General features: G+C 42.2%; 2 long non-coding RNA genes across 7 annotated transcripts in view; both read right to left on the reverse strand.

The window, feature by feature from the left end:
- Nucleotides 1-834: 834 nt before the first annotated feature.
- LOC128137156 (uncharacterized) lies at nt 835-23,820 on the reverse strand. Its single transcript, XR_008233575.1, has 3 exons — nt 23,713-23,820; nt 20,166-20,412; nt 835-896 (listed from the first exon to the last, which is right to left on the reverse strand). It is a non-coding gene; the product is annotated as an uncharacterized LOC128137156 (long non-coding RNA).
- A 15,497-nt stretch (nt 23,821-39,317) lies between these two features.
- The window catches only part of LOC128137157 (uncharacterized), a 57,522-nt gene continuing 24,750 nt past the window's right edge, over nt 39,318-72,089 (reverse strand). For 2 of the 6 annotated variants that reach the window (XR_008233580.1, XR_008233579.1), the window contains 3 exons: nt 71,311-71,369; nt 69,973-70,049; nt 46,662-47,537 (listed from right to left, as the gene is read on the reverse strand). This is a non-coding gene — a long non-coding RNA (uncharacterized LOC128137157). Of the gene's footprint in view, nt 43,247-46,661; nt 47,538-61,680; nt 61,854-69,972; nt 70,144-71,310; nt 71,370-72,089 lie in introns of those variants that run through there. The other 4 variants (XR_008233576.1, XR_008233578.1, XR_008233581.1 and 1 more) reach the window with 3 other exon arrangements.

Below are 72,089 nucleotides of genomic sequence, written 5' to 3' on the forward strand. Positions count from 1 at the left end.
GTACGTCATACCAAAGATACCCAATATACTCTCTAACCAGTATCTTTTTGATCTTCTGCACGCTTTCTATCCAGATTACCACTGGTAATACTGCTGATCTTAAAGAACACCACTTCAGTCTAACTAGAGTTCCATGCATTATCTGCTGGAAACCATTAACCTGCTTAAATTAGTGCTATGTCAATTTACAAACCAACCTGAAACAAATCGGCCTAGTTAGCTCACAAACGAGTCACTAGTACCCCTGTATATTCTGTGACTGATTTATGAAATTACACTGACTCTTATTCTTTAAGAGGCTCCTATAGGGAGCTTTGTGGTGATCTGCCTATTTATATATCCATATGATGACTCTGTTCTGAGCCCAAAAAGAGCTTTTCAAATTGCGTATCTGGTATGAAGATTCTTAAAACTACTTATTTGTCCTAGTACCTACTTTTGGGAAAAAACTACTCATAAATGTGAAGAACGGTGAATCAGCAGAATTAATTAGCACATTTACTTGCATTAGGATTCAAGTTTTGTGTTTGGTTTTTTCCCCCACTTACAACAACCTTTATATTCTGTATGAGGGAGGAAATGGAGTACTTTATAGCATGAAGTTCAAAAACATACATTTCTTTTTCGCATGAGAATACAATACATCAGGGACAAAATTCACAATTCCATATACAGTCTCACTGAGCAGATGTTATAACATTATTACATCCCAGAACATGCTAATATAGTCCTTCATTTGTGCAATTATTTTACAGCAGCACTGGGAAACAAAACAGTTCAAAAGGAGAAACTGGCAAAAACAATATTAGATAACTGTGAATATATAAACTAGTACTTGCCTCCATCACTTGCCCTTTAGCATGGCTGACATACAGCAGTCCCTCCACTGAACAAAACTGCAAAAGAAATTGGGTATGAGATGCAATTCTTGGAAATGGGAGGAGAGATGTACACAAACAACAAAGTGAGCATGGTTCCAACTTCTAATTTATTTAAATTTTTACTTTCTTTTCATTTAAATGCAAGTGCCTCTGGAAGCTGGGCTATTTTAAAGTCTTTCAAATAACTGAAGGGATACAAACATAATTGAAGTTGAAACTGAATCTTACAGAATTAATCAAGAAGTTCTTGTGAAGGAACATTTTCTCTTGGGGTATATGGCCACCAGTATGTGCCGAAAGCACAGGCAGATTTCAGGGCTCTAGCCTGCAAGGTCAGACTGGTCCACACAGATTTTATTTTCTTCTCCTATTTAGTCATTCCAATGTTCTGGGCATAGGTCAAACAGCTTGCTTTTGTTTATCTGGAGTTCACCTAACAGGAGGTGAGAATTGCGAGCACTTTGAAACACGAGCACCTTTCAGTTCATTTCACAGGGAAGCTCCGTCACCTTGGCTGAACTGCTACCCTGCATAACAGCAACCCCTGCCAGGAGGCCAACAAAACCAACCCCTGTCCACTACAGCTGTAAACCCTGGGCAGCCCCTTTCCGTAACAGCAGACCACCTACACACTGAACCCGCCTGTGCAGAGACGAGGCAATGGATCCAGCCACAGCCTTCACACAGAACAAGCACGAAGGATTTGAAGGTTTGAGTCCGGCCTAGGCAAAGCACACCATGCCCGAGGACACCATCCTGGCCTTGCTCTCCTTTCCAAAAGGAGGGAACAGAGTATTTCAAGGGCATTTTGATGATCTGTTTAATGTTTCTGCAACAAGCCCAAGGTGAGGCCAGATGCTTGTGAGAAGAACACAACAGAGGATGACACCAGGACAGCCAAGAGCAGATACAATGACTATGTTTCTCTAGCCAGACTCACGTACTATTCTGAAACACAGCTACATCACCCAGATTTTCCAAAGGTTATTAGTTACTCAACTAATTCTTGAAAACAGGGACACAAGCTTCAGAATACATTAGCCCCCAGAAGAATACTACAAGACTGTGCACAACTGGGGCATTTTGACTACTGTATTACACACCAGATTCCCACCTCCAAGAAGGCAGAGATAAAGAAAATGTTAATCAGAAACACAAAAGTGGAATGCTAGAATATGAAGAAAGTGATGACAGCAAATATGAAGAACTTAGGAAAAAGTGAATGAACACATTTTTGAAAAAGATCTTGACATAGAAGAAATTACATTTCTACAATAGTGTAAGTGGAGAACTAGGCACAATATGTGAAGTATTGTTAACATGAGGTGCTGCTAACATAACTTCGTAGCCATTCTACTTGTCTTTTTTCTTTTTTTAGTTTTAATGTTATTTTTTATTTATAAGAACTGTAGGAGCTTCTGCCAGTGAGGTCTTCATAGATATGCCCTACAGGACCCTGTAGGTCAACAGATGCTTTTGCTCAGATTAATTCTCAGCCTTTATGCTGCAGAGTCCGCTTTCCAGAGCGCCCACAGATGGGCTTTGAGATGTAAGGTCACGAAAACTACTTGTATCTTCTCCCCTGTGAATCACAGCCTTCACTGACATACAAACCAAATCTCCCATTTTCTGTCAGAAGCTCCATTTTTTTCTAAACTTTGAAAAGCTACTGCACTGGGCTAATCAAAATTCCTTCACTTTCCTGTATTTACGAAGAATAGACACAACCTTAGCTTTTTTTTTTTTTGCATACATAAGGGCTCTGTTGCTTTCTCTTCATTCTTTCACTTTTCTTCATCAAATACTTCGTAACATGAAAATTTCAAAAATGTGTCAAGTATCTAAGATCAAGATCAGAAGTCTGAAAAGACTTTGGCCTGTTATATTTTAGTTAAGCTTTAATCGATTTTACTCTAAATGCATCAGTTTAATGAATTCCCTTCAAAACCAGAGCTATTTGTAAATAAAATGAACTCTGAAGTTACCATTGAAAGCCAGCTCAGAGCTGACTTAGCTGCAACTGGAGTACTTGTTACAGACGCAAACAGTACAGAACTGTAGAAATAGGGAAGAAAAATTATTTTCAACAAAAGAAAACAGAAGAGATTCTGCCCTTTGTAGAATATTTCAAATGCCTGTTATTTATGCTGTATTTGAACATCTTGAACCCTTAACATTAATGTTGAAGTACAACTACCTAAAGAACCCTCACATTTGTTTTATTCCATAAACTGGTCAGTTTAATGGATTCTGTATCAAGGCAAACAGTTTAGCAAGAAAGGCTAGAGGGGCAACAGTTACACACTGGAAAACCACATATCATGGGAACTGGGAACCCTATCAAGTGATTTATATCCACAGGAGGATTAAGATATTTTAAAAGAATCATTGTTGAGCAGCAACAAGCAGCAGAGCAAATAAGGAGACAAAGCTCCGGGTGTTCACGGCTAATCCTGTCAGAAAGAGGAACTCATGAGAAACCAGAATGGGTGTAAAATTCAAGGGGCCTGCGGTTTGGAAAACATTCAAAGAGGAAGACAACGGTAATAGAGTAAATAATTTGACCCCCAAAAACCCAATTGGATAGTGGTATGACTACCCAATACCTGGAGAAACAGGTATTTTTAGCTATTATAACAGAATAATTTTTTAGAAGTCAAGAGTGGAGAACTGTGGCAAGAATGGAAGAAAAAGTTGTACAAGAAATAATTAAACACAAAGAACATAGGTAAGATGGCAGAATACAGGGAAGAAAAACAGAAAACAACAGTATTTTTAATGGAAAGGATACCTGTAGTTTTCAAGACATAGTTCTTCCTCCTCCTCCTCCAAAATTCACCCAAGAAAAGATTTCCTGGAATTCTAGTGAAGTCCAAAAGAAAAACCAGGGACAAAAGATATATATAGATATATATATCTAAAGCCCCCCACCTGGGCACAACCCCGACACTGACAGTACTCTATGCAAGAACAGAAATGGAGTATGGCTGAAAGAGCAAATTGAAAGACAAAACCAGAAAGACTCAGCATATTAAACAGTGCAGCTGGGAGATGAGGGGGAAAGAAAAAAAAAAAAAAAAACCCAAACAGTTTCAAGTATGTGTAAGGCAAGCCAAACTTCTGTTGAGGTTCTGCATCTAAGATTTTAGAAAAAGGAAATAGCCCAAAGCCAGCTACTTTTGATGAAACTGTAAGGACTGGCAGGTGGCATGCCCCAAGGAATTCACTGAATTAATCCATAGTGATCCAGATAAGGAGTCCACACCATTCAATACTGCAAGAAAAGCCACACTGGATGGAAAGAAACTGCCACTTTAATAGGAACAAGGGACACAGGGCAAAGCAAGAGACCTACAGCCTATTTTTTAAGCCAACTGCACATTGTTACAGGGCAAAACCAACATAGTAGGATAATAATAGGTTTTACTGATTTCTGCCTAATGATTTCCCTCAACCCTCCAACCTATTCCCAGCATTATTGAGAAGTCAAGAAGGAAGTCAGCTGAATGATGCCATCTCTGCTATCCTTGCTCTCCCTTCTCCTATCACAGATTCAGCAGGAACCCAGTTTGGTGGCTAAAGCACAGGCTGAGAGACCAGACATCCTGGGCTAAACCAGCTTTGTCAGTCTTGCTAAAAGATCTTGAGCAAGTCAGCCTCTGTGCCTAATGTTTTGCCATACAGAAAATATGAACAACCCAGCTAGCTGAAGGAGAGAAACACTGAGGGTAATACCAGTGAAGGTACTTTAATAAAACGCTTTATAATGGAGCAAAACACATAGATTTCTTTAAAGGCAATGTGTACACGTATCAGTTAAAATAACTCAAACTTATAATGCCAAGCTGCTGAATTTTATAAAGGTAGCCAACTGTATTCTTTTGGTAAAAGGATTATTTAAGTCAACTGACACATGCACTATAAATCAATTTCTTCTTTTAGTAGTCCCACAACTTACACAATAAACCACAGGTCACTTGTACGAATACAAAAGAACACAAAAACTCGCTCCAGCGCACTTAAAATGAGAGGCTGGCAGTGTGTCTGTATGAATTACGTGATCATTGCCAAGGAGCAACTTAAGAGCTTTAAGATATTCAGGGACAAAAATGGCACTATGTCTGAGCCCATACAAAACATGAGATATACAGCCTCTCTCCTAGAATCCTCACAAGCCTAAAATAGATCTACACAGTCCATCCACTCATTTATTAGGGGTGAGTATACTGTAAGGAAAAGGGAATGGGAAAAGATCCCTGAGGTCACTCAAATGGCACTGAGAATTGTCCTCCTCTTCCCTGGAGCAGAAGTGGGGAGGGAGGGAGCCACCTTTTCTCATGCCTTCCCCAGGCACGTTTACAAATGGTCATTTCAAAGGGTTCACCAGCAGAAGATTATGCTTTGCCACACCAAAATATATTCACCATTTCTACTGCTGCATCCACTAATGATTCACATGCTTATGCTGTGCAAGGGCAGCATGTTCATAGACACACCAGAAGGTGATTTTTCAACATCAGCCTCTTCTCAAATCCACATCCTGTTGAAGCAGTTCCTTCCTATAACTTTATATTTAACACTGCTGACCAACAAAACTAATGCAGTTTTTTGTTCCTGAAAGCTCAGATATTAATCCTGTAGATAAGAGAAAATTGCACTCAAGTCACAGATGAGCAGATAACACTCTCTTAATGAACGACAGATCCCCTTCTCCTTCCAATTACTTTTTAAGAAACATCTCCCTGAATACACCCACATCAGGATCAAGCATCTTCAATACCACCCATGGGCAACCTCAAAATTACTGCTGTCCTATAAGAAGTACTGCTCATTGATTGCTGTGAATATAAAGACCAACGGTTCTTCTGCAAAGTTATAAGTTCACAGTGTAATGACCATAGACACAAATACCAAAGATTAGGTAGTTTTCCTTGTTTATTAGGAAACTTCAGTGGCTTAAAGTTGAGCGGCTGTTTTCAGAAATGTTTCTACTGCTTTGCAGTACAACCAATTGCGACTGAAATCTTTTCCATCCCTCTCTGAACATTCCAATAACTCAGTGTTTACACTGTTGTCTGAATCAAAGCTATGAAGTAGAGGTCAAGACTTCTCCAAAATTAAGAACCATGCAGAGGTACCAATACATAATAATTCAGTTTTTGGTATATGCTATAAACATCACATGAAAATCAAAGCAAAATATTTCAGCTATATTTCTATAGCTTGTGACCTGTAAATTTATTAGAAGATTTTTAAGACTGTGCTGCTGCTTCTAGAGCTGGTATTCCATAACAGGCTGACTGTGGGGCAATGTTACTGGTTCCACAGTTTAGCAGAGCTTCTTCCTCCTTCTAGAAAGCACTGGTTGTCTTTAAAGCACTTCCTTCACTCCTGATTAATTTCTTAGCTACATAAAGTATTTATAGGTTTACATTACCATAACAGGTGAGTAGTCTATGAATTTACCCTTGGAATGCTCCTACATTATACTGAATTACTATTACTTCCCTAGTTTTCAGATGAAAAACAAATATAGAAAGGTCAAGAAGCTGCCTTAAGGTTATGCAAGACTTTTGGAGCAGAGAACCAAACTTAAAATTTACCCATATAAGGTTAATGTCATACCTACATGACCTCTCACTGCTGCCACTTTCTGATTTGCTTATGAACAGTGTACAGTACCACATCTGGAACCTACCAAACCCACTTTAAAAATATCTTTTCCTGGAAAAGGCTACACAGGCTATTTTCCATCAAATTAATAAAACCAGTGCTTCAAGAAAGCTAAATCAAGGTTAAAGAAAGATTTAACTAGACCCTTCTGATTTGCCAACATTTGCAATTACATACAACATACGCATTTTCTAGAAATTTTTTTGTGAATGTACTTAGAAGTTCAGAAACAACACTAAAAATGCAGCCTGTATTTTAGAAGAAAAACAAATTTGATAGATCCAGGTACATATAAAGAATTCTTATACAGACTATCTGTTTTACTAGACATAAGAGGAAACCTATTAGCAAGTTTTTCTTTTTAACAAGATAGTGTAAAAACTACTAATTTTTAATCTGTGTCCACCACAAGTACGTATACTGTGGAAGAAGTTACACAAGGCTGCAAGTTACAACTGTGTAGTTTGCCAACAGACGACACTTGCACTTGATTTAGTGATCTGTTTCAGAAAAGCCACATCCCCACGTACTCTTCTTCAAAACCAGATTGAAAGGAAAGCCAAACTGCAGCATTTCCTCAAGAACATCTCTGCTTTTTGCTAAAGAGAAAAAAGTTGTAACTATGTTTACATGTTCTACAAACCAGTCAACTGCATATTCTGAATTCAGTGCTTCACTGGAGCGCATCTGAAGGGACCATCTCCAGCCACAGTTCAAGCAGGGATCTAAGGCTGGCCTTTCGCAATACAACAGAAATAGCAATTTAAAGAATTTCCAACCTCTTTTGCCCCCACAGCTCATTTGCAGTCCCACAGCATGACATCCCACCATTTTAGTTGTTGTAGGCACAACTGTTTCTGGGGCTGTGATGTGAACCAGAACAAAAAAATTCAACTCAGCTTTGAAGGAAAACAGGACTGGGGGAAGAATCTGATCACAGTGCTGGTTATAACAACTTTGGGATAAGGTTAAAGGAAGGAGGCAGTACAGAGACAGGGCACAATTACTCCAAAACAGTGTTACCAAAAACCTCCTATCTGAAGCTATGGCCACAACAGCTGGAGAAACAGGAACTCACATGAGCTTCAGCAAGGACTCATCAAAACAAAAATAATTTCACTTTTACAGTTCAAATACCGCATTTTGTAAACAGAGAAACTACCTTCCCTAAAAAAAAAGAGTGAAGAAGTATTAAGCAAATATTAAAAATATTAGGTCTTCCACAAAGAGCTCTGTATGTATGTAAATAAGGAACAAATAGACCAGGATTACATGAGAGAGGTACTGGCTAACATTATCATTAGCAACAAGTCATTTTTCACTAGATGCCTGCATATACTCACAATTTTAAGCCAGAGCTCACAACTGAGTAGGCAAACAACGAAGATCTGCATATTCGTTTGGGGTTTTTAATAACACGACTTAACTCTCTACATTCCAGCATGCAGTAAAGTCGTAAGCAATTGCAGTGGGATTATCAAGAACTCGAGCAGGGAAGATGATGATACAGACACATCAGTCCCAGGTGCACAGTCCAAAACAGGCAGCAATGGCTGGGTCCATCCCAGCTGCCTGGAGGCACACTCACTGAGGCTAAGAGCAAAATCCAAGGGAAGCTAAAAGCCTCACAGCCCAGAGGATGGCAAGAGGGTGAAGATGAGTTGAGATATGTGATGTTTCAGAAAAATGCATAGGGAACAGAGAGAAAACATGATCATCAGCACAGTCTGCTCCCCTCTCAACTAGAGATGGGGAAAGCTCCAGGCTGATATGGACCATGACAAGGAAAAACTGCTACAGCAATAGTCACTCCTGTCTGTCTCATTTAAAATGCAGCTTTAAGCACAGTCCTGTTTGTCAAAACAAGCCATAGTTCATTGTTTGAAGAAACTGTTTTAAGCTGTTTTATCAATTTTCACTGTTGCAGGGATATACAGCAGCAGATGATCCAATTTCACCGCAGCAGATGCAACTGTTTGATTACCATGGGTAAGACCAGCTATGGAGGTATTTCCTTCACAGGCAGGAGCCTATACTGAGCCTGTTCAGAGTAGTACAGCAACAATAAAAGCCTACCGTCAAATACCAAATGAACTCTATATATGCAAAGGTGAAAAGGAGTAATTCAGTTTCTTTCAGCTTCTCCCTCTTTAAAGAAATCTTTCACTGGAACAGATTTAATTCCTTGAAGCATCTCAAATGTTTCTGTGGTCAGTTGCACTTCTATCCACTTCTCCTGTTAACATTTGCATTATCTGGATCAGATTCTCCAGCCTCTGCAAAAACACAGCATTACTAGGCCATGCCAAACATTTTGGCAGGACCTTTTCAGGAGAGGAAGGGGGGGGGGGGGGGAAGAGATCAAAGCTGCTGCTATCCTCACTGCCTGTCTGCCAGGAGACACTGCCACTTTCAATGTGTCAAAGCTGACTCATATGTCAGGAACAAGTGAACCACAAAGTGGAAATACAGGTATTTTCATTCCACTTCCAAGGGAAGACAAAAGGTTACACTACAGCTATTTCAGGCATTACAGAGACTTTTAAGTGTGCTAGTCATTAAAAAAAAAAAAAAAAAAAAAAAGATGGCCTCTCACTTTAACTCCTAGCAGATTCATCTATGACAATGCCAGCACAGAAGCTGGCAAGATTTAGCACCTCCAGTTCTAAAAGAAAGGTTTATTCCAGGCTTGGAGTTGTAAGAGGGTTAAAGCAAGTTAAATTAGCAGGCTTGTAAAGAAAGATATCATCTACCACCAACCCACGCTATGTGCGATTTTAACATGTGCTTTTAGCCCTGAATTTTGGAAAGCATCCTATTTACAATGACTCGTGAAAGAAGAAAGTAGAACTAACCTGGCACAGAGTGGTAAAATACTCCCCCTGATGACTCAAAACCAGTATTAACTCTCTGATCTTTCAGGAGTGTTGACTCAACTTACTGAGACTAAAAGACAGACCAAAAGAAGTTTTCATTTGGCTCAGCAAAATCACAACGCTTTTCCCATTGATTCAGGTGCTCTGGGTATTATGTATATGAAAGTCTTCCACTGATACTTAGCATCAAATGAGTTACAAAGTAGGAGTTTGACTTAAAACAGTTTACAAAGACTAGCTCAAACCATATTCAGTCCCAAAACGGCAAAAAGTTTACTAATCCAAAACACTGATAACCATGCCCATACTGCAACCCAGATCTTTAACACATCTGCTCTAAACAGCGTACCTTAACCACTCCCTACAGACAAAAAACTTGGACTCAAAAGCAGCAACATGCATCTCATATGTGATAGTTCCCTCCATGCTGTTGAGAAGCTGAAAAGCTCTACTGTCTGAAGACCACTGTCATTGGAAAAACCTGCTTGCAGGCTGCAAAACCTGACAGCTCACTGCATTAGTATTGCCTAAAAGGTGACACAAAACAGGCAAGATAGACAAATTCCGATTAGAAGTTAAGAGGACTCACTAACAAACTGATGGCTTACATTGCTCTACCGCTTCCAAACTGTCTTTCGTATTCATGATACAACAGTTTCACCCCTGCTATTCAGTGATGAAAGAAAATTGTCCTTCCTGATCTTTCTTCAAGTGAGCCAGTCCAGGGAGCTTTTAATTAAGTGCAACTCTTAAAAAATTATATTAGTATAACAGTAATGGCCTTAATCTGGGGCTGGTTTGTTTAAATGGCTCTTTTTTTTGTAATTAAGCATTAGCAAGTCCCTCCCTGCAGTGCTACAAACAAGATGTTCAGTTCACCCATTAAACACTGCTTGGAGTCCTTCAGCCAACACTTGACAGAGGCTGGGAGGACCTACCAGTAAAAGACTAACCTATCCACACCTCCTTACCTACGCTCATTCCTAAGAATCTGCTACTAGCTGCCAACAGAAATGGGATACAGGCATAATGTGTTTTTAACTTGACTCATTATAGCCACTTCTCCAAGTTTTAGGTGGCTCAAGCACAGCTTGAGACAAAGAACGGTATAACTGAGTATGTATGCACCCTACCAGGTAGAAATAGTGGCAAACTAGCCCCTGTGCCTCAGGAACACAGTCCAAGAAGAGTCACAAGTACCTGTCCTGAAGTACACGGGCATGCTGCCAGGCTGCTCCTCTAGGGCTGAGGAAGGAACCCAACATCCCAACATAGCCACAACTCCTCACCACAGCACAACAGCATGCATTTGGAAACAGAGTCCGTGTTAGCTGTAGACACAACTGTTACCACACGGGAGTTGTGACTTCCCTGCTTTGTCCCAAGCACGCTGAGGTTTATTTTATCACTTGTGCACTAATATGGGACCTTTTTAGTGCAAGTTTTGATATACCACAAGTACAATCACTGTTCCACATTTACTTTTAATCACCTTGCTTGGCATGGACATAATATTTCACTGCAAGGTGAGATACCTTCAACTTTGCCTGACTAGTCTTGAGAAGGCTTTTAAAAGGAGTAAAGGCCTAAACTTTCTGGACTTAAGCAATAAAAATACTGACGCCCATCTATGGTCCTTTTCTACTGATAAACCTAATTATGCCTTCTTAGAGAGAACACACACAAATTGCACAAACACAGCACAGCTAAGCAGCACACACACAAATATGCTAGCTCTTCAATATCCACCTCCACATCCAACTGCACAAAGACAGTAGTTAAATCAGTGATTTTGGTATAAAGAAATTGGGCTTGACAACTTGCTTGCCAATGGGAATCAAGTAGTCATACATTTAAAGCCTCAGCCAAAATCAGAATGTTTCCTCCCACATTCATGGCAGAGTCCACATGGAAAAAAATCCACAAAATCTTTACCCAAAGCAGCACTAAAAGGGAGCAGATTTGTTTGAAAGACGACCGAAGTTTACCCAACACTGAGTAGATGCAGGCTTATAACCAGAGCCAAAACTATGACCCACGTTAAGGGCTCACTGTTCAACTTGGGTGTCCACCAGAACTCCCAGGTCACTTTCTGCAGACATGCTTTTCAGCTGGTCAGGCCCCCAGAATGTATACAGGTATATAGGGTGGCCCATATAGGGTATATCACCTGCTACATGGGGTGGTTCCTCCCCTCTCAACTCAAGAATTTTACCCCCCCCCCCCCAGTTCCCTCCCCAGGTTAAACCATGGCAGGCAGCTAACACCACACAGCCGCTCGCTCACTGCCCCCCCCCCCCAGTGGGATGGGGGAGAGAATTGGGTAAAAAAAAAGTAAAATTGGTGGGTTGAGATAAAAGCAGTTTAAGAGGACAGAAAAGGAAGGAATAATAATAATAATAATATACAAAACAAGTGATGCTCAATGCAACTGCTCACCACCTGCCGACCGATGCCCAGCCAGTTCCCAAGCAGTGACTCGGGCCAGCTTTTCCCCCTAGCTTATATACTAGGCATGACGTCATATGGTCTGGAATATCCTTCTGGTCAGTTGGGGTCAGCTGTCCTGGCTGTGTCCCCTCCTGACTTCTTGTGCCCCCCAGCCTCCTCACTGGTGGGGTGGTATGAGAAGCTGAAAAGTCCTTGACTTATTGTAAACACTGCTTAGCAACAACAAAAAACATCAGTGTGTTACCAACACTATTCTCATCCTAAATCCAAAACACAGCACTATACCAGCTACTAGGAAGAAAATTAACTCTATCCCAGTTGAAATCAGGACACCACCATCACAGGGATCTGGGATACTTGAAGGCTCATCTTCCCAGTAAAGACCAAGATGAAAAAAGCAATCACCAGATACTTTTCAAAAGCCATATTTAAACTGTCCAGGCCAAACAGCTACAGGGTTTTTTTTGTAAAACACACAAAACACCCAGCCCTTCCACCATACTAATTACCCACTCTTAAACAACAATTTCTGCTAGGCTATCATTTCAGATTTCCCTCATATTAGAGATACAGAACAAAACAGTTCACGCAAAGGATTTTAATGATTTTTTACATGTAACTGATTAATATGCAAGAGTTTTGTATCTTTAGAGACTTCTCCCACTACTCTAATTCTATTACCAGACTTTTTTAAAAAAAAAAACAACAGCATCAATACATAGCTATGGCAGTTATGTAATTGAAGAGCTCTTAGAACAGAGAAGCCTGTTACTAATTCTGACATCTTTGGTCTAGAACTGCTATACCAGTTCCTCACCTATTATTTACTCAGGCTTTTCACCATGTTCCGGAGATCAAAAAAATTACACCAATAAACAAAAATGGGTAGCAAGCTCAAAGGACCTAAAGCTCCAGAGAAAATTCTGCTTGACAGCTCCCAGTGAGGGGCAGAAATTTACTACAGGAGGTCTGGAGAGACAACATCGATCACAGTCTCCCAAAGAGTCTGAATCCATGTTCCTCACCAAGACAGACATCAGTTCTTCTCTTGAACTGCATTTCTTAATGTCTTCCTAATTTTAGGAGTTATCGAAAGTATAGTTTTAGCGGCAACTTAAGGAAAAATAGTTATCATCTAGAAGAAATCCATCAGTGACTTTTCTTATAGAATAGGAATCAAATTTTTCTGCAGCTAGAATAATTTAACCCTTACAAATCCTTATTAGTTTGTCCACGTAGTCATAAAATGCCTGAGGTTTACTTAAGTGAATGCTTACCAAGACTGAATAGGTAAGCACTTGAACATGAAGACAAGGTAATGTTTGGTTATGTAGTTGTGGTTCACTTTCAAAGCTTCCCCTTGATTTACATTTTTATTGCAAGCTGCCCATGTTCTAGCCTATTCCCAATCACATTAAGTATTTCCCAAGCCAAACTTTAATAACTTCTCTCTATAGTTCAGTTATCAATTAATTTCTTAGAGCTCTCAGAAGACTGAGATTAACATTTCCTACATTGTTTCAGCTTTAAATCTCAGGAAGCTTTCCTTCCATCGCTTTTTCCAGATGGTCTTTAATTAAACATTAATAGTCACAAATATTTGAATACCTTTATAGATAAACATCTCCCCAGCTGATTAAAAAAAGGTAAAACTGAAGAGGGGAAAAAAGAACGTAATGAAAATTCAAACAAATCAGCTCTCACACACTGGGGCCAGAAAATTCGTAAACCTGGAACTAGGAGGAAGGAGCCACCCTGCTCACCACGGTCTCAATTTCTCTCCCAAGCATGGGCAGTCACAGATCTTGGAATGTCAGCCCTCCTTAGATGTGGCTTTAAACTTTGCTGTCATTGTCACCTTTGCCTCCTTGAAGGTCTCTGGAGATGTTAGATGGTGCAGCTAAGCAGTGTGATCACAGGTTGGCTCCTCCTTAGCAATTGCTATTGTAAAGAGAGCCATACCACCTACACCAGAATTTCAAAGGTGCTGCACTGGTGGCAAACAGTAAACATTTCTGTACTGATGTCCCCAACAAAAAAAGATGAAGAAAAAAGATAATTTGAGCAGCACAGATGCAGCTACATGACAGGTATTGAAAGGCCACAATAGCAGCTGTTTACAGGAATTCCAACAAGTTTTTTTTAAAAGAATCAGTAACTCCAATTCCAGAACCCTAAGAAATGAACTTTCACCCATCAAAGTAAAAAATGCACATCTTTTTCACAACAATATTGCATCTGATCACAAGATAAATTAGTAATCTTTGCCTTTATTGCACAATAGGTTCCTTGCTCCGGAATTTCTGTTTTGAAATAAGTTGTTTTGAAACTTAAGATCAAATCCACTCAAGATCAAATTTGTTCAGGAAGTCCCAGTTTCAATAAAAACCATTTTTCACACCAAACTGTGGTTGGTAAATAGCTATCAATTACTCTCCACTGCCACGAAAGGACATGGTTAAGTTCAGCTGCAATTTATTATGATCCTTGCTACAGAACTTTTTACAGATTTCTTTCAAGAATGCTACTTCAGGCATTAAAAATCAGCAGAATCTGATGGTGCATCATAACATTAAGTGCCAAAGGCACGGAGTAGAGAACGTAGTTCCATGAGACAGCCACATCAACTGCTATTTTAAAGCACAGCCTCACCAAATACTGCAGGTATCCACTCTTGAGATCATCCAGTCAAGGATAAGAGAACCAACAATTATACTCAATCACAATCCTGATGCAAAGCATGGAGACAAAACATCTCAGGCAGTGAATCAACTAGATGAGAAAAAAACCCTGGAATACAAGGATGCCTCCAAATCATGAGTTTTCTTACACTATCTCATCAAGTAACACATATCCCTGTCTGGGGAACTACTCCAAATGGAGAAACAATACTCCAACCAACTATTCCCTTTTATCTTTTCTAACAGGACAAAAAATACAGTTCTCAGGATGTAAGACAGTACTGAGTTTCTATGGTGGTCTTTGAAATCAAGTAGCTTTTTTTAGTACTGCTTAACGTATAGATATGCATGTTATAAACACACTATGAACCTCAGTGTTATAGAGAACTACACAGACTAGCTTAGGTATTGGAACAGTCCAACCATATTACCCACCAACGAGCAGATGAAATTACTCTGCCAGCCCAAGAATGGTGCCATCCAATAATAATCCTGTCTTTTACCATTATCTGCAAGAGCTACTAAGAAGCTACCATTGAACTAGGAGTGTTCAACAAATGATTGCTGGTTGTCTTTTAATGAGGGAGTAAGTGAGGCTACAGCCCCTACACCAATCACATACCCCTGCTGGACTTTCTCATGAATTAGGAGTGGAGGCTCAGATGTCAGCACAGCACAGTGGTTCTCAATCTAAAAGCTGCCACCCTCAAAGCAACTGAACAAGGTTAGAGGTAGCGACAGTTTTTTCTTTTTGAAACACATGCCTATCTTTTCAAAGTCTCATATAACATGACCACAGAACAGAAAACCCATGCTATTCTAGCAGTTCCTTAATAACCTTGCACAAAAAAGGTGGGTCAGCAATAGTGGGTCACTGCCAGTTCCTGGAGTTTGCTAAAACATAAGCATTTTTTTCAAATAAAAGTTACATGCCAATTTAAAGGGGTAAAGATCCTCTAAGTTTCACAACCATCAGTGCCTACAGAGATTCTCTGTGCAAATGTATTGTTTTATTTTGTGATCAGCAGAGACTGCATGAGGAGACCAGGCCAAAATTCACCGTCGGTACAGCTTCATCTTCAACTCCAGCCTGCCTTCAGTTGATTTACTGTTATCTCCACAAACACACACACAAAAATAATGAGAAATGGCTAAAGTTATTGGATTATAGGTTGTTTGTCTCCCTTTGGGTGGAAGTTTGCAGTCTGACCTTTTATTTCAGCAAAACCATCTAAAAAAGCTGAAGAAAGACTCTACTTCCTGGATGAAAAGCATACTTCATTAAAAGCTTACACTTCCACAAAATGAATGAAAATATTTCCTTCTATACCTGAATATCCACAGTTGTGAGGTTTTATCACTAAACCATAAGGACAAGTATTAACTGTGTTATCACAAATAAAGATGCTTGTCCACTAATGACCTAGAGTTACCCTATTACCTGGGGTTTCTTTTTAATGTATTTACAGATGAAGGGTAACTTAGGGCAGTCAGATGAGCCCAAACTGGCAGCAGCCAACAAGCAAAAAGGTTGTTGCTCCCCTTATCCTCCACTGAAGGTTGCCATCCCCTCCATTCTGCTAGTTGTCTGCTCAATTCCCTAACTCTGCTCTTTAAAGTGATCTAAATTTTAAAAAGAAAAACTAGCTTAGGAACCAGAGGAGGGGGAGCCAGGAAAACAGAACAAGTTCTTAACTCATTTTAGCAGCAACCAAAAAACATATCTGACTGTTCTCTAAAAAGGAATTTGTTGTATTTGCCGTTTACTTCAATATTTGAAGGCTTCCTTGGGCAAGCTTACTAGAGAATATACACAGCACACTCAGAGAAGAGCAGAGGGAGCCTGTATTCAGCAGAAGACTGAAATCAGTAGTTACTGGAATGCACCATGAAAATGGATGCATTCCCAGCAAGTGACAGATGCCAAACAAAAGAACCCTCAACGGGCACGTTTCTTTAGGAAGCCAGAGGAGTTCACAAAGCTAGCAGAGTTTAGTAGTTGGAACTGGTGCCTTTTGGGCACTAGGGTTAAATCCAAGCTGATCCTAAAAAATACTGGATGTCTTCAAGTGATGCTGGGAGCGTTATCTGCAACAAACATAAATTTTACTTTAAAAAAAAAAAAAATTTTTGTTTTCTTAGACTGTCTCAACTAGAGCAGACTCTTTTTAGAGATGAAAACTCAAGATGCTCATCAAGGAGTTAAACCAACACTAAACCAAAAACCACTTTGGATTTTTTTCTTCTTCCACAAACTGGAATTGCACCTGAAGCATTTAAAGGACTTTGGTAAACCAGAACCAAAACTTACTCTTTCAGCACAACAAACCATCTGAAAATGAACACCCGCAGCAAAAGCGTGACCAGCATGGGAACTGCTCTGCAGACCAGCAAGCAGCAGCTGTTACAACCTCCCCATCCCCACCACACACAAGCAGCCCTCACTTCTCTACCGACCGAGCAGTCACACTTCTCACAGGTATTCAATGTGAACTAACCAAGCTCTCCCTGTCAAGAAAAGGCTCGCATATCCAATTCATGCTCTTCCCCAGCAAAGAATTCAATGTTAATCTACGGCCACCAAGCCACATCAAACTGTGCTTTGCCCTAGCAAGGACACAGGCATATCCCACTTTTGAGACCTACTTCTGGAGGAGTATGAGACGACATATGTGCAGGGGTTTTGCAGCAAGCTGCAGCTCCCATGCCACAGAACTGGTACAGGCAGGTTCAGCTGGGACCACATCTCACTGCCCCAGCTTTAATGAGTTGAAAACGAACAGTGGTGCAACACGAAGAGCACCCCAGCTCCAACAGGAATGCTGAAGACCAGAGCTAGAGGTTATCCCAAATGAAAGCCGGTATGTCAAAGGATCAGAGCACCACATACCTTGAAGGGGACTGTTTTCCAACAACAACGCTTTCACCTTCTAGCCAGTCAACCATTACTGGCCCCAATCAGTTAAGTTCAGTCATAACAGATCCTGACCAAAAGTCATTCTTTTTTCATTTCTCCAATTTTAACCATTATTCAGCCTCAGACTCATGGTAACACACGCTCACTGCTCCATACAGACAAGTGATATTACATCTTACTACTATGACCCAGTAAAGCATAAGATGTTGCTTCAGCGCTCTCCTACAGGCAGTGATTTACAAACACTGAGCCTCTATGGGTGCAGTACTTCTGTCGATCCCAGAAAAGGCTACAGTCTTTTTGCTCCAGACTAGTATACCTGGAGATCATGAAAAACACATTTATTTGCTAACAGGATAATCACCATGGCAACTAGCTTCCACGAAAATAACAGCCAACAACTCCAGGACAAAGACAGGCCACTAAGGAATTTGTTAAGGGAGACCAACCAGCTCTCACAGATCTGAAAAATACTGAAATTTGCCAAATTTACCTCTGAAGAAACTGTAAGCAAGTGTCTGCAAACTTCTTATCATAACCCATCACACAAGTTGAAGCAATGGCACTACTATCCGTCTCAAGATCTCAGTGCCCTTTAATGTCCTTTGAAACTTTTTAGACACCTTGTAGGGCAGTTTTAGGGCAACATTCTCCAATATACACAATTTCACCTTTCAGACCATTTCTTTATATCAAAAGAAAACTTTATCTTCTACTAAAATTCTTTGCCACTCCACAAATCAGTATTTACTTCTAGTCACGTGAGTTTGAATAATGAAACTGCAGTTATTGCAAACAAAACTTAAATGATGCTTTTCATGAAACGGAATGTTTTACAGAGGTAGATCAACCTCATCTTACAGATAAGGAAATAAAGATTAATACCTTGCTTAGGGACATACAGTCAGGGACACATGGAACCTATGTATTCTTACAGGTTTTCAGAGCTACTGCAGGAATTGTTCAATTTTCACAGAACAGCAGCTTTTTTGGGAAATGCACACCGATTTTAATTGATGGAATTAGAGAGACCATAACTTATTTATATACAACTAAAAAAAGGCACCTAGTTGGGTTACAGAATCCAAGTCCCTGGTACAATATCTAAAACACACACTAGGATCGTAACAGGCAGCTCAGCAAGCCATTTCACTCCTGAAGCTCCAGTGTGTTTCTCCAGTTTTCATGAAAGCAGCTCACAGGAAACAAAACCACTTTTCTGCCCAATGCTGTTTTAGTGTACTACCACAGCCAAATAACATGCCCAGGTTAGACTGAGGAACACGTTTAAAATTTGCTGCACTAAGTTCTGCCCACTCATAACACAGAATTTTACCAAGCTAATCACCCCTTGAGCCTAGCTCTGCTTGTAGGGGAATGATGGGAGGAATAGCTGCAGTACAGATAAGGATCCCCTTCTCAACCACAGCACTTCACTGCCAATTAAAGTTTACACTAGCATTGCAGACACAGTCCATTTTGCCTTCCTGTTACAGCAACAACATCATCAGGCTATCAAGCCAGACGAGTAGGTAGGTTAGATCTATGTCCCTCCACTATTGTCTCAGCCTGAATCACTGTGCCTCGTGCATAAAAGCTGTTAAGAAAAGTGTGTCTGCTACATACCGTACAGCAATGTAGCATGCTGAATGATTGTCAGGTATCTACTTTCAGCACATTAGTTTTCCTTTTTAAAAAAAAAACCTAATGAATAATCAGACTCTTCTAGAAGACAGAGATGTGTTTGGCTACCTTTTGCTGTAACCCACAATTAATTGATAAGACTGCCACTGCCCTGGAGTGTTAGCATGAACACCTAAATCACAGAAAAGATAACCATGTCCAAGTAGTTTACAAAAGGAGAGTCAACAGATGTTATCAGTGCACACGGGCCTCTTCTAAACCCATACAGAGGAAGTTAGCCGACTTCCCTCATTCCAGGTTTAGAATTCAATATGAAAGTACAGCTAAGAGCCTTAAGGTAAAACACAGCTGTACAAGCTGGTGAACTTCTGCACTTCTGAAATAGCTAAGGTTCTCCATCTTCTGTTACCAGGGTGGGACAAAGCTGCACAGTCACAAAGCAAAGCCCACCCAGCTCTGCTAGTCTTGTACATTACAGGCAGATTGCCCTACAAGACTGCAGCTTTCTGTAAGCAAAAAGACCACTACGCTATGACCTGTATATGGGAAGGCAAGCAAGACCTACTTCTTTTCTAGCCTTCATTGAAGATGCTTTCCAATTCAAGGCAGCTGTCTTCTAACTTCATCTGAATGCTTTACCTAACCAAATAGAGAAACTAACACTGCCTCCCAGGTGTGTTTCAATGACTACTTAATGTCTGTCAAACACTTGGAAGAAGAAAATCTCTACAGACCTTGGTGGCATTTAAGAACTGAATGGGTAAGCAGTGAAAGCTCAGGTCATACAACACAAGTTTTTCTGAAAGGAATCCTTTGAATACTCCTACAGCAGGTTCAAACAAGGTCACCCTCCATACAATGCCAACTGGATATTCTGGTGCTCGTACAGTTTCACTGTGCATATGTATATTCCATTGCTAAAACCAGGAATAATGGTGCAGATCAATCTGAATCTAGAAAATGTATGCCTAGAGTTCTCTTTGCCCTATAATCAGATGGCCTTTTCTTCCCATTTGTTATAAGTCATTACAGACATACATACCTCAAAATTGCTCAGGCTAGCTCATCTCTTTGCATAGATATGCTGACAGTTGTAATCCAAATGTCTTCAACAGAGCTCTAATTTTAAAAATACTTAGAAGTATAAATTCCACAGGAAAGACGAAAGTCAGAGGAGGGAAGGAGATACGATTTATCAGCTTCTACATTTGCAGACATCCGCAGTCAGTAGTGTAGGTCATTTTCAGAGTAAATCTTGGCAACAAAGCTTCTTTGTAGAGGAGAAAGACCTGCCAAAATTAACAAGGATAGTAAGAAACACCATTAACATCTGATAAGCAACAAAAAGCACCACAGATTCAGAGTCTCCTCCAGAAAAAAGAATTAACTCTTATTTGAAATACTGGGTTTCTGCTAGCTTTGACGTATTTAAAATCAGAAGCAGCCTCTGAAGTTACCTCTTATTCTGAGTACTTTAACCTAATAAATTATCTCAAGGAGGAAAATTCTCTAAGCATTCAGATAATGTTTGATCATAACAGAGTGTTCAACACAATGCCACAGCGCAGAGTGCCTTGTTTCAGACAAAACTTCCCAGCTCATTAGATGCCTTGATGTTCACTACATATTTTCACACAAATGCTTGTGTGACCAGTGTCAGACTAAAGAATTAAGCTGCTGTCCAAAACGAGAAGTAACACAGAGTGATGGAAGTCCAACACAGCATGGATGTAAGGTAAATACTGGGGGAGTTCCTGCACAGCATCAACATTTAGGAGTGTTGGTGTACTTCTGAACTTTTCTAGTTTGGATTTAAGTTAATAAAATGTAAACTCTGTAGGGCACCTTCTATTCTCTGTTTATATGTCACATAGCTTGGCAGATCTAGGTTCCAAATCAAAGCTGTTCAATGTTACTGTGATACAAGTTTTTGTACTTTTGGTACAACAGTAGGATTCTTCTTTACAAATAAAAAAGATCAGCTAGTTTTGCGTTATCATAAAATGCTTCTGAAAGTATGGCAAGACTTCATTTTGTAAAAAAGACACTTAACTCCATACAATCACTTGTTTTCTTCTTCTTTCCTTTTTCTTCTTGACCATTTTAACATGCTTGGCCGGAGGAACAAGAATTCAGAGCTTATATTCAAGCTTAAAGAATCAGCTCACTGCTGTGACAACATCCAGTGTCTTGACTGTTCAGGGGTTTTAAGAATTTTAATTTAAGTATTTAAATTGTAGCAGACTACTCGCTTTCTAGGAATGCTGACAAATCACATCTAGCCTGCCACACTGCATTTCATTCACATATCTTCACTTTTCCCAAAGGTGCCAGTTTATCCACTATTAAACATTGTGCCAAGTTCATAGAATCACAGACCGGCTGAGGTTGGATGGGACCTCTGGAGGTATCTGGTCCAACCACTCTGCTCAAGCAGGGCCACCTAGAGCTGGATGCCCACAAACCACTTTAACAAGTCTCAGTGTTGAAATACTACCCCCTCTCTCACCCTAGAGAGTTAACATAAGTCCCCTATTAGTTCTAAAGAAACTCATATCCTCATCAAGAGGGTACGATCTTCTAAGTATCATTTCATCAAGCAGTAACCAAGCACGCTTCAGTAATCAGCTTTCACAGTGCCTTAGAGGACAGACATAAGGGAGAACCACTAGCCATATTTTAGGGGTGAGGAGACTTCAGATCCATCAAGGGGAAGCCACTCAGCCAGCTCACCTGAGCAATAGCTTAAACTCAGTGATTCCAGTTCCCAAAGCCTAGCTTTCCTTAGAAGACAACAGCTGTGAAACCAGCTGAGAACACACCACATCAGGAAAACACACTGGAGGAACAGCTGGAGAGAGAGAAGACTCCTCCCCCAGACCTCTATGCAAAAATTCCTAGAAACCCAGCCCAAGATATTATCACACCAATTATTTTTGCATGGTTCAAAACCAAATTCTCTGAAAGACCAGACGAGATACTAATAGAAGGTTTGCCTAACTCCAGTGCAAGCCGCAACAGCCCACTCAATACCAACACCACCAGCTTACAGACAGGCATCAAACCATTCACCTGACCAGCACAGGAAGTGAATTGCTAGATATAACCCACTTCCTAAAGAAAGTACCTCTTTAAATGCACAGAAAAAAACCTTTAGTAGTCTTTCAATGATTTCTATTTTGTATCTGAATTAGACGCAGCTTTTATTTATTGGATCTTTAGCTATGATTAAGTAAGATACGAGACAGCCCAAACCATGCCAGAGATCAACTTTTATGTGGTACATGGACAGGGAAACCCCAAACTTTTTAATGGGGAAAACTTTTTTTTTTTAATGGTATGAAACCCTGAAGTCCCAATTTATTTCTAACACAAAATGTATACAAAGTAGATCTTCTCCGTCCTCAGTTTGCTTTCATATTGAGCTACATATATGGCCATACTTGTAGCTCAGATGTGTGTTACTAAGGGCTTCCACCTGGCAGAAGCATCCGATTTTAAGGTTTGTGGTCAATGGACACCACTTCTGATGCAGTGGTAGTTACGTTCCTCTCCTCCTCCCCTACACTTCCACTCAGATCTTTATACCTTCAGTTCATACCTTTACAGCTTCTGCCCACCAAGAAGCCTCCTTAAGTTTCCTCATTGGTCGAATCTCATAGCAAAAGGGATGCCTCAACCCGCTACACGTGCTTTGTTGGCCACAGTATTTGTTACTAATGCACACTAGGCGCTTCCAGTATCATCGATGACAGCGGCTGTATGCACAAGTTCAGCTGACAAACAGTTTCAGTTCCAAGCCTCACAACTTTTGGTACTAGTAAAGCTCCGAAGCTACCCCTTTACATCCAAAATTCTCTCCTTTAAAGGCCTGCCTCTGAAAACCCGTTTTTAGCACGGCAAAATTTGAGCTCATGTACATGTCGGCACAACGAAGTAATCAGCACTCACTTATCTCATAAGAGGCAGCTGAAGCGGGAAGGAACAGGTGAAGAATACACCCAAACTTAGGCTGTCTTAAAAACCGGTAAGTTCCAGCACAGCCGGCTCCGCCAAAACAAAGAGCCCACGCACCCGCAGCGCCTTTGCGGGCGTTCCTGCAGGCGTGCACCGGGACCCACCGCGCCCCGGGCGGGGCTGGGCGGCTGCCAGGGCTTCACGCCTTCCGCCGCCTCGGGGGCGCCGCCGGCCCCGGCGAGAAGGCGGCGCTCCCGCCCGCGCCACGGGAGGCGGCCGCCCCCGCCGCGGTGCACCTGCGCCCCCCGGCGCGCCGCGCCGCCCCCGCCGGCCGCGGCAACGAGGCCCGCGAGCCCCGACGGGCCGCGCTGGGGTGACCGGGGCGGGCGGCCCCGGGGCGGCCGGGCCGCGACCCCCCCTCCCGCGGTGGGGGCCCGAACCGGCCAGGGACAAACGGGGCGGCGGCGGGAAAGCGCGGCCGAACAACAGGTCTGGAAGCGGGTGAGGCCGCCGCGCCCGCCCCGGGTCCCCTCAGCGCCGGCCCGGCCCGCGCGCCCCGGGGCCGGGGCGGCCTCGGCCGGGACCGGGGCCGGGGCCGCCCTACGGGGTGGGGGGGGGGGGGGGTCACTCACCGGCCGAGCGGAGGCGCCCCGAGCGCGTCGCCGGCGGCTGCTCCATCCCCGCGCGCGCGCCGCCAGACCGCTCGCCCCGGCCACGCGCGACGTCAGCGCGCAGCCGCGAGGGGCGGGGCGCGGCGCGCGCTCGATAACGTCACCGGCGGGGGGGGGCGAGCGATGACCTCCCCGCCCCTCGCGGCCACGCCCCCAGCGGTGCTCCGCCCGCGGGCGGTGGCTGCCGGCGGTCACGTGCGGGCCGGGCCCGGGACCGCCGGTTCGCGGCCGCCGCCTGCCCCCGCGCTCCGCTTCCGGCTCAGCTCTGCCAGCGGTGGCGAGGCCCGCCCTGCCGGGCCCGGGCCTGCCCAGCCCGGGACCCTGCCGGCGCGGCGCCGCCCGGCCGCGGCCCGCAGGGAGGCGCCCGTTAGCGAGTTAGGCCGCGGCCCGCGTTCCGCCACGGACGGGCCCGTGGCAGCCGCTCACCGAGCCCTTCCCCGGGGACATACCGCGTACTGTCGTGCCCCTCGACAGGAGCGCTCCGGGGCCCGAGGGGAGCCTGGCTGGGCCCAGCGGTTTGTTCTTGAGGCAGTCCGGGTGCTGGCTGGCCGCCAAGCAGGGAGACTGCTGTGGTGCAAACAGTTGCCTTGCTCGTCGTTCCTAAGCATCTTCCCAGCATCCCGAACTGGAGACGAGGTCTTTTCCCCCTTCGTCTCCTAGCACCTTTCTGGAATGCTTTTTTCTCTGCTCTCTTGTTCCTTCTCCCATAGGCACAACTTGCCACTGAGCCCTGCAGGCCCTGCTTTTGTAGCTGTTGCCAGAGAGAGGCCTCACACGGAACGGCTTTGCCAGGTCTGAGCTCCACTGCGTGGCTGCTTGCCTTGAGCAGTAACTCCTACTGCCCCAGATGATACCTCGGTGTGGGTGTTCCACTGCACCTTCGATCCTGACAAAGTGGTTGCATGAGCTCCCATTTGAAGTCCGTGATGGGCAGCAGTCACTGAGGTTCTCTGTGTAACAACACGCTCTAGGAAGGATTCATAGGTGGTATCAGGTTGCAAATTGGTTTGTGACCTCTAGTTTGCCATATGGAATAGTGCTTAGGGTTGTGATGACCCTACAGAGAAACTTCTAGAATAGCCAAACTGTATTATACACATTTCAGAAGAGCTCCTTGATCAGCTGCTTCTGGTTTTCCACCATCATTTTCATCTAGCAGTGAGTTGGATGAAGTGCCCTGAGAAGACACCAAAGACCAGGATCTGAAAGACACTGCTTCAGCTGACCTGACCATCTCTCTTCATCTGAACAGCAATGTTATCTAGGGTGACTGGGCTTGTGTATTTTTAGAAGGCTGCACCCTTTCTGGAAGCTGATTCGATGAAAAATTTGCCTTGATCTGTATTTGTCTGATGTAATTAATGTATTTAGCCACAAAAAAGTTGGAATTTATACAACTTGACTTTTATTTCAAACCAGTGCTCATTACTTCTTACATTTTTTCATGTAAAGCTCAAGAATTAATGAACACCAGCCAATATCTTTCCCACTTAAATCCCTTCCTCACTGCCCTCAGCTATCTTTTCTTTTCTCCCCTGTCTCTCCCCCAGGTCACATTCTAGTGTGTCCTGAAGCTAGAGCAGAGCCTGGCTATGACACATTAGGGTCCCCAGGGAGGCAAGAGCTGTATGCTGAATTCAAGCACTGCCACTTGAAGTTACAGTCACGGGGTGTGCAGACAGGATATGGGTCCTGACATGCCAAGAAAACCTAAAGGCAGGAAGTAAGAGAGGGTGAATCTTCGCCTCCTAAAGCGAATATCCACCACTGACATTGTCAGAGTTCTGCTGAGGAGTGATGGATGTATCACCTGTCAAGGACTTTTCCCTGCTTACCGCCTTCCTTCTCTGCTGCTTCAGTAGTCAAATAAGCCTTATTCCTTTTCATAAACAATTGGTCATCTAAGGTCTGGCTGGGCATTGCATGATTTGCAGGATCTAGGAAACAAGGACAGGTTATTTAAAGCTGATGGGAACTTGTTCCTTCCCCTATCTCCTAACAAAACATTTTGCAGAACTAGTAAGAGATCTTTTAATATTTCTTTTGAAACCATTTTTCACCTCTCCTCCTTTTCAAAGCTGAATAACTAAGCACTGGGATCTTGTGTCAGCACATGAGAACAGAAAGTGAGATTGACCAAAAGCAGCAAGTGAACCTGACTGGCTGAATTTCATTGGCTAACTTCAGAGTGTGTACAATGTAAACAAACAGCATACATGTGGCATTTATATTCAAAATATTTATTAACTCAATTTTTTCTTATTTATTAATAACAAATAGCCATGTAAGTAACAAATCGTTAGTGTTAGATCACCAGCTGATGTTAAATTTGGCTTTAAACACATAAGGCTAGTAACTACAGCATGATTAAGAATATCAGATTCAAAAGCCCATAGGAAAGCTGTGGTTTTAGACAATACACAGAAGTGATGAACCAGGTAGCCAAGGAAGTAATTAGAGTACAATTATCCCTCTCTGCAGGTACTGGGTATTGATGTTTTGGCTTATTAATTATATTCCTTCTTTATATACTTTCTAATAGGACTTTCTGCAATATATTTCTACATATTTGATCTTGTACTGTAATTCATTTTCAAAAAATATTTTATATTCACTAATTCAAAGAGGGGAACATTGCAAATCTACAAATAGATATTCAGGGAATGGCTTTTATATCATAGCTTTGTATCAGCATCTCTGTTTTTTCAGAACAACCGAAGCCAAAGGAGCTCAGTTTCTTTGAAAGCCAGACAGCACAATGTTTTTGTGCATGCGCAATCCATATCTGTAGACCTACATGTATCTATGGACCAGAGCCAACACTTACTACAGAGACTTCTGTTTTGGACACTTATCTGAGCTATCACTGTAATAGAGCTCTAGAATTTCAGGTGAACGATGTGGCAACTTAAAATCAGTTCACTCCTTGCACAGGAGAAAACCTTTGGATCCTCACTGGTCTCTGTCCAACACAGTGACTTGTGCCAGTGCAGAGTGAATGCAAAATAAGCACAGCAGTTATTTTTCTGAGCTGGTGGCATTCAGCACAGCTCTTAATGCTCATTTGCACAGGAAAGTCCTGTGACAGACTGTGGGTCTAAATAAAATGTAGGAGGATAAAAGCTGGGCTAGAACACCAGAGCAAATAGCTTGCGTGGGGCTGAAACTGGGGAGGGTCTCTTTGTGCTTCTATTAATTGACATTGATTCCTGCAGGGAAATAAAACCTGCTTGTGGACTGATTAGATTTACCTTTCTATGCCTTCCTCAAAACCTTACTTACACTACCCTGGTCAGTTCTTATGATGCCACCCTTGGGTTGTTAGCCAGGCCCTTCAGTAAGATGAGAGTCCCCAGCCTTATAGATATGAACCACTGTGCCTCCAGGTGTTTGGGGCTTCTTTTTGGTCCTGTCCTTGTATAATCTTTGCTCTTTCCATAGGGAGTTGCGGGGAAGAAACTGAGTAGCAGATTGAAGATGGACATGAAATAACCAGGTGAATTGAATATAATGGACTGATAAATTACATTCAGATTAAAGCTTAGTTCTTTAATCTCCAGTCACTATAGAAACTAACCCTGCCTGACTGCTGGGATACCATTTCAGAAGCACCAGCAGGCATCAGCTATACTGCCAGAAATGTTGAATAAAGGACATGAGCTACCCTGGGAGTTTGTTACAGAGAGAAACACAAGCTCAGGAGGGCAGTTCTGGTTAGAATGGTGAAAAATCTTTGCTGATCTGACCTGGAAAAAATGTACCTTTTAATTCAGCATCAGCACTCAGGGAGGCCTTATAGCAACAACGATGAGCGTGTTTTGCAACTGCCGTCCTCCTGAAATCTGATTCCCTTTACATTCACATGGCAATTTCATTCCATCTTGCATAGCGTCAGAAGACATGCCTATGTAGACATAACTCACGTACGCAAGCACAAAATTAGGCATGTACATTTGAAATGTGCAATGAGGTAATGCATACTGAAAGACAGGAGAATAATTTTGAAGCTGTTCAGGTTAAATAAGTTATTGCTCTCTTGACAAATTCTAGCCACACCAGGAAGTAACCGTATCTGTTCTCTGAAAATAAGAAATAAAGCAGAACATTGAGCCTTGCTTGCAAATACAGTGGCGGCTGCTTTGGCGTATCTTTTAACCTTCACTGGCATCCTCTCACAAAAATGTCAGCAGTCATAACAACATCACTTTTGCTATCATGGCAGAAATTAAAAGTGCTGAGCTGCAAAGCTCACCATTAAAAAAGGGGGAAGGGGAAAAAAAGAGTTAGCCTGCAGGGCTTAACTGAAAACAGGCCAACAACTTGGAAGCATAGAAGGCAGGACAGGGGTCAGGAGTTTCCTAAGAGGTTTTTCACAAATACACGTCATGTAGGTGCTTTCATGGCAAAATGACACCTGTTAATTGGGTAAATCTGGAAAGACTGGATAATATAGGAGATAAAGTTCTCCGAGACTGTTCCACTGGAAGCTGTGACACAGCAAGACCCAAATACCACTTCAGATAGCGACTGGGTCATCTCAGATCAGTGTTTAGGGCAGTAGTGAATCCTAGGAAAGACCGCCAGGAAGTTAGGAGTCTAAGTCAGATGTGGAATTTGAACCCACAGAGTGAACTTGTCTAACATGTCAGATACCAAATGCTATGGGCAAACTGGATTCAAACTGATTGGGATGTAATTTTGCAGCTAGTATTTATACCTCTGTCCTGGTTTCAGCTGGGATAGAGTTAATTTTCTTCCTAGTAGCTGGTATAGTGTTGTAGTGTTGTGTTTTGTGTTCAGTATGAGAAGAATGTTGATAACACACTGATGTTTTCAGTTGTTGCTAAGTAGTGTTTATACTAAGTCATGGATTTTTCAGCTTCTCATGCCCAGCCAGCAAGAAGGCTGGAGGGCCTCAAGAAGCTGGGAGGGGACACAGCCAGGACAGCTGACCCAAACTGGCCAAAGGAATATTCTATACCATGTGATGTCATGCCCAGTATATAAACTGGGGGAAGTTGGCGGGGGGGTGTGGATCACTGCTCGGGAACTGTCTGGCCATTGGTCGGCAAGTGGTGAGCAACTGCATTGTGCATCACTTGTTTTGTATATTCTAATTATTTTTTTTTCTTCCTTTTCTGTACTATTAAACTGTCTTTATCTCAACCCACAAGTTTTACTTTTTTTTCGATTCTCTCTCCCATCCCCCTGGGTGGGGGGAGTGAGCGAGCAGCTGCGTGGTACTTAGTTGCTGGCTGGGGTTAAACCACAACAACCTCTAATTCATACCCATGCAACTCAAGTTTCAGGGAAGGGAGTTTTGTTTGCTTTCAAGGATGCAATGTCAGGTACACTGGAACAAGCATCCTGTTAGTCCATGTCTTATCTGGACTCTCTGTGGCCTAAAATTTCAAATGCTACTGGGGATTCTGGATGGCTCTATTTTGGAGTTTGCAATATAAAACAGCCTCTAGGAACCTGGTTTACAGAACTTTCTATCACAAAGGCTTGTTAGGGCACCATTGGTTAAGTAACCAAAACTACTACATTACTTTGAATCTGCGGGACCAAATCAATAATGCCAATCAGTTTATGACTTCTCAATGCTATTGTGAGCAAGAGTGTCCACTGGAATATTAGGCTTCAAAGCTAGCTAAGGCCTCTGATGGGTACCAGAGGTGCAATGAAAACTGCAAGGGCAGAAGTATGGTGTGAGCACTGTGTTGTGTCATTGCTCTGGTATGCAGACTGTGTTTAATTAGTAGCAGGTAGGCTTATGTCCTGGTTTCGGCTGGAATAAAGTTAATTTTCTTCCTAGTAGCTGGTATAGTGCCATGTTTTGGATCTAGGATGAGAATAATGTTGATAACACACTAATGTTTTAGTTGTTGCTAAGCAGTGTTTATACCAAGTCAAGGACTTTTCAGCTTCTCATACTGCCCTGCCAGCAGAGGCTGGGGGTGCACAAGAAGTTGGGAGGGGACACAGCCAGGACAGCTGACCCCAACTGGCCAAAGGGATATTCCCCACCATGTGATGTCATACCCGGTATATAAACTGGGGGGAGTTGGCTGGGGGGCACCGTGGCTCAGGGATTGGCAGGGCATTGGTCAGCAGGTGGTGAGCAATTGCATTGTGCATCACTTGTTTTGTATATTCTACTACTATTTTTTTCCCCTTTCCCTACTAAACTGGCTTTATCTCAACCCACGGGTTTTACTTTTTTTGTTTGTTTTCTCCTCCATCCCACTGGGTGGGGGGAGTGAGCAAGCGGCTGTGTGGTGCTTAATTGCCAGCTGGGGTTAAACCACAACAGGGTATCAAGGCTAAAGTAAGATAATTCTGTCCAAAAAGCATATAATGGAAATTAAATATAACCAGCATGGACCATAGGGTCAGAAGGGAGATGGGATGAAAAGCCACCTTCATCTAGGTAACTGTATCAATAACACCTTATCAGGCCAAAATTACCTATGTAACAGTGTCAGAAACACCAAATTTGGGTACCGATGTAACAAAATTGGGACCAATGAGGAAAAATAATTAGAGATGGGTTGTTTATCTGTGAGGAGTTTGGGGAGAGCCCATGCTCCAGCATGTGACACAGTGCATCCCCCGCCACGCAGCAGGCTGTGCTGCTGGGGAACTGACAGCATTAGTGAGGCGACGCTGGGAAACACCCCTGTGTTTGGGCTGGTTAATATGTTGTGTGGGACACATTGTCCCCCATAGAAGTCCACTGAGCCTCTATTGCCTTGCCCTCCTATGGAGGGCCTGTGCTGAGAACAGGCAAAGTAGTGATAATGCTGCAGTGCTGCATGTGGGGAAAAGGCACGGAGCAGAAGAAACACCCCTTGCTTTGAAACTTCTTCTCAATGAAGTGGAAAACCCTGCAGAAAAGAATGGAGCATAGCCGGGCAATATCTTGTTTCTCATGCTCCAGAGATTGCAGGGCATGCTGCAAATGCTGTAAATGAAGCTTGATTTCCATGTGGCTTCGCATGTGTAGAAGGCACTGCAGAGAGGGGAGCCAAAAAAGGCATCTCCCCTGAATTGGGTGGGACTTACGTAACATTTAAGGTCTGCAAACACTCTGGCTCATAAATCCTCCTAGCATGTGCTATATGCGCACCTATGGTGCATAATTATGGCTTCTTCGTTACTTCTTAGATTTATTACCTGTAAATTACCAAGGCAGAGGCTGGATTTCCGAAGCAAAGACTGCCTGATGGGAAGATCCTCCCTTGGAGAGAAAAAAAAAATGAGGCTGGACAACAGGTGAGCATCTCTCCCAGCAGGCAGGATCAAATGAGTGCTGCATCCTTGTGCAGACTCCCTTCAGTATTCACCTTCACCTGCCGAAACCCAGCTGAACCCTCCACAGTTTACCTTGCCTTTGCAGCTTTTGGAGACATTTATGCTGGCAAAGCGTGAAGCCAAAATATTTTACAGATATCAGTTGAGCCTTTCACTTCACTACTTCAACAGAAGTAACTTGAGAGAGATGGAAAACTGTCTACTGATGGATGTAACTAAGCATTTGCTCCACAGAATTCTAGGACCTCCCAGAAAGTGCTCTGTATCCTGCCTGCTCTGTTATGTACTGGGCTGATGCAGAGGACGTGGTTGTTATGACCGATTTTGCGTGGCTCAGTCACTGCAGGAGAAATCTGGGGACTCTGTCCATACTGGCCGGTAGTTTTGCCAAGACAGAAACTGCAACACTTACTTAGACTGTTCACTTAGAAAGGGTTACAGAAGTTTGAAAAAGCTGAAGGAATCAAAAATTAATTAGACTTCTTAAAAACGTTCTGTATGTGTGGTAAAGTAATTAAAGATCAAAAGGGTATCTCTACTGGAAAACATTAGTTTAAAAGATTTTCATCCTATTTCCCCTCCTGTGTTTAGCAATGGCTAACATCTAGGAGGTGTGCAATACCCACATGATAAACAAACTCCCAGTCAGTGTCATGGAAAAAGCCTGCAAGGCATCTGTTAAACCAAACCTTAGTGAAATCATGTTGCTTTACAACGGAAAGAAAGTCTTGTGAGCTGTGGCATAACAGAGATGGCAGTTAAAACACAAAGGGCCCTAATAAAACAATCACCACTTGCAAGCAATTTAAGAGGGGTAAAATGTAAAGCTTGTTTTTCTCAAAAGCCAGTGGCTGGAACTAAAAACATTTCCTTAGTAACACAGAATCACAGAATGGTTGGGGTTGGAAGGGACATCTGAATGTCATCTGGTCCAACTCCCTGCTCAAGCAGGACCACCTAGAGCCAGCTGTTCAGGACCACATCCAGATGATCTTTTAATATCTCCAAGGATGGAGATCATCCAGATCATTAATGCAGGTGTTAAATGGGACTGGACCCAATATTGGCCCCTAAGGTACCCTGCTAGTTACTGGCCTCCAACTAGACTTTGTGACACTGATCACCACCCTCTGGGCCTGGCCATTCAGTCAGTTGTCAAGCCACATCACTGACTGCTTACCCAGCCCGTACATCTAACACGTGTCTATGCGGATCTTATGGGGGACAGTGTCAAAGGCCTTACTGAAGTCCAGGTAGACAATATCCACTGCTCTCCTCTCATCTACCAGGCCAGTCATTTCATCGTACAAGTTTATCAAGGCGGTCAAGCATGACTTCCCCTTGATGAAGCCACGCTGACTACTCCTGATGATTTTCTTGTCCTTACTGTGCCTGAAAATGGTTTCCAGGATTAGCTGCTCCATCACATTGCCAGGGATCGAGGTGAGGCTGAGCAGCCTACAATTGCCTGGGCCCTCTTCCTTGCCCTTCTTGAAGATAGAAGTGATATTTGCTTTCCTCCAGCCTTTGGGCACTACTCTCAGTCACCATGATCAATCAAAGATTATCGAGAGTGGCCTTGCAATGACATCTGCCAGCTCCCTCAGCACTCCTGGGTGCATCCCATCAGGGCCTGTGGACTTATGGTCCAGTTTGCTTAACTGTTCCCTGACCTGATCCTCTTCCTTGCTCCAGCCTTTCCCCCTGGTCTCTGGGACCTGGGACTCCTGAAGGTTGGTCTTGCTAGTAAAGACTGAGGCAATTAAGCATTTGGTACTTGAGCCTTTTCCAAGTCCTGCATAACCAGGACCAGGACCCCTATCTCGTTAAGCAATGGGTTCACATTTTCCTTAGTCTTCCTTTTGTCTCCTGTGTACTTACAGAGGTCCTTCTTGTTGTCTTTGACATCCCTGGCCAGATTCGATTCCATTTGGGCTTTAGCTTTCCTAATGTTGTCCCTGGGTGCTCAGACAATGTTTCTGTATTCCTCCCAGGTTACCTGTCCTTGCTTCCAACCTCTCTGTATGCTTCCTTTTTGTGTTTGAATTTGGCTAGGAGCTCTTTGTTCACCCACACAGGCCTACTGGCATTTTTGCTTGACTTCATATTCATTGGGATCGAGCATTCTTGAGCTTGGAGGAAGTGATCCTTGAATATTAACCAGCTTTCTTGGGCCCCCCTTCCCTCCAGGGACAACACAATGGAGTAATTTTTATTAAAACTTCCAAATCACAAAAGGCTAGAATGACTTCAGGGCCAAGAATCAGCAGGAAGTAAAGTGCTTCAATGGGAATCTTTTCAGGCTAAATCCCAGAAGTCCAAGAATGGTAACAGTGCTTTGCTTTTAAATTCTCCAAGAGTGGTTCCTGATCAGGGGCTCACTTAGTCCCAGGTATGTGTATGAACAACTTAAAAAATCCCAGACCAGAAATTATTCTAATGTTGATATGCAGATAGAGCCATGCCATATTACTGTACCAGTGAGCCAGCTGCTTATGTTTCAGCAGCGAGTTCAAACTAAGCTCCAGGTTTCAGAACATTTCTGTGTTTCCAACTGAGCTGAGCACTGCATCCCACACCCATCAGTGCACACCAGTCATCCACAGACCATAGTGTCAGTGAGATGCACCCAGCTACAACACTAGCAAGAAAGCAGAGGAGTGCTGCAAAATGTGAAGTGTTCATTGTAGAGCAGTGAGATTCTTTCACTGTGTTGTTAGCAGACTTCCCATAAACTCTGCCAGCAAGTGGCTTGCTTCCATAGGTCTTGAAGTCAGCAGCTAACTTCAGTAGCAGACAACATTTTCTCTAGGTACTTCTTCACTTTTGTTCCTCGTGGCTCAAAGTACAGCACAGCCTCCCAAGGAGCAGGAAAAAACACACTTTTCATTACCAAACAGACTCTTGGCTCTGACCTCTATGTCAAAGGAGCAGAAAAGGACAGTGATGCCAAGGTTGGCTCTGAATGGTTACTATGGCTTGAAATGTCCTTAAAAGGTACAATCCATTCAGTTTCAGCATATCAGAAACACTTAATCCAACCTGGGGTATATCAGAGCAATAGCATATCCCCAGTTGGGTATTAAAGGGGTTGTAATTTGATTTTCTGGCTCCTATGACTAAATTGCTGCAGCTTTGCTCTTGTCGTCCAGAAATCCTAGGGAGCTTTCAATGAAATTACAGCTTGTTGTAACTTGAAGGGTGCACTTTACTCTCTAGATAATGATGTAATGCAATAATATGATGAAAAATAATGTACTTTCATTTGCAAAGTGCTCTGTCTCTTGTACATGCTCCAGTCCAGCCGAGGAAGTTAATAAAAGTAATTAACGCAAATAGTAACAAAAATGTAGCCTTTTCCATGTGGCATTTCCAAGCAAGTCAGCCTCTTATCATTGCTCTTGAGCTAGATAAATATGATGAAACCCCTCTGCAGATGGAGATGCTGTATTAAAACATGTGATGGTGAGCTGAAGGAAAGTTTGAGCCTTTCACAAACACTGATGCCTGTGGCTCATGGATGTGTAAAGTATCATCTGCTTGATCACTATTGGCCCCACGGAATAAGGAGGACAGTTCATTTCTGCATATCACATTCTTTTCCAGATCAGTAGGAATGAGGGAGGGGAGGAGAGAAAGGAATCTTTCTCTCAATGTGCACATGCTTACCCTCTTTTCTTTACACTGGTGAAGTGCTGCTCAACTTTGTCAGGCCAGTAGCTTTACAAAGAGTTTCCTGAATGGCTCACCTCATTCTCTAGATAATGGTGTAATGTAACATGATGCTGAAAAGCAATGCACTTTGATTTTCAAAGTGCTCTGCCTCCCGTGAGCAATCAGCACCTACATTAATATTCCTACACTGAAAGTAAAATGACTAATATCAACGATTAAAAATACAGACCCACTGTCTCTCTGATGCTCATCAAGCAAACATTGTAGCTGTTGCAAATGAAACCACCAGTATTACTAAGTTCTGATGCTGGAATGGCAAAATCTCAAGCTCTACTCATCAATTAAAAAAAGTCCTTTTGTTGCCCCAAAAGGCCCTGTCTGGGGCCATCTCCAGATTCTGTAGCTAAGGAAAGTAAAGGCAAGACTCCTATAGACACTGACACCAACCAAATAGGGACTGGGAATATGTGAGCGACCATCTCACAAGGCAAAGATGGCCTGCAAATGTCCCAAACCACTTTCCCACAAGCAGAGCTCAGGCAGTGTGTAACTGGGTTGGGACATTTCAAGGGACAGGAAAGGAAGGAGAACAGCAAAACACATCTGGTACAAGGTAATGGCTCTGGAGTATGCAGGTAGCATTGTTCCTCTGGGGAAATAGGTAAGAAAAGCTGAGGTATTGGGCTAATAACAAGGAAGGGATGCTCTGAAGGGATTAATACCTAGTCATAAGAAGCAATGAAAATGAGTAACATTCCCTATCCAATAAAACATGGAGGAAATGTATTGCTCTTGCATACTTTCAGGGAATGTTTTCCCGATAACAGTCCTGGTACCAAAAGACCGAGGGGGTCTATGTGGTCTATGCTGTTTATTCCCAGCGGTCCTCAGAGAACTAGAATGAAACCTTGGACAGTTTTTTCCCCTTGGTGAGGCATAGCTGCTGCAAGAAGAGCGTGAGCGTAACAAACTGACCATGTGAAATCCACTTTTTTTTTACCAGCAGTGCCACCTCCTGCTCCCGTCATCTCACTGCAGCTGGGCTGACAAAGGAGCCTACCTCATCATCCCACGCCCAGTCCAGCATTGCTCCAAGCCTCTGGCCGTCCAGGGGTCCCGCGCACCGGAGTACCCACTGGCTCTTCCCTCCAATGCCCACCCTGCACACACGGGGGCGACAGGGCAAGGGGGCGAGGGCTGGCTGAGTGCCGCGGGTGGCATAGGGGCACAGCTCCCCACTGCCTCGCTGGGCCTGGCAGTCCAGCAGCTAGCTCCTCTTGCCCTCCTGCCCCTCCTGCCCCTCCTGCCTGGGGATTTTGCCCTGCGGGAGCTGACAAGCCAGATAACGGGTACCACCATGCAGTAGCTGCTGGCTGAGGAGCCCACGGTACCAGTGCTGCAAAGGCATCACCAGCGAGCGTGTGGTCCTTGGGTGTCATGGAGAAAGCCAAGCCTTGCGATGTCGGCCTGACTCGCGCGCCGCTGGTGTTCAGGCAGAACAAATTCTATGTGTGCTCCTAAAATATATAACACACCCGAGGGCCCCTCTTACATTTCAGACCCAGCAGTTCACATTCACAATGAGCTGGTAACATCTGTATGGCCAGTGGATGTGCGCTTCCCCTACCCAAGTCCGGGATGAGCCCAGTAACCGAACCGGGAGTGCAGCAGCACCCCTGTGCGTGCTGCACACCACAGAGCCTGCAAACAGGGCAGCCTGCGTGCAGAGGTTACGGCGCTTAGCCTCTGCCTCGCTGCCTCGCCGACCCGCTCAGGACAAAGCCCAGGCCCTCAAGCAGGCGCGCCCGGGGTCCCAGCCGAGAGCGGCGAGCCTGCCCGCGCCGCGCCAGCCCTCCCTCGCCCCGCGCCGCGCCGCTTGCCGCCGGCGCGCTGCCGGCCGCCCGCGGCAGAGGGCAGCAGCGCCCCGCCGCCGCCGCGCCCGCGCCGGCCAGCGCGCGTACGGGCCTGCGGCCGACGCGGCGGCGTTCCCGTCGGCGCCCCGCCCCCGGTCGGCTGCTCGGGGGCCGGGGCCTCCTCCTGTGGGGCCGTGCCAGGGCTCTCCTGCGCCCCTGCTGCGCCGTGCGCTGGGAGCAACTCTGCGGGGACCTCGCGTGGGAAGGAAGGAGAAATAGGCAGGCAAACTACGCTGCTGTTGCGAATACCTAGGTGATCCCTGGACTGCGCAATCTAAGGCAGCCGGGCGAGGATGGTAACACTTCGCAGGCAGAGCTTTCCTCTGTCCTCTCTCTGTTCTGTCAGTCAGGGAGGTGCAGTAGGAAAAGGTCAAGGTGCTTTTCTGCAAGTTGGGAGCCTGTGCGGTAAGTAGCCTGCCTAAAACCCAAGCACGCTGGAGGTCTCCCACACAAAGAAATCCTCACTGAGGAAGCAGAAGTTACAAGAGAGAAAAATACAACATTTCTCTGTTGTCATTTTAGTGTCCGTAGAAGTATTGCAGAGCTTATAGTCATGATTTTTAACTACAGGCAAGTTCGCGAGTTGGGTGTGCTGGAAATCCTCTTCTAGCAGGCACAAACCTAATTACATGGGTAGATGACAACTTCCTTCTGCTGCAAGCAGCCTTTATATAGAGCAGCAGACCTCTTAAGGAGTTGCTGGGGAAATCCCTCTAGCTCTTCTGAAGTGATCAAGTACAGCATCTAAGACAACTCAAAATCCAGAGCCTTCTTTGACCAGACATGAGACGTCCATCACTGTCATTTCTGGACAGATCACTTCCAGGGGGTATACTTCACTTTTAATCTATGCCCCTGAAGATCACCAAGAACAATGCCAGCACATATAGAATCCACAGCACTCTCATGTCACATGATGCCTCTTCATTTTTCCCCTTGGCTTAGAGCTTCCATCTTTCAACTGGGCAATACAGAACCATTTTTTAAACTGTTGACAAAACCCAATTTTCTTTCTCTGAAGAACAAAGAAGAATGAAAGGGTTGGGATATAGCTGCCCAGGATATGTATACATGACAGACCTCTGGAAACAGGCAAGCTCCATAGCTATTTCTGGCATGACTTATCTGCAGCAGAAAGACACTATTATTGCACACAATGGGTATTATGAAGACACACATGCAAAAATAATAATAATAAAAAAAGGGTCAGGCTGGAACTGCACATACTGACGACTTCCAGGAAGAATGCCTGCTCAAATCAGGGCTGAAACCTATGTTTCATATCTAGTGTCTGGGCTAGAATTTCATATTGGTCCTTTATTACTTACTACAGAATTGCATCCTGGACTTGAAGTGGATGCAAGTATTATTTCCTGTAAAAAACCAAGCTAGTATCTGATCTGCAGCCATTCTAGACATTTCCACCATTTTTATCTCACACTGCTACTGCACTTTTCCTGGTTTTGCATTTTTAACTCAAACTTCATTGCGTTGAACTCATGTCTGAGAATCAAGAGAGAAATGGTTTAATCCTTCTGTTGTATAAAATGGGAAGAATGAACTGAGGAGGTGGCAGACTAATGAAACCTTTGAGCAGGTCACTCATTTGGGGGGGGGGCACGCAACACAACTGTATCCTAGTAGAGGTTATGGGGTTCCACATAGGCCAGATCTTTAGGTGGAATAAATCACAGCATCTGGCTCAGACTGGTTAATCAAGTTGTCCTGGTTTCAGCTGGGATAGAGTTAATTGTCTGCCTAGTAGCTGGTATGGTGCTATGTTTTGAGTTCAGTATGAGAAGAATGTTGATAACACTGATGTTTTCAGTTGTTGCCAAGTAGTGTTTAGACTAAAGTCAAGGATTTTTCAGCTTCTCATCCCCAGCCAGCGAGAAAGCTGGAGGGGCACAAGAAGTTGGCACAGGACACAGCCAGGGCACCTGACCCAAACTGGCCAACAGGGTATTCCATACCATGGGACGTCCCATCCAGTATAGGAACTGGGAAGTGGGGGCGGGGAATCGCCGCTTGGGGACTGGCTGGGTGTTGGTCGGCAGGTGGTGAGCAATTGCACTGCGCATCATTTGTACATTCCAATCCTTTCATTATGGCTGTTGTCATTTTATTAGTGTTATCATTATTAGTTTCTTCTTTTCTGTTCTATTAAACCCTTCTTATCTCAACCCACGGGTTTTGCTTCTTTTCCTGATTTTCTCCCCCATCCCACTGGGGGGGGGGGGGGTGAGTGAGCAGCTGCGTGGTGCTTAGTTGCTGGCTGGGGTTAAACCACGACACAAGTGGTGTCCCTAAGCGAAAAGAGTGGGTAGGCACTGTTCATGCTTCTGTCCCTAGAGTTCATACTGCTCCTCTGATGCAGTACTCAGCTACATCATGACCAGTGAGAATTAATCAAATGTTAACACACAACTCATTAGTCTGAACTCTTGTAAACGTATCCAACAGCACTGCATCATTCAGAGTGATTGTGTTCATCCTTGCCTGGGACTACAGGGACTTCATTGCCTGTTTGCAATGTCCTGTTAGCAGCTGTTCTTGCCTCCTAAATGTTTTTCCTGCCTCACACTTCATGTTCATGTAAAGGCTATATTAGGAGCTAAGCTTGTAACACTGAATTACAGTGTTACAGTGAATTACAGACACAGACAAGGGTGGCTTAGTAAAAATGGGGTTTTATTCAAACCAATTTAGTGCTAAGATGATTCAGGAAACACGGAGAGATTCAGGTCAGTTAGAAATCAATAAACAAACCTGACTATTATTAATTCATTAATACCTTTCTGCATTATTTTTTCCCCACAAAGTTCTTTTCAAACTTCAGCTGAAATACCTAAGAACTTTTTATCCTCTAAAATGCAGGCGCCACTGGGATACTGCAGGCCTTTGAGTTATTTAGGCCACATGAGCTGGTTCAGGGAACAGACTGTGAAGTACAGACTTATATAGAGCATATTCTCTTTGTTTTCAAGAGAGTGCTGGGTGTAGGCTCTGCTTTGGCTGTACTGTGTGAGCTGAATATTCACAATCTGCCTAGAAGCACAAATCAGGCTGGGAAAAAAAAGAAATGCAAGAATGCAGGAAGTCCTTGTTTTCTATTTTTTTTTCTGTCTTCCATTTTAACTGTGTGTATGAGAGAGAACAAGGGAGCAAGACTGGCTTGAGAACAGTATTATGCACACGGTGTGCCCTGAATTATAGAGTATCAGTGAACTGAAAGATGGTCTGAGGTAGGCAACTGATGCTGGACTTTGTGATGAGTTCAGGTTGTAGTGTTAAGATCTGGATGGAAACATCTGAATTTGGGATGTTTTAATCCAGAATTAAAATTACATTCTACAGATAGGAATGAGGTCACGGTACCTTGCTGTAACTCAGTTTTCTGTGTTTCCAAGTAGCAATAACAAAATTTGCTTTTGTAAAAGACAAGATCCTCATATAAAGGCTTTAGAGAAACACCAGTGGTTGTTCCAACAGCATAAAAAAGGGCTGTGACAGTTCCATTTCTAGGCTAAATAAAGAAGTGCTCAGAATCCTCTTTTAAAACGCTGTCCACCGCATTTTCAACCTCACTCAGTTTACAGCATCTAGGATGCACCAAGTTTTAGAGCACTTAACAGGCTTCTATTCAGACTGCTACACAAAGGCTATGCAATATTATGTAGTTCGATCCCAGTACATTAACCTACAATTACCTTTGACATACTCCAATTCATTAACCAGTGTGGAATTAAGCTTGCAGTAAAATAACATCATAAGAACAGAGGATGGGAACAATGTGTTGGGTCAAGCTCAATTCTTGACTCACAGGTAAGTCACGTAATACAAATCCACTTGCAAGTGTCCCTTAAAATTTTTGCTCTGTGTTCATTAGAAGTACTTTACTAGCATAGGAAGACTACTCATTTGTAATACAGCTAAGAGAACTTCTCGTAGTTTTGTTTAAATTTATTTTAAAAGCTACCATAAACCTGAATAAAATAAGGTACACTGCTAGAGCTCCAGAGGTTTCTGTTGATGCCACAAGGCCAGGCAGAGACGAGCTTTCTTCACACCCTGCACAAGCAGAGCTGCACATTAGTCTGTCATGTAGACACTGCATCAGACTCCTATTGCCGCTTCAGTACTTGGGTGCAAGCCTAGTCAAAGTGGATCAAGTTCAACTGCAAAGTCTACATAACTGGAAGGAAGACCAGGCCCTGTGGGGCCAATTCAGTTGTGCTGTGTAAAGGACCGTGAAGTGAGTCAGGCAGTGAACTCACAGGGTCGAGCACTCTGTGCTAGAAGCTCACACACGTTTATTTGCCCTGCAGCACATACAGGTAATGGGTCTCTCGGAAGGAGAGGAACAAACTACAGAAAAAGCATGTACTCACTGAACAGCCAGCATAGTCCATACCTTAGCTGCTTTGGGTAACTCGCCTGCCCATACTCGCAGCCTTACGCTTTCCCCCATGACCAGTGTAGCTCACCACACCTTAGGTCCTGTCACTTGAAGGGGGCCCAACAAGATCAAATCTAAATGGAAGGCCTTCAACAGAAATTATCTGTACAAGTCAACACAAACGGTTCAATAAGAACAGTTACATTACACCAACTCCCATCGCTTTTAAGCTTTGCTGGTGTGTATGGCCTGATTTTAAATTCTCATGTCATTGAGCTGATGCACAATACCCCTAATACAAAGCAGCTACATCCTTGCATGTTCTGTTCATTATTTGCCCATTGCAGATGAGCTGCAGCCTCTGAATTGCTTACGCATGGCTCATAAAAAGCACAAGTTTGATGAAGTGGGAAATTAAGTCACATAACTTTACTGTTACGAGTAGGTTTTTCTGATCTAAAAATATGGGATCTGAGTATCTCATCCAGGCAGTCAAAACAAGAAAAGGCTGCGTGAAACTCTAGGAGGCATAAGATTTTAAAAACTAGGTAATTAAGTTGCTTTTAATTACCCAGGTAATCCTTACTTATCAATGTGTTACTCCCAGCGTCTCTAAGTTATTGTTCATTGTCACTTTTGTGGTCTAACATTATCTTGAACTCCTCCAGTAAACCTCCTGCTAATTTAGTATTTCCTCCACTTTTCAAATTATGCAAATTAGAAAGGGTACATTATTTGGCATTTCCTCTTTGAATCTTAATCCACTTTCTGCTTAGACCCAAATTCCTTTCCATATGATCCTTTTGGGAATAGGAAGAAAACTGGAAGATGAACATAGTAATTGGAAATGTAACAGCAAGAAACTAGCCTATCTGGCTGACTAGCATGTGATTTTAATATTGATACCTGACCAATTCATATAGGCAGGGAAAACCATGAGTCTTAACAGTTCTCTAAGCTGTCATACCATTATTACAGCGACAGAATGACCAGGTACACCCTACGTTACACGTTAGATGCAAGAACCATCAGCTTGTAACAGACATGGCATTGTAACAACATTTACAGAATCTGAATCAAAGATGAAGGAGGCCTATTTTATGCAGGAAGTAAGAAAAAGGGATCACAACAATCCTGCACTGCTGGCCTTGTTACCACTCACCTCCTGGTTCTCCATCCCTCAGTGAGCCCCTGGCCTTGCTGCTGCTCCCTGACAGGTTTACTCTGAGCCTCTGGATCAAAAGGGAAACTTTGATATTTATCCCTGTTTCTGCTCAAATGCAGCTTCATGACAAGCATCCTATAGGCATTATGCCTGACTTAACATGTGTGCTGGTTTTGGCTGGGGTAGAGTTAATTTTCTTCACAGTAGCTGGTATGGGGCTACGTTTTGGATTTGTGCTGAAAACAGTGTTGATAACACAGGGATGTTTTAGTTAGTGCTGAGCAGTGCTTACACAGAATCAAGGGCTTTTCTGCTTCTCACCCCACCCCACCAGCGAGCAGGCTGCGGGGGCACAAGGAGTTGGGAGGGGACACAGCCAGGACAGCTGACCCCAACTGATCCCAGGGATATTCCAGACCATAGGACGTCAGGCTCAGCATATAAAGCTGGGGGAAGAAGAAAGAAGGGGGGACGTTTGGAGTGATGGCGTTTGTCTTCCCAAGTCACCGTTACTTAGCGTGACGGACCCCTGCTTTCCTGGAGATGGCTGAACACCTGCCTGCCGATGGAAAGCAGTGAATGAATTCCTGGGTTTGCTTTGCTTGCGTGCGCAGCTTTTGCTTTACCTATTAAACTGTCTTTATCTCAACCCACGAGTTTTCTCACTTTTACCCGTCTGATTCTCTCCCCCATCCCACTGTGAGGGAGGTGAGTGAGTGGCTGTGTGGGGCTTGGTTGCCGGCTGGGGTTAAACCACAACAACGTGACATCGAGGGGAAATCTTCCAGCCTCAACGTGTGGGACAGTGTGAAGTTAATACTGACGTTCCTTACAAATGCTGTACATCCAAGGCTTCATGCTGTGTCCTGGCTGAGACCTTAATGAGTGTGAAGTGGCTGACAGCATTCTCACGACCACAGCAAATTATTTCATTGGGCTCCTGATGAACAGCAGGTTATGCAGAGGTGCCAAGGCATGACAGGAACACGCAGCAGGAGGCCATGAAAGGCATTATTGATCCAGTCACTGGAATGAGATGTCCCAGAATAATTACGATCAACTGCAGGGTTTACTTACTCAGGAACAAGGGATCAATACTCAGACAGACAGCTTGGGAGGAATGATTTGATGGCATAATGAGTTTCTCCCTTTGTAACAATGAGTGCTAAACTCCCAGTTCTCATACACTGGGAAAGAAAAAATATGTTTCCGTTTTTCAACGTAAGTAAAGCTTGCCGGGTTTGCTATGTTTCTGAGGATGCATGCAGAAAATGAAGTCTGTGGAGGAAACAAAATGGATTCAAGCAGGTGAGCACAGTGTACTCAGTTGCATTTCTCAGAGACTCAGTGCTTTCAAGCTTCACAAGGGAAGCGCAAAGCCCATGTATACTCCCCCAGCTCAATTTACTGGTAAGAACCTTTGTGAGAACCAAATTGAATGTTCTTGCAAGAAGGAGCCCACTGTACAGGGACCACTTCAGGAGAAATGCTGGAAGGAAAGACAACAATAAAGATGAGGCTGTAGATTTTAAAGAGTAAACTGAGTTGTGCAAGATTACCAATTTAATGGGACATCCTGAGAAATTTAGGTTCATCAGGCCTTTTGTTCTAGATCCATGTATGTAATAAGAAATGAGAAAATGCAAACACAGATACAAGCCAAAAGCAGCAATAAAATCTATAATTTCTATTTGCTGGGGGAGATGAAGTATCATTAAATAAAATAACTCATCTTCAAGTTGATTGTTTCTTTCTATGAGCTCAGTATATAAGCAGCAAAGAGGGATTTTGACCGAAGGGAGTTGCTGTTCGACATTCATCCACTGTCAATGAGTTCCTACAGGATCTTGAGCAAGGCTTGTGAGACATTTGCACATGCCAGCCTATACTGCAGAGTACATTCAAAACCTGATAAAGTGGCATGTGTGCTGGGCTGCTTGAGGTGAAGTAGTTAGGAATTAATGCATGCATGGCACAGTCAGAACTGCTACTCACTCCTCCAAAAACAGTTCCTACCAGAGCTCATTCTGAGCAGCCGTAAGTCCCATTAGGCCAGACGCTGATCTTAATTCTACCAGTGCAGGCCCTGAGAAATAACGTCTCTGACTGTAAGACCTACTGGCTGGATGTGTTGTTCAGTCTTGAAGTTCATCTAATTGAAGAGGAGACCTAATAAGATCACTCAAGTCAATAGAACCAGCTCCAGCTATCCCATGGGAAGAGATGGGAAAAGGGACAGGAGAGGGAACACGTGGGTGACACAGGAATGCTCATATTCCACAGCAGGCTCTGGGTGGAACCACTGAAAACAGAAGTAGTGTGCTGGCCAATACTGAAACTATTACCTCGGCAACAGAACTACATTGCAGTTAGGGTTGAGCAAAAATCAGGATTACTTTTGGAAAGAGCAAGGATACATTTTTTTCATTTAGGCAAGGGTCTGGAGACCAGAGCAACGGCTTGAGGTTAATGCCACTAGAAAGTGCTGAATGATGGTAGTGAGCTAGCGTGACAACTATGAAGTTATAAAATGGTTCAGCATTTGCAAAAAAGTATTACTTCTGTTGCAATTTACAACTAGTAAAAATAACTAGGGAGACAATTTGTGAGAGCAATCAGAATCCAACCCTGCCCTTACTCATCTGCCTGTACTTGTACTCATCAATGCTCAGAGAAGACAGACACAAAAATGTTTTATTTAGGGATACATCATTTCACCAGCTTTCTTCAAGCCCTTCCATCCCCACCAAAAAAGTGAAGTAAATATGCCTCAAGCTTCATGGTGGTGCAGCTTTGCCCAGCAAAAATGTCATTTTCTGTAATGAAGTGAGTATATACCTACTTGGTGCCCAAGATTAAAACTACCATTTACTCCAAGTGCTATGTAGCGCAGGCACCTTCTTCACATAGTTGAAGATGCTTTATGAAATCAAAGCAGCAAGTACACAAAGAAATAGTGAACACAGAACATGAATTATCTGTATAGCCCAAATCATACAGACATTCTGTTTATTGCTTTGTTTTACAAAGATAGCTAAAATTTGTCATGCTCCATACAACAGGCTTTTTCTCTCACTGACTTGGTCAGACATTGAGAAGATGACATAAAAGATTTTTCTGGTCTCATAAACAAGACCTGCCAACAAAGAAGTTTGTTCTACATGAAGTACTGCTGGATCAATAGGTAAAAGGCTGAAAGGAAATGTAACCTACCAAGGAATAAAGACGCATTTTGCAGGAACAATGTGTTGTCATTAGGTATAATTGGGCAAATGGTGGTGTGATCTTAAAAGCCTCAGTTGATCATATTCCCTTGAGTGCATTACCCAATTAGGGGAAAGGTGCATTAGATACGCCTTGCTCTATTGTACTGCTGAAGTGGAGAGCAGGTGTGAGAAAACAAACAAGTTTGTAATCCTTGCCTTGCAAATCAATTCTTAATCACTCTGGCTCTTATTTCCATACCAGATTTAACTTTTTGATATTTATGAGCGCAACTTGGCAGCTCCCCTTTTGTGTCTCAAATGAGTAGCACGTCCAAGAGATTTTTTTAAGGCTTTTAATTCCTAATACTAGTGCATATGGTTTATTTCAGGTCAGAACCAGTAGCTATAATGAGACACCCAAGCAAAAAAAGATTGGATGAAGTCCTGCTGAAAATGTGAGCCACACAATGTAAGTGGATAGCATATAGTTCCACCATTTCCTATTTCACTGTGTAAGTATACAAGTATCATAAGATTAAGACTTTGATATATAAAGCCCAACTTACATCTTCCATTCCTGTTAAGAAGTCACTTCTCTTCCTGTATTATTTCACTACAACTACCATCACCTATATGATGTAACTGGAAGAGAGAAGCCTACTGCCAGGATATTCGTGCCATGTTCACTTTTGAAATATGCCAATCTTTGTGATCACAGTGTGCCTATCTGACTAGATATGGTCCAAGAGATATCTGTTTCAACAGATGTTCAAGGGAAGCCAAAGGGTAGGAGGATTGGCATTGGGATGAAGAGTTTTTAGTAAGTCTGTTGACTAGAGAATTCCATGTGGGTGGGAAGAAAATATATGTTCTCATGTATTACCACTATGGCTGTTTTCATTTCTGTCTTGTAAGACATTTTTGTTGAAGAGTGTTAATGTTTTTGAACAGAGTAAATAAAGTACACCAGCACATCTTGTGCAATGCTGGAGGCAAGGGATTGGATTTGATGGACCACTGGTCTAAGTACTGTATGACAAACTGTGTGCTATGAGGTGCTAAGATTGCCAGTGGCATCCCTACAAATTGTTTTGTAATCTCCCTACACACAAGTGAATTCCTATGCCTACCATCCTCTGCTCAACAATTATCAACAGCAGTACACATTAACAGCTTGATTAATAAGGGAACTTTTAATTAAAACCTAAAAGAAACAGGCATTTGACCAATTGGAAAAGAAAGTGGAAAGTACTGTTTTATTGCTTAGTGGTGGATTTCACATAACAAAGTTACTGCAAAGCTGACATTTTCCTTTCTGTGTCCAAGAGCCATGACTGAGAGAAGAACAAGCTGGTAAACTAGGACATAAATTAGACACAAACAATCACAGCTACCTGTGGGACAGAAATTAAGCTTGTATAAAGTGTTACAGCTAACATTTTCTGAGTGATACTGTTTTACATGTTGGTACAGCACCATGCATAGGAGCATGGCTACTGCACATAAATAACAGTGTGGCACATGATGATGCAGTCAGTCAGTCTTGGTCATCATTTCCAAGCCACAACAGGCCACACCATGTGTCCTCCTGCGGCTGTCTGGTGACTTCCAGGGAGCTATGCCAATGTTAGGGAAAGCTAAATGTCAACCAGTTCACTCAAAAACCATCATGAAGATTGCTCCTCATATTGTACCAGGCTCTAAGATCCTGGGAACATCCCCAAAAGCAATGTGAATTTTGCTTTGGAGTTGTCAGTGTAGAAGTAGTTGGGATGCAGCACTGACTTATCACAAATAAGTTCTCCTTATTGTGATCTACCCTGTTTAGGGATTTAGGCTGCTGCTTTTATCTAGCTTCTGTAAGATACAAACTGTAAGCAAAAACCTTTCTGCTCTCAGAAATTCTTTGTTTGAACCACGCTACAATTGCAAATGGGGTGTTGTTATCAAAGGAGAAAGAGCAGTGCATGAAGACAATTTAAATTTTCTTTTGATAAAACAATGATGCTAAAAAAACCAGTGCTCAGGTAATTGGTGTGATGTTTTCAGATGCCTGATGCAACAGCTTCGAGAGGGAGTTTATCAGCTCTGAAGAGGCAGATCCCAGGCCACTGTAAGGACAGAAAAAGCAAAGGCATTGCAGTTTGAAAGGTAACTGTTTCCTTCCAATACAGAGTTCTGGATCAACAGTCACTGGCCTTGCTTGGTCATCACATTGCCTATGGATGAGGAGGAAGAGAGAGCAGGCAGAAGTCTGGCTACAAACTGCCTGCAGGTGCTGTGACCCATGCCAAAGAGAGAATCAGAAAAGATATTTCCTTCTGCCAACAAACACCTAAAGGCTGTCTGAGATGTGCTCCCAATACATCCATTTCATTTTGTCTTCCCCTCCCTACCTCAGGGGTTGAGCGCTTTGCAGGGTGGGCCCACACTGTCAGAGTGTCTGGGTTGGGGTACAAACCAGAATTATTACATGGGGTAGTACTATCATTAGAGAGTGCAATATTTTCTCATTTGTGCAGAAATACATATCTAAATTAAATGCAGAGCTGCTAATGAAACAATAATATTTACTACACACTTCACTACCTCATAATAGTTAAACATAATTGAGTTGTGGTCCAATTCTACCTGGAAGCAGTCTGCGAAGAACAATGTCACAGAGTGGCCCCAGAGGCCCTGGAATTCTCTCTGGCAAGCAGTAATTAAATAAATATTTGGAATCTTTCTTTTCTAAATAAGCAGATATCAGTAGCCCCTGTCCTTGATAAAATAAGCAAAGATCAACAGCACAGTTTGTTGTAATCATAGAATTACTTGCACTGAGAAGCAGGTGTTACTGTGTCAGGATGAAGGCAGACTAAACATTTCAGTCTTTGTCCTGGGAAAGTCTAGCGCTCTGCCAAGAAGTGCTGACCCTTCTTGATCCACCTGATTAGTATGCTGAATTAAATCAGCTGGGGCTGAGCAGTATCTACAATTTATGCAAGCAAGAATATGGTATGGATAGGAAGAAAGAAGAATGAGACTGTCTTTTTCAGTGATTACTTGCAATTAGATCTGATTATGTTTAACAGTGACCTAGTTGATGCTAATCTAAAGCCAGGCTGTCCCAATTCTACCCTCTCTATGCCTCCAGCTGTGTGACTGTGCTCTGTCCCTTGCACCAGCAATTAGTTACAAAACTAATGAGTTCCTTGAACCAAGATAATAATCTGAGAATTATCATCAACTGCTGCTTAATTACAAGGTCACTAATTGAGTATTTTAGTTTTCTCCTCAGTCATTATGCTCCCCTACAGGTAGTTTGTTCACTGTGACAGATACTCTAAGGAAAAATGCTTCCCTGATAAAGAACCCTGGTGGAAGTATAAGGCCTGTCACCTGGCCAAACAACCCAATAAAACTTCTTTCTCTGCTGTTTAGTGGCTAAATTAGGAAGTCACAGTGTCCTTATTTTCAAGTCTCCTATGAAAAGTAGCAAGACTTAATTTAAAGACATCTTGTTCAGTCAGAAACATCTAAATGGTCATTGATTGTTTTTCCTTAGTTGCATGTGTGAGTCTCTTTAAAAGCAGAAACTGTTTGTTATTTGTGATCTGTCCTTGTTGCTAGACAGGCTACAGGGCTTGTGTCAACATTACTGGAATAAAAAAATAAGAGTTTGAACAAGTCAAGCCTAAACTCTCACACTCCTGAGAACCAGGAGGATTGTCACTGAATTGAGATGAAGAAATTCAGGCCCAGTCACTTTGCTTAGTTAGAAGCATCTGCAAGGACCCTGGAGAAGAATCACCTCAGAAAATATCCTCATGTATGGACATTTCACAATAGCTGCATAGATTAGTTGCAGAGACCTGTAAAAGCCCCTTCCACTTTTATGGGCAGAAAAACATAATTATTCCAACACCTTGGGAAGGTTGAAACCTAAGTCTTTCTGGAAGGTGACTTAGAAATGTTGCTCCCATCACCGGAATCTAAAAGTAAATTAAGACCTCAAATGAATATGTTATACACAAGTAATTAGGTCCTCAAAGGAGAGAATGTTAAGATAGTCATAGTGTGCTATCCATTAGAACAGGACAGAAGTGTTAAGAGTTGTTTTCCATTCATAACAAGCGTTTGTATAAACACACTTTCTGCCCTGCTCATGTTCCCTATTCCTTGAGACAGTAAGCACAGGAGTAAGGTTAATGCTTTCACGTAGCGATGCTGATCTCCCCCGACCGAAGGTTGATGTACAGCATATAGACAAAGTGTCCACACAGACTCCTGCTCCTGGTCATTTTTGTAAATACCACTGCAGATCAGAAACTACAATGTTGGTCTACAGTTATATAGGTAAAACAGACATTTACCCTCAAGTCACACCCATCAGCAGGCACCTGGCACTAGGGGCTCTCCTAGGCCCCTTTGCCTTCAACATCCCTTATAAAACAGATGACAATTCCAATGTCAGCTACCCACATCTGCATTACTTCAAGGCTTTCTCTGTCCCAAAGTGACACATTTCTTCAGTTCACAATTCCCTTGGTTTTGTTCCCATGCTAAAGCTTTTGTGAGTACATTTCAAGATGTCCCTATCTAAATACAGTATTACCAGCTATAACTCACAGCTATCCACAACTGAACCAACCTCTTTACCATGTATATGCTCCTTAGCATGCCTAGATGATTCTTATCACTTGTCAGTTCAGCCACACAATCCTAAAGATACAAACCTGAGCCCCGAAGCAAGAACTCAGAAGCAAGATTTTACTTCTGTGAGAGGCAGCTGGTCCCAGCTCCTACATCCCACTCATCCAGCAACCCCTGCTTTGGTCCCATCTCCTGAACCTGGCAGCAGCCTAGCTCCTGCTGAGCTGGGAGATAATTCTTCCTTTCACTTCAGGTACTACCTTGTGCAATCTTTGGCATTTGCTGGATTGTGAGCAAATATTAATTCTATTAATATTTACACATTTCATAACTCAGAAATCAGCGCCTGCTATAAGTTACTGATTGTCGCTTTCTAATCCATTCTCTGCGCGCCCCTGGTTTCAGCAGCAACACAGCACATCATACTGAACAGTACCAGCAGCTCACAGCTAATACAGCAAGAGATGCTGAGGTGTGTTTAACTTTCTTAGCAAAGAACTTTCTCAAGTTCTTGAAGTGTAAAACAGTACTCTCTGCTGCAAATGCCAAGGCAGTTCTAGAGGAAATTAGGACTCCTTTAAGAGCACTCAGTGTATGGATAATTCAGATTTTAGAATCCAAAGCTATGAGGAGGCCTGAAACAAGAGGTTTTCTTTTGTGTTCTGGTGCTTTGCAACGTGATCCAAGTGCTGTAAGTGGAGATGATTGGGAATTTTGCTTCAAAAGTGCGCTTCTGACCTGAACTAAAATGCTAGAGTAGAGATACCCTATGTCACCTGTCTGCCCCCTTAAGCTTAGCTCCACTCAGTGAAGCTTAACTATGCCAGTTTGGCCAGTGCCCCAGGACATACTATATCACCTATGTTAAACATTAGGGGATGCATGCTTATACTTGAAAATCATCTGTTCTCTTCATTGGGTTTCACCCACACTAACTAGTGTACAGGTATTTTGAGTAGGTCATAGATCGGCAGTCTTATCTGTGAACATGAACTTGAGCTGCTAATCTAAGTTAAAATCCCATTTATTCTGTCTTCACTATAAAGAACACAAATGGTTTGTAGTGGCCACTTACCCTAAACCTTCCAGAACATCTCTGAAGCAACTGCTATTATTATTATTCACAAGTAAAAAAGGCAAAGCCAGAACTACAGTGCCAGATCTTTTGACAATAAAAGCCTGTCCCCATCAACAGGTCACAGCTGTTGCCAGGAGTGGTTGCTGTACCTTGAAATTCTTTTTGTTTTTTTCAAAACAAAAAATTGTTCTGCAGCTTCTGGTCATAATGACTGATCTTGAGGAAACAAATTATATCCTCTACAGGTTTTTAGGGACATATCAGGTATGGAGTTTTAATACCTTCAAATCTCAAGTATATGCTCAAGACCATGGGTTGGGTTCATCTCTAGTATTATGAAAGCAATAGCACCACTATGTTTTGATTATTTGCTGTTCTCAGAGCAATCAAATCAATTTCAGTCCAGTTTAGTCCACTGCAGTAGAGGGACTTCTACTACTTGATTTCTTTACCAGCCTTCAGCTCAAATTTTATGCTCTCAGGTTTCATTTTTCCATTTAAAAAAAGTCATGAATATTCCTGAGTGTTTACAAAACAGAATAAAATTTGGTTTTATATAGCACTTCTTGTACTTGGGCTACATGCTCTCCTTCTCCAAATAAATTATTCTGATTTTCACAGTCTGCTGATGGAAGAACAGCCATTATGCATCTGGGAATGACTGCCTGGAAATCAGCCTATGTGTGAAATAATGTGAAAGCAGCTTTCTTCTGGTTTTTGCTTTCATTTTTTAAATGAATCAAGAGTCTTCAAAGAAGAACAGGCAGAAAAGTCAGGATGCAAATGAAGATGTTCTATGTTACAAAGAAAAAATGTTTTTTTCTTAAAAGCTTGTGCTTTATTTAAATTAAATGAAATGAAGGAGGTAGTTCAGAATGAAATTATGAATAAAGCTCATAACAGTGTAGTTCAAAATGCTAAAAGTGGAAACAAACACACTTGCCATAAATATGGGAAACTTCAACTAGCCAGATCCTCAGCCAATCATACATGCTATTGGAAATATATACTAATTATGCTAAAATGAGATGCTAGCCTAGACTTACAGTAAGAAACACCTTTTATGATTGTCTCTATTGCTTGTGCAGGTAATATTTGCACATAATCTCACACACAGTTAACCAATTTACACATGTTAAACAGAAGCACGGGGAAATCTGAGATTTACAGCAGGGCAAAGCTGAGCATGCATATTTGCACTTGCACACTTAAGCAGCTGCCTTATAAAACCTGGCATTAGAACAGAGTAATGTAAATCCTTTCTGGGTAAAGTCAAAGTCATATTTGGACTCGCACAAATAATAACAGTACTGATGTCCCATTCACAAAAGCTGTCCTACAGTGCTTATAACCCTAGGGCTCTCGTATTTCATTCTCATGGCTTTGCTCAGCACTTCCTGATAGATGGAGCCCAGCGCAATAGCTGGTTGTCTGTCTAGACATATTCCTTTGCTCTCCATCCATGTCCTCTTTGAGTCTGTATGAACCAACACTGAAATGTATTCCATCTTCAGAGCTAGGAGAGGACTGTGCCTACATCATTTGTATAGCTGCTTCCATGTCTACCAACTATCTTGTGCAGTACAGAAGGACAGCAGCTGGGCAGCTGGCGTTACAGCAGGAATAGCATTCAACATGGAGAAAATTTGGTGAGAATAAGTATAGAAAAAGAGAGTGATGGTAACAAATGTTTCTCCTAGTGCATGTTTTCATTCTTAACTAAACCTCATGCATTTCAAAAATTGTGCATATTGGTGAGCCAGGACAAATCACATTAATGGTAATTCTATGAACAGTCTGCCATTAGAACCAAAGCTGCTATCAGATTAAATGCCCTCTAAGGAGTATGACCTGTGCGCTCAGATTGTGCATGTAAATCACGCCCAAGACCCTGGCTCGTGTTTTGAACCGTTCTCATTCCTCTGTGTTCCTGGAGTAGAAATGATCATGTTTTTCTGATTAATGTTGATCATCTGCGTGCCGTGTCTTCTTGTCAGTTTTCTGCTTCCACAAAAGACACCCTGAATCCCAAGTCAACAGGCTAAATATCTTTCCTGGTCTGTTTTACAGGCCAAACAGAGCACATGTTTTTTAGTTCCCATCTATGCTTTCAAAGAAGTTGCTTGCCTGCAAGAATTAGGGTGGGTAACCTGTTCACTGTACTCCAGCTGAATTTGTTGCTGTGAGCTACTGCCAAAGTATCTGCCTTGGAGGAAAAACAGATTTAAAAGTATCATAAAGTAAAGCTTTTGCTTTCCCAGAGGCTGTATCTTAGTAGTGGGTAAAATGTCACTCATTTAGTGGTGAGTGACATTTTAAAAGCCTTTTCCTTCCCATATATTATTAGTTCAAGTTGTTAAGGAAAAAAAAAGCCTAATTTCAGGAGACAGTGTTTAAGTCATTCAGACCACCCTTAGCCTGTCAGACCCTGAGGTCCTGTATCTCCAGTGAAGAGGGGAACTATAAAATCTCAGCTAAGAATCCAAAATATGAGACTGAGTTCCTACTTACTTTTTTCCATTGACTTTAATGGGTTCAGTGTCCTAGCAGCACTAAATGTATGATGGTCTGAATTACTTATTATTTTCCTGAATTCAGACAACAAAGCATGTGGTCTAAATATAGCTCGTAGTCCCTGTCCTGTGATTTTAGCACCAAGCACCCGTGGGAAATTATGCCATTTTTGTTCATATTGAGGAGTACATTATTTTGGGAATAGCCCACCTAATTAGAGCAAAGGGATTAGAACACAACCCCATAATGTAGGTCTATATTAGGTAGCAATAAGTATAAATACAACTTTGTCCTCAGATCTTTATATCATAAAAAGTGTTATTTAATTCATTTTTTAATCTATGGCAAATCTTCACTTAAAACTAAAGGCAATTACCCTTAGGAAACACTGTTTTTGGACGTTGTTTTAACACACAAAGAAAACTCAGTAACCAGGCTTGTCAAGTTGCCTCGATGTTGCAGCACCAGAGGCTTTGTGGTCATTCTTACAAATGAGTTGTCCATCAGCCCTTGGCTAATAGTTCTGTATTTTGGGATTCATTTCACCACTAACTTCAGTTTAACTATTTCATCACATTAATTATAACTGCAGCAGAGCCTAAAGCCACAATCAGGTTCAGTTGTGTTATTCACTGTTCAGACACATATTGAAATCAAGGTCTCCTTGGTCCTAGTTAATGACAAAGTGTGCCAGATGCTGGAGGCAGATAGGGCAGGCTGGAGAAAGGAGGATAGGGTAATCAAAGTTGGAGCATGTCCAGCTAACTTTTGCCTCAGCTGCAGAAAGCAATTCACAGCTCACGTTTCTACTACCTGCAGACCTTATCCATATATAGGTCTTCCAAATAGGCTGGAACCAGGGACAATTAAGCATTAGAAGTTGTGAGAAAACAAAAGTGTTTTATTCCTGGAATTCTTATTCTGCATCTTTCATTTTTGCTAGTTCTAAGGAAAGATTAAGTGCATGATAAACTTGAAGATTTAAATTCTCATTGCCATGCAATAAGAATTTGCAAGCAAGCAAGCAAAAGAAGTTACATTTGGGACATGCCAGAGCTCCTGTCACGACAGCTTACTACATGGGCACCTATGACTTCAACCTGATTCATGCAGTGATGAATGATGTTTGCATGTTCACAGCCTCTGGGGTAACTGAAGCAACTATGGGTGGCTGGGGTGTGGATCTCATTGCCATAATATCTGAACGCCTCCTCCAGATAGGGTGTAGCCCAGAAGGCATAGTCAGCTGGGGGGCAGGGAGGGAAATTGCCAGCAGGAAGAATTATGGGGAGAAGCTGCACATTTCCACTATTGGCTCAGACAATTTCATAACAAACCACAAAAATCTTTTCCTGAATCAAGGGAGTAAAATCAAACCAAGGCAATTGAATTATCAAAAACTTCTTGTGGGAGAAAGGGTCAAAACACTACACATGCAGCTGAAAGCTCTTACACCTGCCTGCTACAGAGACAACAGGAATGAACTGTTTCATAAAACCTATGAATCACAGGTACATAATTTGGATCATGCCATTCTCACTAAGAAAATCAAGTGGTCAAGCTTCTCTCTTGCCTGCTTTAACACAGCAATGCTGTCAGACAAATCCTGCACTAGCTCTTCCATCCAACAGTGATGGTTCATGAGGGCAAACTTGAAAGAGGTCTCTTCCACTGACTTGTGAACTCACTGTGAGAAATGCTAGCTGATGACTAAAAATATACAGGTAGAAATGCCTTTTTTTGCAGCTACATATGTCTCTTGCTTCTATGGTCACTTCTAAATTAGAACATTTCTTTGCAAGCATAGAATGAGGCAGTATAGACAATTGGGCTGTTAGTGCGGCACAGAAATGTGATTGACTGCTATTGAATTACTATGGTTGAAGAGTGGTCATGCATTCTTGTAGATCTTTCCAGTTGTAAGATAAAACACTTTAGCTTTAAATATGCCAGCGTGTATTCCTGGCTCAGCTGCACCCTATCCTACTGTGCAATTCTGGATGGCTATTAAGCTATACGTGCTTCAGTTTCCCCACCAACAAAATGCAGAAGTACTTCCTGACCAGAGATGGAAAGAGCTACTCAAGCGCTAAATGTTATTAAGATGCACAGAGTAAAGTATGCCAACACCACAGAAAGTGCTGGCATACTGCACTTTGTGTATGTGCGGAAGAAAGATGTTCTCTGTAGCAAAGACCTTGCAAAGTAAGTAGGTGATTCAAGGTTGGGGTAAATAGGAATATTCTGTTTAAATTTATCTCTTGAAATCTATATTGTTCTTATCTGTTAAAGAAGGTCCACTGAGCAATGACAATTACAATGCAAATTCAATGTGTAGACTGATGTACAATTCAGAGAAATAGCTCCATATCCAAATTTGATGATGTGCTGTTATTTGATTGAACCTTTGTGGGATTCTTGCCCCATCCTTTGCCTATTCCTGCATATAGACCCCTTTCTAACAGCCGTAGACAGTACAGAGCTCAAGACGCATACAGACTGCAGTCAGCTGTGTATGAAACATAAATTAACTCAATCACATAGTGAGTCAATTTGTGTTACAAGTGAGGTATTCACTGCACAGCAAGCAATACAGTTCAGTTAATGGGCATATGCTTTTGTCTTGATAGGAAACTAAGGAGATTATCATGGTGCACAAAAAGACTTTCTGATTTCATAGTACTGCAAAGAGATTCACTACACAAAAGGGAGTATCTTTTCAGCTTGGCAGAACAGGACCTGGGTGTCCTGGTGGACATCAAGCTGAACAGAAGACAGCAACGTCCCCTTGCCGCAATGAAGGCTAGTGGTATCCTGGGCGGCATTAGGCAAAGCGTTGCCAGCAGGTCGAGGGAGGGGATCCTTCCCCTCTACTCGGCACCGGTGAGGCCACACCTGGAGTGCTGTGTCCAGTGCTGGGCTCCTCAGTATAAGAGAGACATGGAAACCTTGGAAAGAGTCCAACGAAGGGCCACAAAGATGATGAAGGGACTGGAACATCTCTCCTGTGAGGAAAGGCTGAGGCAGCTGGGACTGTTTGACCTGAAGAGAAGGCTCAGGGTGGGGGGAGATCTCATCAATGGATATAAATACCTGAAGGGAGTGTACAAAGAAGATGGAGCCAGGCTCTTCTCAGTGGTGCCCAGTGACAGGACCACAGGCAGTGGGCACAAACTGAAACACGGGAGGTTCCCTCAAACATCAGGAAACACTTTTTCACTCTGAGGGTGACTGAGCACTGGCACAGGTACTGCCCCCAGAGGCTGTGGAATCTCCATCCTTGGAGATATTCAAAAGCTGCCTGGACATGGACCTGGGCAGCTGGCTCTAGGTGGCCCTGCCTGAGCAGGGGGGTTGGACCAGATACCTCCAGAGGTCCCTTCCAACCTCAACCGGTCTGTGATTCTGTGATCCTATTACAATTTGTAGGCTCTACATCCCAGCATACAGTTGAAATTTCAAGGAGATCATGATGTTTCTGACAGATTCCTTCTTTGATAACAGGGCCATGCTTTCAGATGAGACAAGATGTCGGAATGTGGCTCATTCAAATGACTTTTACTGGAATTATAAAGGTGGCACTGCAAAATTGCTCTATTCTAGACAGGTTTCAGATAGGCCATGCTTTTCACACTACTGTTAAAACTCGAGTGCTAGGGCATATAGAATGGTGAAACAGGTCCAGATTTATCTGAATTGTGCCATTAATTTTTGCTATGTGAAAAGTATTATATTTAGGTCAATTTGCAGTTAGAATTACTTCTTCAACAAGTGGGTCAAGGCCTTGTTTGGAGTATATCTTACAACTTCAATATACACACACAAATCAATGAGTCTTGTAAGGAAGGAATCCTAAATTGTCTACAGATAGCTAGCTTAGAGCAGGATTTGCAACTGCTTCTCAGTTGTCTGGGCCCAGCATGCACCAATAGGCATTAATGGTTCCTGAACTCTAAGCTGAGCTCTGTGTTTCCCCTTTCCCCATGGGACTTGCTGCCATTCACAGTCTGGCTGTGAATGGACTTAAAAGCTGATCCTGTCTTTTTGATGTTGGTAAACCTGTGGCTATGGAGAACCCTGGAAATGCTGGTTTAGAGTTTAAGTGCGCCTCATCAATGAAGTCTGCAGAAACATGTCTACATTGCATCCTCAGGGTATTTCATTCCAGAGTGCCTGTGATCTTCCCAGGTAATAAATGATTTCCAGTGTGGTGAAGAAGGAATAAAATATTTTAGCCTTTATGCTGACCAGTAATAAAAGCATTTTGTATCCTTATCTGGTCTGATTCAGGCTGGACTTGCAGCTTATATGTAAAGATTTTCCCAGAGAAAATAAACTAAATGGATTTGAATGAATAGCTTGAAGGTACAGCAGTCTCAGATGTGTGACTCTAGTCAACTTACTGACATCTGCTGTTGAACTGCATCAGTTTATGAGGCTCTTCATTTATCTGCCTGGCAGAGGCTTTTTTATACAGCTGGGGAATTGATTGTTGAAGTTGCCAACAGTGTTATACCAGAGATTTAAATGCTCATTAAAATCAGAGGTAGTTCAATAATTTACTACTTTCAATCAGGTTTAGATGAAATTCTCATTGTTTTTCATTTTGCCTGTGAGCCTGAGAAATCATGCTGATAATGGATTTTATTAATGAAGAATGCGACAGACTCTACTGGAGGCTGAAGTGGTGACAAAAAGCTCTTTAGACAGAATAATGCCACAGCTTCTCTACATTCTTCTTCTGGAGAAGGAAAGGCCTCATCATTACATTGCATCTTCTCCCTTTGTGTTTGTTCCCTATAAAGGAGCCCTATTCCTCCATAAGTAAAGAATGCAGTGTATATATATATGTATAAATTAGAGGCAGCCAACATGGTTCACCAAGTACAAATCATGCCTGACTAATCCAGTGGCCTTCTACAATGGAGTGACTGCATCAGTGAAGAAGGGAAGAGCTATGGATGTCATCTACCTGGACTTCTGTAAGGTCTTTGATATGGTCCCCCACAACATTCTTGCTGTTAAATTGGAGAGATATGGGTTTCATGGATGGACTGGTAGATGGATAAAGAATTGGCTGGATGGCCACATCCAAAGACTTACAGTCAACGGCTTGATGTCCAAGAGGAAACTAGTAACAAGTGGTGTTCCTCAGGGGTCCATACTGGGACCAGTACTATTTAATATCTTCATCAGTGACACAGGTAGCGGGATTGAGTGCACCCTCAGCACGTTTGTGGATGACACCAAGCTGAGCGGTGCAATTGATCTCTAGAGGAAAGGGATACCACCCAGCAGGACCTTGACAGGCTTGTGTAGTGGGCCAGTGTGAACCTCATGGGGTTCAACAAGGCCAAGCACAAGGTCCTGCACCTGGGTCAGGGCAACCCCCAGTATCAATACAGACTGGAGGATGAATGGATTGAGAGCAGCCCTGTGGGATATCGGTGGATGAAAAATGGGACATGAGCCAGCAACGTGCACTTGCAGCCCAGAAAGCCAATCATATCCTGAGCCGAATCAAAAGCAGCGTGGCCAGCAGGTCAAGGGAGGTGATTCTCCCCCTCTGCTCTGCTCTTGTGAGACCCCACCTGCAGTACTGTGTCCAGCTGTGGGGTCCCCAGTATGAGAAAGACATGGACCTGTTGGAGCAGGTCCAGAGGAGGGCCATGAAAATGATCCGAGGGCTGGAACACCTCTCCTGTGAGGAAAGGCTGAGAGAGTTGGGGTTGTTAAACCTGGAGAAGACTCTGGGGAGACCTTACTGCAGCCTTTCAGTACTTAAAGGGGACTTATAAGAAAGATAGGCACTTTTTACCAGGCCCTATAGTGACAGGATAAGGGGCAACAGTTTTAAACTGAAAGTGGGTAGATTTAGATTGGACATAAGGAAGAAATTTTTCACAATGAGAGTGGTGAGATACTGGAGCAGGTTGCCCAGAGAAGTTGTGGGTGCTCCATCATTGGAGGTGTCCAAGGTCAGGTTGGATGGGGCTTCGAGCAACCTGATCCAGTGAAAGATGTCCCTGCCCATGACAGGGGGTTGGACTAGATCTTTTAAAGCCCCTTCCAACCCGAAGCATTCTATATCATATCATGTTTTGCCAAAATATGGAAAATGTGGAGATAGGTGATCAGGTTAAAAAACTTCACAGTGAACTGAGAGAGAAGTTCAAAGCATCCTGGGTACACCTACATGGCATCACACATGAGCCAACTATATTCACACAGCTCAGATATAGGCTAGTATAACCTGCTTCTTATGTACAGTTAATTGGATTACAGTTATTCTCCCATTGCCTTCAAATTAGAAACTTTTCTGATCTCTTTTTGTGGAGGTCTTCTGCTCTTACTGCCCTTTTACAGTGCCTTTCATGATACTGTAGGTTTCTGAGACTCCCAAATAAATGACAGCTTTTTTCCCCCCAGAAGCTTTACACCAGTTAAACAGCAGAACTCCCACTCGGAGGTGAGGATACATCCCAATATTGGAGGAACTGATGTTCACCTCTGAATTTTACAGTCAGCTGTTTTGCATTTTAACCTATTCCATGACAAAAACAGTAACAAAAACATTGTTAAGTGATACGTGTTCTCTCAGAAGCCTGGTGTAACTCTCTCATCCATAAGCAGAGCTAGATTATCTCATTAAATGTTCTTATAAACAGTAAACGTGGCTCCTTGAAGCAATAAGACTTTTTTAAACAAAGCAAGGCACAAGCAGAGGTGAGGCAGGCACATTCCTACCACTATTGTCTTAAAGCAGCAATGCTGACAGCTGCAAAAGTAGCCAAACAAACCACGAGTAGAATTTCTAAATCATACTTCCTTGGGCTGACAGCTGTAACATCCCACTGTGGAAAAACTGCACCTGTGCAATTAGCAAGACTACTGATAATCAAATGAAGGAAGAAAACAGCACATGGCCTTCAACTGTGTCAAGTGGGGGCATGCTCAGAATACAAGAGGCTAAAAATAAGTCATTACTCAAGCTCTTCTGTGTTAATAGATGTTTTCAGGTCAGCTCAGCTAAGACTGGATTCCTGCATTTTTGCTAATGAATAACTGATCAGAAAAAGCACAGACCCAGCATGAATGCAAGCCTGAACATCTGGAGATCAACTGTGAACACTTCGGAATTCAGAAGGTTTCAGTCGGGACTTTTAGTTCAGGACCACTTCTAATACAAAGGCATTAGTGTTACAACCAAGAAATATGCAGCCAGGTTCTCTTAGCAATCTAGGCCAGACTTTCAGGTAATCTGGAAATATATTGAAAATAATATCTGGCAAAACTAACTTTACTGGCAAACCAACCCCCTTCATCCTTGCTCTTGAATGCATTTCTTTTCCACAGGTGTGAACAGATAAAAGTTAATCGGATTCTTTTCATGGGACGTGGTTATATTCCCTTAGCACTATGTTAACAATTTTTTGGCAGACTAAACCTTAGTTTTTAGCAATGGGGGCTAACTTTGCTGTGGGTTTATTGCTATGTTCTTTCCCATTTTCATTTGTTACCAATTTGCATGCTGCCTTCTTCTTTCTCAATAACCAGAGCTCTAGAAATTCTGTGGAAGCATCGATTTAATTTGTTGTCTGACATTTTAATATCACCCTTAGACTATGGTACAGAGAGTTAAAAAAAAATATTCTGTCAAATAAAGCATACAAATTGATGATTAGAAACAAGGCAGAAGCCTCCATGCATTTGGCCAAACATGAAACTGGAATAAAAAGATAGAAAGGAACCTGATATCTGCTTTGAACAATAGTCTGCATCCTCACAAAGCCATGGAGTCACTTGCCCTTAAAAGACCAGACTACAAAGAGGCCATAACACAGAAGCATGGGAAAGGTAAATTCCATCTCTGTCAGCCAGTCTGCCTGTTCCCCATAAGTGGTGATGTTGAGGCTGCTCTTGCAAGGGTTTCTGTGCAAATGCAGACCCACACTAAGCGAACATCCTGCAAGCAAGGAAAACTTGCACAGCTTGAGAGAAGAGGGCCTCTGCAGACTTCCTACCATGTGAAGTGATCATATTAAGTTCTCAGTTCAGGTCTACGAACGTTGTCCATGAAGGATCTACCTTATGAATCCCAGGTGTCTCCAGATAAGAATTGAATCAGACCTTCACGCTTGAGGAAATATCTTAGACCTGACATTGCAAGGCTTTAATCACCAATTGGCAAGTTCACCTGCAAATGAAACTATGTTGGCTCATTGCTCATCTCATGAACTTTGAAACATCCTCAGACATACTAAATTATGTGTTCAATATGTTCTAATTGTTAATATGCTCTTATATGTTCATATGGCACAAAAATTCTTGCTTTAGAAGAAGTAGATCAGCACGGCTAGCTAGCCTGGGTACGGTGTGCCAGTCTAACTATTCTGCCCTGGTTCCTGACTTGTTTTGTTCAAATCTAACCCAGAAATTTTTGAACAGTGCTCCATTGCTGTTTGTTTGGGTTTTTTGTTTGTTTGTTTGTTTGTTTCCCCATTAGATTGCAAATAAAGGAATATTTGATGCTTGAATCTAATCTGAAAACAACCTGTGATCAAAAAAAATTAAAAAATCTAATCCCATTCAGAACACCAGTCAATATGCTTAATGAAAAAGTATAAGCTGGTTTTCTCAGGAAGATGAGAATATTACTGATCTGCTGGTTTAATCTCTAAATAGATATAGTGGACTGTTAAAGAACCTTTTTAGAGGTATCAGTCTGAAAGAACCAATTCAGTCATCCTTGTGAACTCTGCTGAGATTCAGGAAATACAGAAGGGCACTGAAAGCAGGAAAAAGCAATAATTTGCTGCAAAGAACATAACAGAGTCTATTATTATATCTCTCTTGGCATGAGGTGCATTTCTAGAAAAGCTCATTGCAGTTTCCAGTTTTATAGATACCTCTTATCCCATACATGTAAATAATTCAGAGAAATATTGGCTCAAACCTCTTTGGAGGCTCAGCACTGAAAATTACATCTGTTGATATCTGAAAGCACAATAAAAATAAAATAGGAGTGGAAGGGTGGAGCTATCATAGGTAGCCATATATCAGAAACAGGTTTATTTATTTATATTTAGGTAATGGAAAAATACCCTTTCAGCTTGAGTGGATGTGATGCATACAGACGTTAGGAGGTTACTGTTGTCTACCTGTTTGCTACCTTTCCCTAAAAGTTACTGCCTCTCCAGCAGAGCTGCTTTGTAGTCATCTGTGCACTCTTCTCCCACATCAGCACAAAGCCAACAAGTAATTCAGTTATTTTCATTGGTACTGAAAGTCTAACCCTTACTCTACAATCACATCCCTGTGAAATTCTAATGGGCCTATCACTTGTGAACCAAGTATTAATCCTTAGCTTCCATGTATGGTTACATGTTTGGGAAGTATTTTTAAATTATAGACTGTAAATTATTGCGAAGTGCCTTAGTATTCCCAAAACTATGCTAAATATATTTATTTTGGTAGAACTTTTTAAATGGTATGTTGTGCCAAGTGCTCAATGATTAAATGTTAAATACACATTCACACATCTCAGGTTGAGCCTGTATGAATGGAGGTGCAATTTGACTCTGTTCTGCCAAATAGGAGTTGCATTACAGCTTAACATTCAGGATTGCTAAATCCCTTTGCTTGGTAACAAGAACCATGTGACATTGCACATAATCATTAAGAATGTAGCATGGTTAGATGTCCTTTTAACAGTAATTTGAGGAACATGTTTTAAATGGTAAGGTGTGGCTAAATTCACATTTAACTGCCATTTTAATTATTTTGCATTTTATTAATTGCTCACAGATTGATTCAAATTTAATTATTACTATTTGGATGAACCTAATAATTAGTTTTTAATGCCTGCTTAATGGTCTTGCCTGATGATTTTGACCTGCTGGCCATTCTGCATGCTCCTGTTTCAACTGAATTAGAACCAGGCCTTTCTTATAAAGTGAATAATTTGTGGGAATAACCTTTGCATGGTTTCATTTTCACATTGTAGATCTGTGTGTTCCCTTATCAGCCTGCTCAGTTACTATGTTTTTACAGCCAGGAAGCTATTGAAGGTGCAAGTATGGCCACCCTTTCATGCTTGTACTGTCTGCCTTAGTTTTCTCCTTCACTGAGGAATTACTGTGATGCCCACTGAAACCAGGATCAAGGTTGACCTATCTGGTGATTCTCTCTCCTTCACAGCTCAAGAGGAGGTTGATAAAAGCAAGTCCTCAAGGAGTAAAACCAGGCTCCATATGGTCCTTTTCAGCTTGTTGAAGTATGGGCAAGGCAGTTACTGGGCCTGCAATGATCAGAGCAGAGGGAAAGGTAGAGAATTACTCTCATCTGGTGGAAGCAGCAAACAGGGAAATGTCAGGTATCTGTTTACATGTTCCTCCTAAAGCACTCAGATGAGAGACTGGAAGGTAGGCTGTTGAGCCATTGTTTGTAAAAGCAGTAAATCCTGCCGGGTACTGTTTTGCTTTGCAACATCTAAGTTTCCTATGTAAGTCTGTCTTGTTGCTGCTGAAACTTCACAGAACCCAAATTATCAGGCAATCAGGAGGAAACTATGGCCATGGGGAAAGCAAAACCAACTAGCACAAGGATCCTTTCTGGGCTGATTAATGACTTGTAGCAATTACTCACTTCATACAAATGCTCACAGGATATTAGAAGTGAATATTTTCTAGTTCTACCAGATTTCAGATAAGCAACCGCTATATCCTACAGGCAGGAAATTAACCCTTAAGCTTGAGTTGAAAGTAAACTATATATTTGAATAAAAGATGTTACTCCTATTTTGCTGCAACAGAGTAGTACAGGCAAAGGGACTTTGCTGGATGATGCTGGACAAATAGCAGCATCATTAACAGGTATAATTTTGTTTCAATTAACTTATGGGTCTGATCCTGACCTTAGACTGGGCAGAACCAGCACTTCCTGCATAAGTCCTGATGTAGGACTGCTAAATGAGGCTCTGTGTGCCTCCAAACGGGGTCTGATTTGACTAGTGAACTATTTTGTATCAGTGTGGCACCAGTGTCTCTCCTGATGCTCTAGAGCGAGTGTGACAAGGAGAGGAATCAGCCCAAGAAACACTGCTGAAAGATATTAAACCTAACTTCTAACACTGGTTATTCCCAGTATTTACTTCTAAAAGAGAAAAATGCAGCTAACTCAGTATACATGCTACGCAGCCTCTGCCAGCAACTCTCAGACAGACGCTTCATGTTTCTGTATTTTCAAGCTTTTCTTGCACTTTTTGTCTCCATTTGAACACTTCTGAGACACCTAAAGGAGTGTCTTGAGTGACTTAAGTCTGAGAATCACAGATACAAACCAGAAGCTGATAATTTCCTTGCAATGTCAGTACAGTCAGGTCTTACAGCTGGCACTGAGGGATTCCGTGCTGTTTTCTGAGCTGTTCTTTCATGACTGCTAAATTTTCTTACTCTAGATTTCAGTTTTTCTGCAACTTCAATCAAAAGTTCAGTTTTATTTAATCTGATTCCTCAAAACATTTCTCACTATGTTGCTCTTTCCCTGAACAAAGAAATGCTTCTAGAGCTCTAACAGAAAATTGAAATTGGAATCTGACTGCTGTGATCATTTAGGTAGCTTATTGATAGATGGCTGGCTAGTGTTGTCTTCTGCAGCCAGAGTTCGACTTCAGAGCTGGAATGTAAGGAGGGAGGAGGCAAAAAGGAAGCAGGAGGCAGTATACAGGGAAAGGCAGAGAAAGGGGGGAGTCATGGTTGGGAGGAGCTATGATGGCACTCAAAAAAGCACAGCTGTATCTTGTGATGTTCAATTTGGGATCACGCATTTCATTTCTAATACAGCCCGAAAGGTAATTACTCAACTTCTCTTTTATTGCAGCTCTCACAATCTCACATTATTTTACTGCTCTTTCTGATATTGACTGATACCAGACCCACAGGAGCAGCTGAAACATTCGGATCAATGCCAACTCAGACCTGTTACAACCTATGGCTTGTCTTGCTTAGAAGAGATTTAAAAAAACAAAACAAAACAAAAAACCCCCAGAACAGCTCCCTAAGAATGAAAAGCACATCTGGATGGAAAATTTTCAGCATCATCTGGATGCTGAAAATTTAATAATACAGGGGCAATATTAATTTATACCAGCTAAAGATGAGATAATGGATATAGGTCCCATTTGCTTCACTCGGCTCTGAATAGCATAGCAGCACTGGGAAGTACAATTCTCTGAAAAGTACCTCATTAGCTCTGTCAGCCTGCCACAGCTGCTACAGACCAAATCCTGGAAAGAAATGCCACTGAACAGAGGAGTTGCTGTTGTCTACCAGATAGAAAATTTACCCCAGGCTGGACCAGAAACAAATAATAAACTATTTCCTATTCAGAAGCAAAAAAAAACCCCAAACGCTAGACTTCTAGCCTCATGCTATTTAATCTTTATCTTAATTTTTTAAAAAATTAAGTAAATTCATCAATGATATAACTCCATTGAAATTATTGCCTGAACCCCAGCCCTGGTTCAGTCTTGAACCTGAAATCAAGGGAGTATGGACAGGGAGAAATTTCATTCTGCTGGGCTATCAAACATTGCTGGTGCCAATTTAAAATAGAGGATTTACCAACTGCTGTAGCATCCACTGAACATGCTTAAATGAGATTTCTTTGTGAGGAAACTTATTCCAGAGTCTTCTAAGATTTACAAAACTGTTATTTTTTAGCATCACTACAAAAAAACTTTGAGACTAGACATCAACTTTAGATTTTTTTTTGCCCCATATTGCAACAAAAATAATAGGCAGTCACTTCATGAGTCATTTGTTTATCTCAGTGCCTTTGAAGCATGGATGTGATCAAGAACATTAACATGTTTTCTGAAGCAGAAAAACATTAAATAACCAAAGACCTTTAGCAACCTCTAGCGATATCAAGTAAGATGATACAATATCGCTCATATAACTTGATCTTTTTACTTGGGTTTCCAGGAGATAGCACCTAAATTCTGCTAAAATCACAGACTTATTCTAGATCTGTACTACTTCAAGGGCTGAAGTTGGTTCACATGCTATAGTAGGGCTCTGCTTTCATTCTCACACCCAGAAAGAGGGGACAGTTGTCAGACATACCTGGCACCTAGGGGCTGCCACTGTTACATGTATTGTCAGATCTTCATAAGACAAAAGTGCCCAAGACAATGACTACTTCAGCAAACCTGGCTACTTCATTTGTGTCTAAATGGGAAAGATAAACCTTTGAAAATTTCATCACATACCTGTCAATTCATGGTCATTAATTTGTTTGTAATTTTTTATTTTGTCAATTTGCCAGGCAGTTGAGAACTCTAAACACCAGAACTTAGTGGTAACAAAACTGTTGTAGTCCTGCAGACTACTAAATTATTATACTAGGAAGGTCCAAACAATAACACCATGTAATCAGGATTCTGAAGCAGAAGTCCAAATAAGCCATGATTTATTGTGTAATCAGATACTGCTTTACTTTGAGGTCCCCAAACTCTCTACTACTACACATCACTGACCTTGTAATTAAGTGGTCTGCAGCTACCAGAAGGTAAAAGGACTTAATAACCTTGCAATTTTAGTCCGCTATAGAATGAGTACATTGCACCTGGCTTGACTGGCAAAACTGGCTGCTTTATACAAGCCAGGAAAAGGATTTGCTAACTCAGAGCCAGTTTTACCTGTAGATACAGTCCTCTGTATCTACTGCTGTACTGGGTCTGGCTGGGATGGAGTTAACACAAGTACTAAGCAGTCTGCTATGTCCAAGTGCTCAGAGGGTGGCAACTGCAAGACTCTCCTCTCTTGACTTGATGTCATTTTACATATATGCTGTATGAAACTCCCTATGTAAGACCAAGTTAAAGTCTACTCTCTGGGGTAACAGCAGTTGACAGGTTCTAGCCCCCAATAAGATGGATGTTCAGTTTTGCTTCTGGAAGGCAAAATCCACATTGTCTGTCATCAACACAGGGTGTCTAGCAGTTTAAGTGGAGAATTCAACTTTTTCTTGGGACTCCTGCACGCAATATTTTTCTAAGTTAGGCACCTATCTCACACTACAGGTAGGAAACAGAAATGCAAAGTGTAAATGCCTTTAAGCAGCTCTCTGCAAGATCATCTCTGTTCTTAAATCTACACAAGGTCTTATACCAGTCTTTACCCAGGAGCCTTAGACAACCTTTTTACTATTGGTAAACCTGGACCCTGAACCTGGGGTGATGTGCTCATAGGCAGAAAAGATGAGGGATGTACAGAACTCTCTATTCTGCAGAATTCTGTAAACATCTCATGCTTAGCTAGATCAGAGTTACTCCTGTCTGTCAGAGAGGTGACAAAGGCATACGTAACTAAGGCCAGGGCAGTGTGCTGGGTTGAAGTCTCCAAATTATTTTCACAGCACCATGTTAAAGAGCAGCTGAAACACCACTGATAGAAGCAAACTTCAGCTGGAAATGTGAAATACTTAATATAAACCAGTTCCAGCTGAACTATGTAATACTCAGACGTGGGTATCATTAACATCATACCAATTTAGCAGTGTTTTTCAGTTCTCCATTACAGGCTGTATTGACCAATGCTACGTACCTTCAAGTAAAGAAAACTACTACATGCTTGCTTTCTTCCCATGCAAATATGTGTTTACACAACTACTTTGCTCAGTACCTGGCCCCATACAGAACTGAAAGTGATTCTAATGAAGATGGAGTTACTATTTTTCAATAAAAGCACAAGTAGTTGTAAAAGGTCAATAAGATTTACTCTGGTGTTGGCTTAGAGATCATTTGTTATTCAAATGACAAAGGTACTATGTTTACAAAGTACACTTAGTGATCAATGGTACTACCTGTTTATCAAGCAATCCTTGGCATTTCCATAATTTCTCCATGCAATAAGACTTGAGCTTCGCTTACTCAACACAAACAGCAGAGGCTCAGCAATAATCACAGATTATTGCTGAGATCTTCCAGAAAGTATTTTAAAAACACTCTGTCAGTTTCTTGTTCTTGATGAGCCATTTCAAATGTCAAATGTTGGGTCACATTTTTGAATAATAGCTACAAAAACGTAGTGTTATGAAAGTTTTAACTCTGCATCTTCCATGATGGCCTCTGAATCAGAGTAATGGAAATGCAGGTCTAAAAAGGACTTCTAAGAATATTTTTTTACTTTTTCTAGTTGCTTTACTTTTTTTATAGTTTCTAGATCTATAAGCATTTTCTAGCTGACCTATAGATCATCACAGAGCAAATTTAACAAAAGGATTGATTTTATTAATGACTTTTTACTCATCCCTTTGAATTCATTCTAAACCCTGCATTGTCTCATACCACAAGTTGAAAATCACTGGTGCATTACAGCTATCTCTACATTCACGAATATGAAGACAATCACCAGCCATTCCAGGAGTGCATTCTGGAATTCCGTAATATCATTTAGGTGCCAATGTAGAACATTTCAAATCTGATAGCAGCTATAGACAAGGAAAGAAAGAAATCTGGAGGAGAAAACTGTTTATTAAAGTCATCAGTGGTTTGTAGAAAGAATCCTGTGAAATTGCTCATTTAACAGGATGTTACATTGTTGTTTATGGGCCAAGAAAAGCATTGGTATCACAGTCACACCAAAGCTTCACTGGCATCCAGTCAAACACAACTTTTCTATTTACCATTTTCTTGACTTAAATTTGCGCACCAGGCCCACCGGGCTTGGTGAATTCTACTTGCTTCCTAAAAAAAACCCCAACTATTAACAACACTTTTGACTTCTCTTGTCATGATCCAAGACCTTCAAAGCATGTCACAAGCATCAAAAGTCACTGTATTGTATCACTATCACTTATTTGTGGACAGGGAACACAAAACTCAGGTATTTAAGGGTCTACCTAATTTCAGTTACCATCTATGAAAAGTCTGACTCTGATTTTAACTACAGTTGGATTTCTGCCTTAATGCACCACTAAGAGTCACAGAGCAATTCAATGGGAGAGACAGAAATAGAATACAGCTATCCCAATTCTCAGACTCCATTCTAACCAAATGACCATGTGGGCTCCCAGCTTGGTGCTTATAAAAATACACCGGCTGCTGTAGGTTGCATCTGCAAACCATTCTCTAACTGCTTTTAAATGTATCTTTGTTCATATTCAGGCTCAGCTGAAAAGGCCTGGGGGGAAGGCAGTGACAGAAGACTTGAGAAGCATATAGACTTTGTACCTCACAGTATTCTCAGCAGAAGCAGGTATCAAATGACTCAAGGAACTTTTACTCCAGTGCTACATGTTCATTCACTCACCCTCCCTTGGGATGCAGAGAGTGTGCCAGCTAGGCAGATGTGAAGAGGAAGCCACAAGAAGATCACAGAAGCCATTTCTAAAAGCCAATATTAGTCCTGGTCTCAGCATATACCTCACCAGTCACGTACATGCCTTTATTGTCCCATAAAGAATGACGTCCAATATTTGGCCTATAGAACAGCTTTAGTTATAATGGCAGCTGAATACCCACTGATTCTCACTTCATGTTATTTGCTTGTAAACAAACCCATTAAGCACCAGTGGAGAAGTCTATTGTTATTACAATGACTATGAAAGTTATAAAGATGCAAATTACATAAAGGTCTTTGTCATTATGTAGCTAGTAGTACAATATGAAAATCATCTTACTTGAACAAGTGGTTGTGGGGATCTTCTTCCTCTCACCCCAAGTCTCTCTGTTGTGCATCAAGCTTCATGTAAATGACTATGAATGATGGGCAGGGGAACAGTTCTAAACTGAGTACTCTGTGAACTTCCCTCGTATTAACCAGGCAATTCACTCAGTCCTCCAAAGAAAGGACTTGCTGACCTACTGTGCTCTACACAATGTGCACATCTCGGCACTGTATTATACCTCTGGTGGCTTCTGTGGTTAGCCAAGTACAAGCTGTAGCATTTCCCAGTTGATTTCTAGCCACTAATCCATACCTGTGATGCACTGAAAGCTTGGATTTTAAGTAACAGCTTCCAGTTTCACTGGTGCCATCAGTGATGGGTGCAAGTGATAGAAATAAAAAGCCCCTAACAATTCTCTTTGCCACATGCTTCGCAGACACAGTGGCACTAATGTACAGTACCAGAAACTGTAAACTGTATCACTATTATTTGCTAAGACCTCCCCATAAATGGTCCATGCTGGAATCAGAGAGGAAAAACTCCAGTTGTCTTCATCCTGCTGGTAATGCCAAGTGACTAGCTTTCTTATAAGCCCGTCCTTACAAAGGGGAAGAAATCTTTGCCAGGATAAAATGACTGTCATCTTTCTTCCAAGTCCTTTTGAAACACTGCAGCAAAACTTACAAATGAACTGTAACCTAGCCCTGATTAGCTTGATGATGATCTACAGCTGCCAAAGCTCTTGAAATATCATATTTATATGCCCAACATAACCGACATGATTACTACATCCTCTCACTTGCTCAATCACTTCATACACCTATGGGTGTATGTACATATGTATGGTAGGTGTAGGTATATGTAGGTGTATGTATATACACATATGTAGGTGCATATGTAGGTGTGTGTATATACACCTACATTTCATTCTAACTCTCTTGGCATGGACAGTTTCAGTTTTACTTCTGCATAGTACTTACCATAACGGGATTCTGATCTTCACTGTTCCTGTGCTACAGGACTCTTAAAAACCAGTAACCTAAAAGATAAAATTACTAATCTTACTGCAGGAAGAAAAACATGGTGAGCAAATTTAAGCCCTCACAAAATGAGCAGATCCAATAACTTAGTACTACTAAGAACAATAAAGCCACTAGAAAAAAGTCAGGAACAGTTCATTAGTAAAAAACACACACATAATGCATATGCATACTCACAGGCACACAGAAACAATAAAGGGGAAGGGAGCAATACTTGAACTAACTGTTATCTATTTCAACCATATCAGCTGATATGGCTGGTACCCGAAATTAACTTTAGTAACACCACATCCCTGTTCAAAATTCCTCTCTACATCTGATTCCAGGTTGCGCCTCCATTAAGAATAGCTGCTCTTGGGTGTTGTGTATAGGTAGGCATAAATGCAGCTGTTTTGCTGATGTGGTCCTGCCACTGGCCCTGTCTCCCTTTCTTATCAGGCCAACATAGACAACTTGAAGGCAAATCACATTTGCACTGCATCCTTAAAGCAAGGCTTGGGGTCACTTTACTGAATAATTTATACAAATGAACAGCTGTCTTTCACAGCAACTGAAAGGAACAATAAGAAATAAAATTCTTTAATTTTAAATGCTGTTATAGAAATGTCTGAATTTCAAGAGGAAGATGCTCTACAGTCAGACACAAGGGCCAGTTCTGGAACTTTTCATTCTGCTTTTACTCCATTTTCTTATTTGTGCTCCTACTGCTGTCTCCGATC

Source organism: Harpia harpyja, chromosome Z, assembly GCF_026419915.1.
Source record: "Harpia harpyja isolate bHarHar1 chromosome Z, bHarHar1 primary haplotype, whole genome shotgun sequence".
Classification (NCBI taxonomy): Eukaryota; Metazoa; Chordata; class Aves; order Accipitriformes; family Accipitridae; genus Harpia; species Harpia harpyja.